The following is a 72,089-nucleotide window of genomic DNA, read 5'->3' as shown; positions in this document are numbered from 1 at the left end:
TTATAAATAAGTTACCCTGTCTCACAGAAAAAACACAATAAAAAGTGATTTAAAAGTCCTATATATTCCAAATTGGTACTAATGGAAACTGCAGGATATCCAGCAAAAAATAAGCCCTCGCTCAACTACGTCGACTGAAAAATAAAAAAGTTATTGCTCACACAAGATGACGGCAGAAAATAATTGAAAAAAATTAAGTGTCTGAAAAAAAATAAAAAAATAAAAAAGCGTAGTATAGTAAAAAAAAAAAAAAAAAAAAGAAAACTATACACGTTTGGTATCGTAGTAATCGTACTGACCCATAGAATAAAGTTATCATGTCTCTTTTGTTGCAGTTTGTGCGCCGTATAAACAAGATGCACTGAAAGATGGCGGAATGTCATTTTTTTTTTCATTTTACTCCACTTAGAATTTTTTACAAGTTTTTCAGTACATTCTATGGTACTTTAAATAGCACCATTGACAAATACAACTTGTCCCGCAAAAAACAAGCCTTCATACAGTGACGTCGATAAATAAATAAAGGAGTTATGTTTTTTTTTTTAAAGGGGGGAGGAAAAAACAAAAATGGGGGGAAAAAAAGGGCAGAGTCATGAAGGGGTTAAAGAGGATATATTTGCTTTGAGAAGTCGGACATATTTAACATTTCTAATAACTGTCTTTATCATTCCAAAAAACATAAAAGTCTCATTGTTTTTCTTCTCACTGTAGTTAGGACTTCGTAAGGGTTAACATATCACATAACCATAAGTGGAAATGAGGCCGCGTCTTGTTTTACACTTGAAGCAGTAACAGTGTCCTTACAGTGTAGTGGAAGAAATGGCATTGCTGGAGCAGTGAGCACACAATGTCCTCGAGTTGTTGTTCTAGAGAGCTGTATTTATATTTCTGAACGCAGTGTATCCTGGACACCAGCAACATGAGCTGTGTGGGCATAGCTGAGGGTCAGGGAAAAGAACTGTTCCTGGAATATTGAGGCATTACTGAATTAACACAAGAAAAATGAAAATTATTTCTATGTTATTTTGCTGTAGACAGAGACATAATAGAGCTGGGTGCTAAACTTCAATTGGGAGAGAGAAACTGCTTTTAATTTGGAATAATACCTTTTCTTGCATTAACTCCATCTCCCTTATTTGGATATTATGCAGAAGAGCATGAATGGCCTTATAAGTTTCCTCACTCACTCATCTTTTAGGTGCTCTCACTAAGGAGAAAAGTAAGCGTTCTTGGTCCACATCACAGAAACTTACTGCACACTGATGAGGAGCAAACCCCCTGAAACAGCTGTCTGTGTATGGATTCTGGCTTGGGTTTCAATTCTCAGTCATTGACTTGGAGGAATGCTGCCTTCCAATAGGTGGCGCTGCAGAGGTATTGTTCCATCTCCCTTATTTGCATATTACCAAGAGAAGCATGAATGGCCTTATAAGAGTTCCCTACTCACTTACCTTCTAGGTAGTCTCCTCAAGGAGAAAAGATAGCGTTCCTGAAAAAAAACAAAACTGGACGCATAATCTTGTTGATAAGGTTGGCAAGATTGTGCTGCTAATAGCAGCCGTGCCTGGGTGGAGCCTCAGCCATAAGTGTTTTTTGTTACATGGGAATGCACCCTTATAGTCAGGTGTATGATTAACCAATTATACCCAACAGGTGATAGTTAATGATCATCATTTTCATTTGTAGGCTGAAACACAGTCAGAATCAGCTGTGAATGGCTGTGAAGAACAGCCAAACTCTGCTACAAAGGTGAGGTTGTAGAAGACAGTTTTATGTCACAGGTCATACACCATAGCAAGACTGAGCACAGCAAAAAAAAACAACACAAGGTATACTGCATCTGGAAGGTCTTTCCCGAGCAAAGATTTCAAAGCAGACTGGGATTTTATGTTATGCTGTTTAAGCTCTTTTGAAGAAGCAAAAAGAAACCATCAACATTGAAGACCATATGTTAGGGACCGCTAGTGTGCACCCACTGAGTCAACCTACCAGTTTTGGCGTGGAACCAATCCAGGTGAGGTTAGCAGCTGGACCCTTGGCAATCAGAGGCTTCGGTACCAGGCAATGAGAAACAGACAGACAATGAGGAGCAATATAGATGGAAAACCTTACCCTTCGCATGTCAGGAAGATGAGGGGCAACCCTGCCTAGAAGCGGGGTAGGCTCCCTGATAAGAAAGGCCTCATGGTCTTCCTCTCGGCCCTGACAGAACACTGAACACACCACTGTATACACCAAAAACGCAGAACAGGACCGGAAATAATACAGGGGCGGGAAGGCATAAGGAAAAGCGTACATGGACAAGGTTGAGGAACAGGCAATGGGATAAAAGACAGGAGGCGTACAAAGACTGAAGAGCAGCAAACCAACATTGATAAACTACAGGATAAGCACAGATAAGAAGACAAAGACATGACCTATGCTGGATGTCAGAGGCATACACACAAAAACACTGAGGCAAAGAGGGATGGTTCCCAGCTCAGCTAAATAGTGAGGTAATTACTAGAGATGAGCGAACGTACTCGTCCGAGCTTGATACTCATTCGAGTATTAGCGTGTTCGAGATGCTCGTTACTCGTAACGAGTACCACGCGATGTTCGGGTTACTTTCACTTTCATCTCTGAGACGTTAGCGCGCTTTTCTGGCCAATTGAAAGACAGGGAAGGCATTACAACTTCCCCCTGCGACGTTCAAGCCCTATACCACCCCCCTGCAGTGAGTGGCTGGCGAGATCAGGTGTCACCCGAGTATAAAAATCGGCCCCTCCCGCGGCTCGCCACAGATGCGTTCTCACTTAGCTGAGGGAAAGTGCTGCTGCTGGTGCTGCTGCTATAGGGAGAGTGTTAGGAGTTATTATAGGCTTCAAGAACCCCAACGGTCCTTCTTAGGGCCACATCTAACCGTGTGCAGTACTGTGGAGGCTGCTTTTTGCAGTGTTGCACTTTTTTTTTTTTTTTTTTTTGCATATCGGCCGTGCAGAGCATTGCGCCCTGCAGTAATACTCCAGGGACAGAAGTGGTGGTTAGGCAGGGACAGAAGACATATTAATTATTGATTGAATATAGGCAGTGGGCCTTTTCTAAAAAATATTGGGCAAAAAATCTATTTGGCCTGCCTGTCACTGTGCTCAGTGTTCTGGGTCTGTGTGTGCTGGGTGTAGTAGTTCTACAACAAAATCATACGCAGCCAGCTAAGTGTTACAGCAGGCTTGCACCAAATAATTTCCTGGCTCTGTCTGGGCTCTGAAATCACCGCTGTGTTGCAGTTAACAGTGCAACACTCTGCAGTTCTGTCACATACCCTAGGGACAGAAGTGGTGGTTAGGCAGGGACAGAAGACATATTAATTATTGATTGAATATAGGCAGTGGGCCTTTTCTAAAAAATATTGGGCAAAAAATCTATTTGGCCTGCCTGTCACTGTGCTCAGTGTTCTGGGTCTGTGTGTGCTGGGTGTAGTAGTTCTACAACAAAATCATACGCAGCCAGCTAAGTGTTACAGCAGGCTTGCGCCAAATTATTTCCTGGCGTTCCGTAAGCGAAGTCAGCCTCCAACCACAGGCCAATAAGCGGCACATTTAATTACAGCGTACGGTTTCTGCATTACTGGTAATACAGCATGCTGAGGGGTAGGGGTAGGCCTAGAGGACGTGGACGCGGCCGAGGAGGCCGAGGCCCAAGTCAGGGTGTGGGCACAGGCCGAGCTCCTGATCCAGGTGTATCGCAGCCGACTGCTGCGGGATTAGGAGAGAGGCACGTTTCTGGCGTCCCCACATTCATCGCACAATTAATGGGTCCACGCGGTAGACCTTTATTAGAAAATGAGCAGTGTGAGCAGGTCCTGTCGTGGATGGCAGAAAGTGCTTCCAGCAACCTATCGTCCACCCACAGTTCTGCGCCGTCCACTGCTGCAACTCAGAATCCTCTGGCTGCTGCTCCTCCTTCCTCCCAGCCTCCTCACTCCATGAAAATGAGACATTCTGAGGAGCGGGCAGACTCCCAGGAACTGTTCTCGGGCCCCTGCTCAGATTGGGCAGCAGTGGTTCCTCTCCCACCAGAGGAGTTTATCGTGACTGATGCCCAACCATTGGAAAGTTCCCGGGGTCCGGGGGATGAGGCTGGGGACTTCCGGCAACTGTCTCAAGACCTTTCAGTGGGTGAGGAGGACGATGACGATGATACACAGTTGTCTATCAGTGAGGTAGTAGTAAGGGCAGTAAGTCCGAGGGAGGAGCGCACAGAGGATTCGGAGGAAGAGCAGCAGGACAATGAGGTGACTGACCCCACCTGGTTTGCTACGCCTACTGAGGACAGGTCTTCAGAGGGGGAGGCAAGGGCAGCAGCAGGGCAGGTTGCAAGAGGCAGTGCGGTGTCCAGGGCTAGAGGCAGGGCCAGACCGAATAATCCACCAACTGTTTCCCAAAGCGCCCCCTCACGCCATGCCACCCTGCAGAGGCCGAGGTGCTCAAAGGTCTGGCAGTTTTTCACTGAGAGTGCAGACGACCGACGAACAGTGGTGTGCAACCTTTGTCGCGCCAAGATCAGCCGGGGAGCCACCACCACCAGCCTCACCACCAACAGCATGCGCAGGCATATGATGGCCAAGCACCCCACAAGGTGGTACAAAGGCCGTTCACCGCCTCCGGTTTGCACCGCTGCCTCTCCCCCTGTGCCCCAACCTGCCACTGAGATCCAACCCCGCTCTGAGGACACAGGCACTACCGTCTCCTGGCCTGCACCCACACCCTCACCTCCGCTGTCCTCGGCCCCATCCAGCAATGTCTGTCAGCGCAGCATCCAGCCGTCGCTAGCGCAAGTGTTTGAGCGCAAACGTAAGTACGCCGCCACGCACCCGCACGCTCAAGCGCTAAACATGCACGTAGCCAAATTTATCAGCCTGGAGATGCTGCCGTATAGGGTTGTGGAAACGGAGTCCTTCAAAAGTATGATGGCGGCGGCGGCCCCGCGCTACTCGGTTCCCAGTCGCCACTATTTTTCCCGATGTGCCGTCCCAGCCCTGCATGACCACGTCTCCCGCAACATTGTACGCGCCCTCACCAACGCGGTTACTGCCAAGGTCCACTTAACAACGGACACGTGGACAAGCACAGGCGGGCAGGGCCACTATATCTCCCTGACGGCACATTGGGTGAATTTAGTGGAGGCTGGGACAGAGTCAGAGCCTGGGACCGCTCACGTCCTACCCACCCCCAGAATTGCGGGCCCCAGCTCGGTGCTGGTATTTGCAGCGGTGTATGCTTCCTCCACTAAACCACCCTCCTCCTCCTCCTCCTCCTCCTCCTCCAACGCAACCTCTGTCTCGCAATCAAGATGTGTCAGCAGCAGCAGCAGCAGCACGTCGGCAGCAGTCGGTGTCGCGCAGCGTGGCAGCACAGCGGTGGGCAAGCGTCAGCAGGCCGTGCTGAAACTACTCAGCTTAGGAGATAAGAGGCACACGGCCCACGAACTGCTGCAGGGTCTGACAGAGCAGATCGACCGCTGGCTTGCGCCGCTGAGCCTCCAACCGGGCATGGTCGTGTGTGACAACGGCCGTAATCTGGTGGCGGCTCTGCAGCTCGGCAGCCTCACGCACGTGCCATGCCTGGCCCACATCTTTAATTTGGTGGTTCAGCGCTTTCTGAAAAGCTACCCATGCTTGTCAAACCTGCTCGGAAAGGTGCGCCGGCTCTGCGCACATTTCCGCAAGTCCCACACGGATGCTGCCACCCTGCGCACCCTGCAACATCAGTTTAATCTGCCAGTGCACCGACTGCTGTGCGACGTGCCCACACGGTGGAACTCTACGCTCCACATGTTGGCCAGGCTCTATGAGCAGCGTAGAGCTATAGTGGAATACCAACTCCAACATGGACGGCGCAGTGGGAGTCAGCCTCCTCAATTCTTTTCAGAAGAGTGGGCCTGGTTGGTAGACATCTGCCAGGTCCTTCGAAAGTTTGAGGAGTCTACCCAGGTGGTGAGCGGCGATGCTGCAATCATTAGCGTCACAATTCCTCTGCTATGCCTCTTGAAAAGTTCCCTGCAAAGCATAAAGGCAGACGCTTTGCGCTCGGAAACAGAGCCGGGGGAAGACAGTATGTCGCTGGATAGTCAGAGCACCCTCCTGTCTATATCTCAGCGCGGTGAGGAGGAGGAGGAGGAGAAAAATGAGGAGGAGGTGGAAGAGACAGCTTGGCCCACTGCTGAGGGTACACATGCTGCTGGCCTGTCATCCTTTCAGCGTGTATGGCAGGAGGAGGAGGAGGAGGAGGAGGAGGAGGAGGAGGATCCTGAAAGTGATCTTCCTAGTGAGGACAGCCATGTGTTGCGTACAGGTACCCTGGCACACATGGCTGACTTCATGTTAGGATGCCTTTCTCGTGACCCTCGAGTTACACGCATTCTGGCCACTACGGATTACTGGGTGTGCACACTGCTTGACCCACGGTATACGGAGAACCTTTCCACTCTCATACCCGAAGAGGAAAGGGGTTCGAGAGTGTTGCTATACCACAGGACCCTGGCGGACAAACTGATGGTGAAATTCCCATACGACAGCGCTAGTGGCCGAAGGCACAGTTCCGAGGGCCAGGTAGCAGGGAAGGCGCGGAGATCAGGCAGCATGTACAGCACAGGCAGGGCAACACTTTTTAAGGCCCATGACAGCTTTCTGGCTCCCCAGCAAGACTGTGTCACCGCTCCCCAGTCAAGGCTGAGTCGGCGGGAGCACTGTAAAAGGATGGTGAGGGAGTACGTAGCCGATCGCACGACCGTCCTCCGTGACGCCTCTGCCCCCTACAACTACTGGGTGTCGAAGCTGGACACGTGGCCTGAACTCGCGCTGTATGCCCTGGAGGTGCTTGCTTGTCCTGCGGCTAGCGTCTTGTCAGGGAGGGTGTTTAGTGCGGCTGGGGGAATCATCACAGATAAGCGTACCCGGCTGTCAACCGACAGTGCCGACAGGCTTACACTCATCAAGATGAACAAAGCCTGGATTTCCCCAGACTTCTCTTCTCCACCAGCGGACAGCAGCGAAACCTAAGCAATACGTAGGCTGCACCCGCAGATGGAAGCATCGTTCTCTATCCCCATCCAAAACGGGGACCTTTTTGCTTCATCTATCTGTGTATAATACTCCTCCTCCCCCGCCTGCTCCTCCTCCTGAAACCTCACATAATCACGCCGAACGGGCAATTTTTCTTAGGCCCACAAGGCTCAGTCATATAATTTTTATAAACAATTTTTATACGTTTCAATGCTCATTAAAGCGTTGAAACTTTCACCTCAACCAATTTTTATTTTTACTGGGCTGCGTCCAGGCCTAGTTACCAATTAAGCCACATTAACCAAAGCGATTAATGGGTTTCACCTGCCCTTAGGTTGGGCATGGGCAATTTTTCTCAAGTACATTAGTACTGTTGGTACACCAATTTGTGTGGGCCATCGCCTACAGTGTAATCCAATTAATTTTTTGCCCAGCTGCATTAAAGCTGATGTTACATCAGCTGTGTTGGGCACTGCAATGGGATATATTTATGTACCGCCGGTGGCTTCCTGGCACCCACCCATGCTGTGGGTCCACAGGGAGTTGTAAATGCATCTGTCCACTTCTAAAGAACCCCAGTCTGACTGGGGCATGCAGTGTGGGCCGGAGACCACCTGCATTAAACATGACATTCTTACTTCAGCTGTGATGGGCAATGCAATGGGATATATTAATCTACAGCCGGTGGGTTCCAGGGAGCCACCCATGCTGTGGGTACACACGGAATTCCCATTGCGGAGTTGTACCTGCCTGTGACTATTTATAAAAAAACACGGTCTGACTGGTGCATGCAGACACCTTGACAGAATGAATAGTGTGTGGCACATAGGTTCCCCATTGCTATGCCCACGTGTGCAGCTCCAGATGGAGGTGGCACAGGATTGCATTTCTCATTGCTTCTGTACAGCATTGTGGACTATCGCCCCGCCCCTTTTAAAGAGGGTCGCTGCCTAGCCGTGCCAACCCTCTGCAGTGTGTGCCTGCTTTTCCTCTGGCAGACGCACTTATAAATAGACATGAGGGTGGCGTGGCATGAGGGCAGCTGAAGGCTGGGCAGGGACAGTTTGGTGTGCACTGTGGACACTGGGTCGTGGGGGGGGGGGGGGGGGGTTGGGCAGCATGTAACACAGGAGAAGTGGCAGCGGAGTGTCATGCAGGCAGTGATTGTGCTTTGTTGGAGGTAGTGTGGTGCTTAGCTAAGGTATGCATTGCTAATGAGGGCTTTTCAGATGTAAAAGTTGTTGGGGGGGGGGGGGGGCCCACTCTTGCCGCTATTGTGGCTTAATAGTGGGACCTGTGAACTTGAGATGCAGCCCAACATGTAGCCCCTCGCCTGCCCTATCCGTTGCTGTGTCGTTCCCATCACTTTCTTGAATTGCCCAGATTTTCACAAATGAAAACCTTAGCGAGCATCGGCGATATACAAAAATGCTCGGGTCGCCCATTGACTTCAATGGGGTTCGTTACTCGAAACGAATCCTCGAGCATCGCGAAAAGTTTGTCTCGAGTAACGAGCACCCGAGCATTTTGGTGCTCGCTCATCTCTAGTAATTACCCATTCCCTACAGCTGAGCTAGGAGTACTAGAGCAGGTAACCATTGAACTGCTGAAGAGAAGTACACAGCAGTTCAAGTTACTGGGAAAGCAGAGCTACAGACCTAATACCGTAGATGCAATGGTCGGTAAAGGAAAGTTAGTGCAGTATATGAAAGACAGTTTATGTTTACTTCCCTTCAAAACCAGAAAACCTCCAGCAGTGCCATCAGTTGTGACCAAAAAGCTATACCTTTGAAGCAGAAACTAAGTCAAGTGACTCAACTTTTCAGGAAAACATAGGAACTGGGGTGCAAAAAAAGGTCAGCAGGTGCTTTGGACTGATGAGTCAAAGTTTGAAATATTTGGCTGTAACAGAAGGCAGTTTGTTTGCTGAAGGGCTGGAGAGCAGTACTATAAGGAAGCATGGTGGAGGTTCCTTGCAAGTTTGGGACTGCATTTCAGTAAATGTATTTGGTCAGGATTACCAGTGTCCTCAATGCTGAGAAATACAGTCAGATACTTCTCTATTATGCAGTATCATCAGGGAGGTGTCTGGTTGGCTCTAAATATTACTGCAGTTGGACAACATGCCCCAGCATACAGCCAATGATATTAAGAACTATCTTCAGCATAAAAAAAACACAAGATGTCCTGGAAGTGATGACGCGGCCTCACAGAGCCCTAATCTGAACATCATCAAGTCTGGCTAGGATTACATGAAGAGACAGAAGGATTTGAGTAAGGCTACATCCACAAAAGATTTGCGGTTAGTTCTCCATGATGTTTGGAGCGCCCTCCCTGCCAAGTTTCTTCAAAAACTGTGTGCAAGTGTACATAGAAAAATTGATGCTGTTTTGAAGGCAAAATGGTGGTCATATTAAATATTGATATAATTTTAATTTCTCTCTTGTTCATCACGTTTAAGGCGTTGTTCAGTTGCAAATTGTTGCTAGGCCTATCAGCAGGATAGATCATCAATAATAGATCATTGGGGGGGGGGTCTGCTGACCAGCATCCCTGCTGCTCAGCTGTTTTCTGGGATGGTGTGCTCACACATGGAGCCGATTTCTACAGGAAGTGGTTAGTTCTGTTCCCACTGCAGTTGCCAGGTTTGGTATTGCAGGCCAAGCTGCCATTGAAGTGAATAGGAATTTTGCCTATAATACCACACCTGGCCACTGCAATGGGAACTGAGCTGTCTGCTTCCTTCTTAAATCAGCTCAGTGCAAGAGCACATTGGCCTAGCAAACAGCTAATTAGTGAGGGTCCTGGGTGGCAGATCCCCACTGATCTTCTATTATTGGTCTACCCTGTGGCTAGGCCCCTCAATAGTTTGTACTTTAATTGACAAAAAAAAACCCTATTAATATATCTTTTTTTTGATAAGTAAGTGTTCTTACTTCCTCTGCTCGCCTCACAACCTGCACTAGCGACCCTTTCCCCTCACACCTCTTTCGGTCCCTCTCCCCAGTGGTTATCTCCCATCTCACCACTATATTCAACCTCTCTGACCTCTGGCATCTTTCGCTCTTCTTTCAAACACACCATCATATCCCGACTGCAAAAGAAGCAGACTCTTGACGCGACTGACGCTGCCAACTACCGACCCATCTCTAATCTCCCCTTCATCTCCAAACTATTGGAACGCCTGGCTTACTCCCGCCTTGTAAGCTATCTATCAGAGAACTCTCTCCTCGACCCCCTACAGTCTAGCTTCTGCTCCCTACACTCAACAGAAACTGCCCTTACAAGGGTGTCAAACGACCTCCTGACAGCCTAATTGAGGGGCAATTACTCCCTACTGATCCTCCTCGACCTCTCTGCAGCATTCAACACTGTTGACCACAAACTCCTCCTCAGAATGCTTCGCTCCATCGGCCTAAAAGACACTGCTCTCTCCTGGTTCTCCTCCTACCTATCTGAATGCTCATTCAGCGTCTCCTTTGCTGGCTCTACCTCCCCTCTTCCCCTTGCTGTTGGGGTCCCCCCCAGGGCTCGGTCCTCGGCCCCCTCCTCTTATCCATCTACACAGCCCCTATTGTACAAACCATCAGGAGATTTGGCCTCCCATACCACCTCTACGCTGACGAAACCCAGCTATACACCTCTTCCTATGACATCTCTGCACCTTTCCTCCATAGCATCACTGACTGTCTGCTGTCTCTAACACTATGTCTTCTCTCTACCTAAAACTAAATCTCTCTAAAACTGACATACTGGTGTTTCTGCCCTCCACTAACCGACCTCATCCTGACATCTCCATCTCGGTGTGTGGCACCACCATAATTTACAGAAAGAACGCCCGCTGCCTTGGGGTCATATTCGACGCAGATATCTCCTTTACCCCCTACATCCAATCTCTGGCCCGAACATGACAGCTGCACCTCAAGAATTCGCTCTTTTCTCACCGTGGACACTAAAAATGCTCACTGTTGCCCTCATACACTCTCGTCTCATTTATTGCAACTCGTTGCTTATTGGTCTCCCCCACACCAGACTCTACCCTCTCCAATCCATCCTGTATGCGGCAGCCAGGCTCATCTTCCTGTCCAGCCGCTACTCTGACGCCTTTGCCCTGTGCCGGTCATTGCACTGGCTGCCTGTTAAATACAGACTTCAATTTAAACTCGCTATCTTCATCCATAAAGCCCTCCACAGAGCAGCGCCACCCTACGTTGCCTCCCTCATCTCAATCCATCACCCAGCCCGGGCCCTACGCTCTGCTAATGAAACTAGACTGCGTGCCCCTCTAATTCAAACCTCTCATTCCCGCCTCCAAGACTTCTCCAGAGCAGCACCAGTCCTCTGGAACGCACTACAAAAGGCTATTCGGGCAATCCAGGACTCACAAAACTTCAGGTGTGCTCTAAAAACATACCTCTTCAGGGAGGCATACCATATCTCCTAAACCAAACCCCTCTGTACGCCGCCTGATAACATGCTCCCTGACCTATTGACTGCAATCCCTGCTAGCCACCATCAACTGCCCCCTGCAGTCACATAGTTTCTGCCGTCACACGGCTAAATGTCTGACTATTGTCTGTGTATAGCATCCCTCACTCTCCACCTTGCCATACCGGGCACATCTCCACCCGCTTTACCTTCTGTATCACCCCATTACTTGTAGTATGTAAGCTCATTGGAGCAGGACCCTCACCCCTATTGTTTCCATCAACTGATTACTACATGGAACCGTGGTTCTGCAATTTTTGTACTTTTGTCTTTCTGTAATCCCCTAGTCTTTGTAAGCACTGTGGAATATGCTGGTGCTATACAAATAAAGATTATTATTATTACGTTTCAACTTTTTTTCCACACATGCTTAAAACTTTTGCACCGTACTGTAGCTCTGAGCCCTGTGAAGTGACCAGTGCTGGTAATTGTAGGTACAGCTCTCATTATAATCAATGACAGCTAAGTGGTGGATCCCAGCCAAACTACTATTGATGCCCTATCCTGAAGAAGGGTCTGCAATAATATTTGTCCGGAAAATGCCTTTGTTTACAAAGCGGTGCCACCTAGGAACTATTTACCACTATTGTGCCTAAGAAAATGTATAAGTCAAATAGTAATCCCAGCAAATTGTATGAACGATACAATTTTGGTAAGTTCATGTTTCAAATATTCTAGGCAGAGCTATGGGCTTATATATGTGCCAGTAAGTGCCCTTTTTAATACATTATTTATGTAGAATATTTTGAAGAACATTGAAACAAGGTGACAGAAAGGTTCATTAGCAACATATTACACTTAAAAAAATGGCGATGGGTAAGTTAAATAATTAGCATTTAAGGATATCTAACAACCTATAACTTGAAGGGAATCTAGATAAAAATGTAGTCGACTAAGGTGAGAAAATGAGAAGCAAGAATAAACCCATGTGGAAAGGGAGGGGTGGGGGTGGGGGTAAGGGTAGTACATGCAGCTCAATCGATGTCTGCCTCATGACAGTAAGGACCTGTATTCTGATGAGTCCTGAAAAATGATCCAGTAGTACCAAGTTTTAACAAACTTATCCTGTGTGCCTCTAAGAGACACAGTGAGTTCTCTCCTCCTCAACACTTCCTGGATTTATGGAGCCATTGACATACCATAGGAGTGGCAGTCTGTCTCCCCAGTTCTGGGATGCATGCCCTTGCAGCGTTTAGCAGATGACGAACTTCAAACCATTGGTAAGTAGAGATGGAAATATCTCAAACCTGCAGCAGAAAAAATTCAGGGGATCTTGGCAAAGAGAATTTTGTGAATTTTGATGTAATTCTACGTACTTCTGACCAGAAGTGTATCAGTCGAGAGCAGCCCTAAAATATATGAAGTAATTTGCCCTCCTCAAATCCGCATCTCCAGCACAGATGGGATACCAAGAGCAATAAAATGTATCCTAGTGCCTTTTTTTTATCTACTCCATAATTCTGTATGCTCTCCCCACTTAACAGGAATTTATGCAAACAGCAAATCAATATCCATGTAAGAGTAGCCGACTCTTCCCATGCTAATGTCTGCAGTAAAAGATTACTATAAGTCATTACAGATAAAAACGTAGGAGACCAGGACGGTGGAAAAATGAGAAGCAAGAAAAGTTTATGTTGTATTCTGGGAAATTCTTAAAAATCCAGGTCCGTCTCCCAATATACTGGAAAATGGTTTGGCAAGGGGTTGGGTATTACCGGTAACTGCATGTGTCTCCCATTGTGTAGCATGTTTCACTGTCCTTAGACTATACTGGTGGACTACAAATGCATAACCTCCAAGACCTGACTCTCAAAGTGTGAAACATTAAAGGGGTTGTCCCGCGCCGAAAGTTTTTTTGTTTTTTTTTAACCCCCCCCCCCCCCGTTCGGCGCGAGACAACCCCGATGCAGGGGTTAAAAAAACAAACCGGGTAGTACTTACCCGAATCCCGGCGGTCCGGCGTCTTCATACTCACCTGCTGAAGATGGCCGCCGGGATCCTCTCTCTCTGTGGACCGCAGGGCTTCTGTGCGGTCCATTGCCGATTCCAGCCTCCTGATTGGCTGGAATCGGCACGTGACGGGGCGGAGCTACACGGAGCCGGCAGTCTGCACGAGCGGCCCCATTGAAGACAGCAGAAGACCCGGACTGCGCAAGCGCGGCTAATTTGGCCATTAGAGGCCGAAAATTAGTCGGCACCATGGAGACGAGGACGCCAGCAACGGAGCAGGTAAGTATAAAACTTCTTATAACTTCTGTATGGCTCATAATTAATGCACAATGTACATTACAAAGTGCATTAATATGGCCATACAGAAGTGTATAGACCCACTTGCTGCCGCGGGACAACCCCTTTAAGCCAGACCAACTCTCCCCAAAACAGTCTGTAAAAAATGTGCTTTAGATGCAACTTTCCAAGTGTACGCCCCATTTGAGGTTTAATCTATGGCGCTGTCTCAATTTACAAAACATTTTTCTATTTTTATAATGTCTATAATTTCCCAGAATTCCACACTGGGGTCATTTGCAGTATGGAATCAGCTCTTCTCTGTAGAGATTGGAACAATTTCATGATCAGTTAGTCAAAAATAAAAGCTTGAGTCTTGACAAGCAGTAACTATGTATTTGTCTTGTCTATGTCAGACATAAGATATTTCTTTCAGCCATGCTAGTGTTTATTGGCCACTCAGTCAAAAATCAATTTCAATTTAAGACTTCTAATTTCTTCTCCCCTTGACAGCTTATTCTGAAGCCAATCATGGCGAGACAGCTTTCCTTCTCATAGTGCAGAGACCTGTCCGACTTAAAGCGAACTAGTCACCTCCGAACAGTACAGTAAACCAAGTTGTGGTGTTGTACAGGGAGGCGGAAGATATATTTTGTAAACTCAGCCGCTCCCCTATTCTTGCGGGAACGAAAATCTGACTCTTCAGATTGCTGTGAATGCGCTGTCCCATAGGCTGGGATAGCTTATGTAAAGCCAGCAGGCACACTGGTGATGCGTCTGGTGATCGTGATTGCCTCCCTGCAAATGAAGGTGTTAAGTGGGGAAGAAGATTAAAAAAAAAAAAAAAAAACGACTATATATACTCACCTTGCTCGCTCCTAATACCATTTCGCTCCATCCTGGTCCTTCTTCCTTCTGGTAGCAAGATCATGTGCTAGATGACACATGACCACTGCCACCAATCTCTCTCTCAATCTCAATCAATCTCTCCCCCCCCCCCCAACCGCATGATGCTCAAACGAGTAATCCGTTACTCGAAAAGACCGATGCTTGCTCGAGCATCAGCCTTAAACGAGCGTGCTCACTCATCTCTAATTATTAATAATGGAGGCATAAAAGGGGAAGTATTATAACAGATTGGAGCATAAGTGGGTATTATCGATGCAACATAAAGGGTTATTACTGATGTGGTATAAAAGAGGGCACTTTTACTGTGTGAAGGGCACTAGAGGCAGCACTTAATGTGTGGGACCAAATTACTACCTGTGGCATTATGGTTGGGAGATTCTGTAGAGGTGTGGAAAATAGAAGGGGAATGCTGGAAAAGCAAGGCGCCAAATATGTCTGTATGTCAAATTCTGCAGAGACAGGTTATGGCTGGGAGAGGTCATCATGATGGTTTGGATCAGATGGAGAAAAAAGGGTAAGTGAACAATTCCAATCAGAGAGGATGTTCGCTGTGACCACTGGATAGAACGGTGCTGTAATCACTTATATGGTCTGCAGAGTGCATGTGTAGAGGTGGTATATACTGCTATATGGTCATTAAATGAGGTTAAGATGGCCATTATATACTGGGTTATTTTCCCAGTAACATTATGGTGGTGTTAATCACTACAGCTGTAGAAGCACCATCCTTGAAGGTTGGCACAATAAATTTTTGGCATGGACTACCAAGCACCCCTATGTTATTTGTGTAAGGCAACCACTCCCAGTTTGAATTGCAGCCACACCAAGCTGTGCTTCATTATCTCAGCAGTGCAGTAATGCAACATGTGTTACCACTGCTACATCTGGATGTGGTGGTAATCTGATCAGGGTGTAACAGCATTATTTGGCTCTTATATAGTGTTATTAATGGTAATGTTTGTTTTCATATAGTGGGTTTTGTTCAGTCACAGTATGAAAGTAATCTGAATGGTGATATGTGCCCCTTGTATATAGGCTGGGGTGGAGTAACATTATACCAGTGCTTAACTGGTTGTTGCACTATCCCAAAGCCTGTAAGGGTAAGGGCAAATGTAGCATTCTAGTTTTTGTTTTTAGTAAGTGCAGGCAGAAATGTGTATCCTTCCCTGAACTTTTACCCTTTACCTTCAGTTGGTAATAGTATGTTCATACGGCAAAATCCATGTTGGATTTTTTTCAGGGCAGATTCTGTCTCAAACTCCACACCAGAAATCCGCAATTGAGCTGCACATCTCTCTGAGAGTTTATCACTTTTCAACCTGCAATTGTGCATGTAGATTTTCTGATGTGGATTGCGCACCCAGATTTTAAATCACGTGCAAAAAAATCCACACTGTAGCCTATGGCACAGATTCCCATTCAAATGAATGGGACATTTAGCTGCCACAGATTTGATGCGAATTCTGCAATAATTTGCCATGCGAACATACCCTAAATATTCATGTTTAAGGTGCGCTCTATCTAAAATTTTCCTATGGAGCTCAGCCTTGTCTAATTACACTCCTACAAAGACGCTGTCTACGGGTGCCCACCCACTAGCGTTTTTTTACTGCGAAATTCGCAGCGTTTTTTTTTTTTTTCTGCAGGGGTCTTTGGGCTATGGGACATGCAAAGCTAAAATCGCGATATCGTGGTAAATCGCGATTTTGCGCGATCGCGATTTTTACATTACAAGTCCCATAGACCCCCTGCAGAAAAAAAAAACCTGCGAATTTCGCAGTGAAAAAAAACACCAGTGGGTGGGCGCCCTAAAAGGTAATAGGAAGTCACTTTTTACTGTGTTACAAATAGCACAGACTACATTGAAATTAATGGAGGGGGAAAAAAAACAACTGATCCTTTTTTTCAATTGTAATTCAGTTTCTCTGCTCCAAAAATGGAGCAGAGAAACAGATTTCTGACTAAAGCCCTAAAGCAGATGTGAACTGAGCCTTATATAGAACACAGAGTACAGCAGCCAGGCTCCTGGCACTAGCTCCAAGAGGATTGGAGTAGCAGATGCACACCCTGCAGAGGGGAAATACAGGATACAAGTCATAGTGCAGGCTAGTTAGTTTGACATCTGTAGTAGTTAAACTAATGCAAACTCTGCTGAAAAAGAGGATGTTTGACCACTTTAAAACCAACACCCTCTTGGACCCTAAATAGCACGGCTTTACCGAGGGCAGATCAGGGCAGACTAAATATTTTTTGACTATCTTAAAAAAAAATTTTTTTAAAAGTGTCGGATGAAGGTGGTGCTGTGGCTATCTCCCACCAGGATTTCCCTTAAGCCTTTGATACAGTTCCACATAAAGAGCTCCTACATGAATTATTGAAAATTGGACTTCGTACTAATGCCCACAGACGGATTTCTGCTGTGTTGCACGCAACGGAAATCCACGGCGTTATGTCACAGCTATTAGATGTGGATTTGCAATTGGTTTGTAACAGCCTGCATTCTGAAAATAATCTTTATTTGTATAGCGCCAACTTATTCCTCAGCGCTTTGAAAACATAGTGCGAACATAGGTGATACAACAATAACAGTTAGTGATCAATTATTAGGAATAAGGAAGGGGGGCATAGGGGAACAGACAATACAACAATAACAGGTAATGATCAATTTTTAGGAAAAGAAAGAATGGGGGGGGGGGGGGGGAGACTGCTACAATGACATTATATACAACATGGAGAAGGTGAAGCAGGAGGTACAGTGGTGGGAGATGTATACAGTAGCCAAAGTGGAGAAGTGTGGGGTGCCGCAGACAGATCATAGTCCAGGCGTGTAGTGGGAAGCGCAGGGGCATGTTGTAGGATGCAGGGGGGGGGGGGGGGGGATTAGTTCAGGAGATTTGCTATGCTTCTTTGTAGGGGTGTGTTTTTAAGACGTGTAAAGTTTTGCGTGTCAGGGATTGTCCGGATGCGATGACGAATGTCTTTAGCATGTCCGAGGTGAGAAACAGTCAGATTTTTGCAATGTTCCTGAGGTGTAAGTGGCATGTTCGGGCCAGAAATTGGATGTGCAGGGTAAAGGAGAGGACAGAATCCAGTGTGACCCCAAGACAGTGGGAGTGCTGCCTGGGGTTATGATGGTACCGGATACTGAGATGGAGATAGTAGGGGAGCGTTGGCTGGCAGAGGGCGGAAAGACGTCAAGGTCGGTTACAAGTGGGTACCACAAGAGTCTGCTCTGGGTCCTATTCTCTTGTTCATAGACCACCTGCAGATGGCTGGGTCGGATCCGGCTGCGAGAATTCTCGCAAGAGGACCCGACCCGAGCCTCTGCAGAGAGCAGCGCGGTACTTACCTGCTCCCGCGGCTCTGGATCTTTCATGTGGCGGCTGCCGACACATGCGCAGACCGGAGCCCGGGGAGTGAGATTTCTCTGCAAGCCCTGCACAGAAATAGAGCATGCCACGATTTGTTTTCTGCGTGTGATTTCGTGCAAACCGCGGGCATCTGCATAGGATTGCATATTGTAATGCAATCCTATGCAGGCGTATACGGGCGGACATTCTGGGGGAAATCCCACCGCAGAATTTCTGCCGGTCTGGAGGGGGCCTTAAGGAGATTTATTTGCAATAGGACAGATACTCCTGGTGGTGTCTTGAACGTGGAGAAAGATTTAGGCCTCACGTCCACGGGGAAAATCAGGCCCGCCGCAGATTCTTCATCCAGAATCCCGCAGCGGGTCCCTCCTTTCCCACAGACATGAGGCCTAAAAAGAAGAATTACTTACCTGTCCAGACACTGCGGATCTGCCCTCCGTCGCGGCCAGATCATCTTTCTTCGGCCCGCTGGCAGCGGGCCGCGCACATGTGTCGTGCAGTTTTTTTTTTTAACTCCTGCTCTCCCGCGTTGGATAGCAGAAATTCAGCTGCGGGTGTGCCACGGATCCGGGCGGCTTCCATAGAAGCCTGCGGGAGACCCGCACTAAAATGGAGCATGTTGCGGGTGTTTTCCCGCACACGCAATCCACGCCTCAGGAGAGAATGACATCCACAGGTATTTAACTACCTGTCGGTTTCTAATGTATCCCTATGAGGCACAGATCACGCGTGCGGGTGAACAGCTGCAGATTTTAAATGTATTTTAGCGGTAGACATGAGGCCTTAGTCTTATTGGATAAATGGTCAACACAATGGAAACTGCAATTTAATGTTTCCAAATGTAAAATAATACACTTAGGGAAAAGACATCCGCAGAAGGACTATTAAATTGGCTTGTTCTGTTATCTAGGACTTCAGTAGAGAAGAATTTAGGGTGGAGGTCCACGACATGCAGCCCACAATGCCATTCTGTGCAGCCCCAATCATCTGCACAGAAATATCTATGCATAGCTACTTACATGAAGTTTCCATGTCATGGTGAAGAAGAGTGGCACATGTCTGTTCCTATAGCCCTGCTACGTAATTAGGGTGCATTGTGTAACCCAATTACTGGGTCCCCTATATGTTAGGAGAAGGGTCTTGGGTCACACTCCAGAAATAAGTATATGTATAAGTAAAGGCAGAGTATATGCATGCAGCTCTCTCCATTATAGTTTATAGGACTTATGAAAGGCCAGGGCATTACCTCACCATACATCTATAGGGAATAGAGGCACATGCGTTGTCTCCTCCCTGAAGTGCTGTTGGAGACCCCCCATTCTCCCAATAGGTGAGAGTCCTGGAAGAGAAGCTTTGATTATAGCATATACAATGGTAGACTTGGAAGGAACCTCCAGTGTCATCTGGTCCAACCCCCTGCTCAATGCAGAATTCACTAAATCCCAGACAATTGTCTGACCAGCCTCTGTTTTTAGACCTCCATTGAAGGAGAACTCAGCACCCCCCTCAGCAACCGTTCCACTCATTGATCACCCTCACTGTCAAACAGTACTTAGGAATGCCCTTACAGCCCTTGAAAGTGGTTCAGTATGGCAATGTGGCCCTCAGACAAGAAAAATGTGTGCACCCCTGATTTAGGAGTTCTGACTGCCTCAGAATAAGTCCCCAGTGTTGTCAAGCAGCAAAGAAAGCAAGTAGACTGCTCAGCTGCGTAGACAGAGGTATAAGCCCTGCTGTATAGAGCACTGGTGAGACGTTATCTACAGAAAGACATTAATAAAATAGAAAAAGTCCAAAGACAAGCAACAAAAATGGTAGAAGACCTCAAGAACGGAAAAAAACATCAGGAAAGACTCAGGCTGTCCTCACACTGGCGAGAAAATCATGCAATCTTTGCGCGTGAAAACACTGAATTATAAAACCCACTGTTTTCAATGTGATGGTGCGAGATTTAGAAATTCCTGCTTGCCCTATCTTTCGCTATCTATCGCCCAGGTTTCCCTATGAAGCCTCCGTTCTATCGCATCACAACGCACAAACCTGCAATATTCGTGAGATGCGTTTTTAACACTAGAAACTCATTGTCTATCACGTGAGAAAAGTCACAAGCGACAACAATGCGGGATTATTTTTCAGGAAAAAGCATAGCTGACGCTCAAATATCTCATGCGCACATATGCCATATTGCTGTGATTTTCTCAGTGATATTGCGCTCGCCAGTGTGAGGGAGCCCTTAAAACTTAATTTGTATAGCCGGCAGGAAAGAAGGGAGAGGGGGAACGTAATCAAAACCTTTAAATATTATAAAACGGGTATAAAGTTCAGGAAGGGAGTTTTTTTTATTAGGAAGCTAAAAAAAACTAGAACAAGAGGGCATAATCCAAGATTAGTTGGAGAAAAAAACAAAAAAAACAAAAAGCAATGCCAGGAAAGTTTTTTTTCTTTGGAACTGAAAAACTGGTAGATTCTTGGCACAAACGTCCAGCAGACGTGGTTGGAAAAACAATAAATGAATTGAAGCATGCCATAGATTTATCCTAAGAGAAAAATGTAAAAAAGCTAAGAATGTAAGGGCAGACTAGATGGATGGACCATGTGGTCTTTTTCTGCCAATTTTCTATCTTTCGATTAAGGGATAACACGATTTTTGCCCTTGTGTACACATGGCAGCTTATGCTGAAAGGGCAGAAAGGGTTTAAGGCATGTGGCCTATATGTTCATGACTATTGCATCTACTCTTCGGATTTCTTTTTTTCTACCTGGATGGTAATCACTCCAGCTGTTGTACAAAGCTTACACTTTCCATTATACCCACTGCAATAGGTTTTGAATGGGTCTTTTGCACATTTAGAATACTGTATTCTTTAAAGGGAACCTGGCATGACTTTTATGCCCCATGGGCAGGGAAGTGGTATTTTATCCTCAGCAGGTGCCCTATTCCTGCACTATGTCCCCTAAAGTCCGTGCACAGCTACAGTCCGCTTTGTGCATCTTCCAATAGAAATGAACGGGAGAGTGCATGCACACAGCAGACTGAGAAGAATCACACTACCAGTGTGTATACATCATGGGGACACAGTGCAGGAACAGGGCGCCTACTGAGTATAACACACAGCTGCCTGGACTACATAGTTTATGGGGCTCAAAGGTGATGATAGGTTCCCTTTAAAGGGAACAGGCAGGTTATACATGCAGCATTACTTGTAGATAGCATGTTAGAGAAGGAGCAGCAGAGATAATGGAGATCTAGTTTTGTATTTTATTAATTTGCACTTCTACTTAGGAGTCATGGGGAGGTCCTACTCCATGATCAACAGCCTTCCACATATGACTGCATGGGGATAGTGGTCAATAGCTAATTGGACCACCCACTGGAATCCTAAGCAAAAAAAACCCCATTAAAATAAATTTAAAAAAAAGGAGTCTTTCTTCAGCAAAACACAATATACGAACCTGCTCATCTCCTGCTCTATAACATGCAGCAGGGAGATCATCCACCATGTTCAATGTGCAGGTTGCCTTTCGGTTTGATTTTTGCATTGAGACTGTTATGTAGTAGTGTCCACCTCCGAGTGACATATGCTGATGTCTAATAAGATATATATGGCTGCATACCCAGGTTTTTACTCTATGTGTTACTTGTATACTGAACGTACTAGTTTTCTAGTATACCTTCTGTATTAATGCCTCTGTTCAAGATCTCTGCTTGCTGTCATTCAAGAGGAACCTTCATTGTTTACTTTCACTGGCTGAAAAATCTTTCAATGTCACGTCATGGACACATGTGGAGCTCACGGAGTTTCTGATTAAAGTGTAATTATCAGACCTGACAACATTTCCAATACATTATTGCCCATGCAGGGAGGAAAGCCTAGAGAATGGCTACAAGTTCACAGGGGAGTGGGGAGCTTCATGCAAAGTGGCTAGAATTTGATAACAATTACATGTAAAGCCCATAAAGGCCACAACCAGAGCACATCATGACTGGCTTACGTGTTTCAGCTAAATACAGCCTAGTCGTATCACACAAAATATTTATAACTCCATCTTTTTATAATGACAATTAAAGTCACGGGTCCCCAAAATTACAATTAGATAGGAATTTAAAAAAAACAAAAACACAAAACGAAGAGTCATAGGACAAGAACTTCTAGAGTGAATACTGGCAAATCAGATTCTGGCAAAGGCAATAATACTGCATGAATTTTTAATCACATGTCCAGTTTTAATTTTGATCTTTTGTGACCTGAATTGCCATTATAAGGAGATGGAGTTCGATATATTGTGGGCTATGGCTAGGGTTTTTTTTTTAGCTAAGGTGCTTAAGTTGATCATGGTGCACTCCGATGTGGACTTTATATATGCGAGTTACATGAAATAAGTAACAAAATCACCAGCTTCAGGCAAATTGGTAACATTTTCTAATAGCATTAATCAGTCCTGCATTTGTGTTCAGATCTCGACAATTATGAGGAATTTATACACAAGCAAAATTGGCATATTCTATAACGAACAGTTTTTGCTGAAAGTATAATACAGATTAATTAGCAGGCATAAGATTTCTGGCCTTGTACGGCAGTAGCACTTAGCAGAAACACCTAAAAAGTGAACAACTGTTCTGCACTTTGAAGTGAACCATGTTATTTCGACAGACCAGCTAATAGCATAGCCATTTAAAGTGTACAATACCTTTCCTGTTTGACATTGAACTCTAACAAGCCGTATCACAGTCAGAAAAAGGGGGATCATACTCAAAACAACTGCTCGGTTGAGACCCAAAGACACCATTTCTACATGTAAAGCACGGTTGCAATTAAAGAGATCTTTTGTTCACAAGATGCATACAGCTAATAGTATATTGGGAATACTATAGCATTCAGCTGGAATACATTACAAGCATGCCTAGGCATTATTATAGGCTATAAATTTGGTCTACAAAGCTATAGGATTAGTGTTTAGCTCAAAAGAATAAAGTGGCATATTTAGAGCAACCGTATAAGGCTGGGTTCACATGGGACGGAATGTCTGTATTCTGCATAGAGAGTCCACAGCAGAGCCGGCGCCAAAATTGACATGTCAGTTTCCACGCAGCTTGTCCGCAGCGGAATGTCGACAGTGTGTGAAGGAGATTTTTGCAAATTCCATCGTCCACGTTGCTGTTTAGTCTCAGTTTAATGGCTTATTCATACGTCCGTATATCGGCCAGGTTTTCATGCCCGACCGATATACGGTGTTCCTTTCCGCAAGGGGAGGGGGCGGGTTGGGCCGGGAGCAGTGCACTGAGCTCCCACCCCCTCTCCTCCCCTCGCCACTATTTGCAATGGGAGGGATGGGGCGGAACTTGGCTCCCCCTATACTCCTCCCATTGCAAACAGTGGCAAGGAGCAGAGAGGGGGTGGGAGCTTAGTGCCCAACCCACCTCCTCCCCCTGCAGAAAGCGACACCGTATATCGGTCGAGCATGAAAACCCGGGCCGATATATGGACGTGTGAATGAGCCCTAAAAATGCAGCGGAATTTCTATGGCAATTCCACCCCGTGTGAACCCAGCCTAAGGATACGTTCACATGTAATGAAACTAAATGTAGCAGATTTTTTTACAACAGAAAATCTGCAATAGTCACAACATTACTGTTGATTTCGATGTGTATGTGGGTGCAGACCCGCATCAGAATTCACCCCTTCGATTGCCGCGGATCTGCATCAAAATCCGCAACATATGAACATACCATAAAAGAAAAATGGTCTTTCTTGTGCATAGCAACGAGTCACAGGGCAGCTTCCAATTTTCCAGAGCAAAAAAAGAGAAAAACAGTTGTGATTTTTTTTGCTATGGGCAACAAAGGTTTCTTTTCAGGTTTTCAGTTTCATTAATCTTCCCACAGTATTCAAATCAGTTGTACCTCTGCAGCATGTTTAGTCCTGTGGACAAGCTTTGGGGGAAGTCTATACACCCACCATAGCACTACAGATTTTAATTATTGAGTGATGGCTGCAGTCCACAAGATTACATACCTCACCGAATAATTAAAAATTAGAGATGAGCGAGCGTACTCTGTTCGGGTGTTTTTGCACTCGAGCACCACTTTTTGCGAGTAACTGACTACTCGGACGAAAAGATTCAGGGTGCGCTGCGGGTTGCAGAGGGGAGTGGTGGGGGAGAGAGAGCTCCCCTCTGTTCCCCACTGCTACTCCCGCTCCACCATGCCGCCCCTCCCCGAATCTTTTCGTCCGAGTAGTCAGTTACTCGGAAAAAGCGGTGCTCGAGCGCAAAAACTCCCGAACAGAGTACGCTCGCTCATCTCTATTAAAAATCAGTAAGTAGGCTAGTGCTATGCAGACTTTCTATAATGCCATTGTGTACAACCAGTAATTCACTCAAATGCCTTCGCACATGTACCTCAGTGCTTCTATTCAAGTTTGTAATCTAGAATTAAAACAAATGTTTATGCTGCTTTAATAGTTGCATTTACTTTCAGGCAATACACTCAATTTCAATATGGGTCAGAGATCAGAGAGTGAGGAGCCTTGAATTACTGCATCCCTTTCTTCCATAATAAACCCCACAATCACAGCAGTACTGGCAATACTTCAAGCAGGCAGAGAGAAGTGTAACGTGAAGCAGGGAGGCTTGCAAGTCAAGTGACAGACTGTGCTGCATCTCCGCTGGATGTGGTGCAGACAAGGACAACATCTTAAGAATTAGAAAGGACAGGTCTGCAACACAAATGGCTGAGCTTTGAAGGTAAAGGCTCCACAAAAAGGTATTGTACATGAGGGTCTAAGAACACTAAAGTTTATTTTTCATAGGAGCCACAGTATACTTTGTAATTCCAAGTGACAATGAGGAAGGACAACTCAAAAAAAGTTATATCCAGAACGAATAAAGAAATTTCGAGGTTAATTCTACTGCAATTAGAAAAGTGTAGTGTAATTGGGAAAGAGCGCATATATTTCTGGTGGGATTAACTGAATAGTAGACCTTAAAAGCATACTAGACTGCAGAGGAATTACTTTTAATTAAACGAGTAGCTGCTCTTGAATGGACGTGACTGCAAAAATCCAGTGGTCACACCTGTAAAATGCGAGCGGAAAAAAACAAAAATGTGAATAATATGACACATATTTGAAGTTCTCTATATTTGAAAGTAAATTAAGTCATACAATTCACCACCCTCTTTTCTCTAAAGGGAAACAATAGCAATGGGTCACTTCACCACTGGTTCTGCACACCCCCAAACCCCATCTCCAAATGAATAAATTCGTTCAAGGTGGAGCACCTCACCATATTAGCAAATTAAACATTTGTCATTCTCAGCCCTCTTCGCTTTGAAGGAGGGTGATAAATCAACATTAAAAAGGAAAAACTGGAATTAAAAACCGAGGACAGGCATGTATGAAACCCATTTAGAGGGGCTTAAGTTTTTTGTTGTGTTTTTAAACTAAATCTGGATGTATTTAAAAAGGACAAAAAAAAAAAAAGGAGGAGTAAGGGCAACACCAACTGGTGCCCCCAAAAGCACACATTCCATGGAAGTTTGTAAGTGTTTTTCCTTGTGCACAATTTGCCTCAATGTACACCACATGGGTTTTGAGAATGTACTATTCCAGCAGAGTCCGAGGCATGATCCACTTGGCAGGGCGTTGATGAAAAAGGACATTACTACTTGAAGACTATGTATCACAGCAGTCAGAATCGCTATTTGTTGCTTTTTGCTATAATTAGGGTCTTTTTCCTCAGTTCAAGTAGCGTACAAATGTTGGACTGCTGGACTCATGCACACAGCTACCAAAATGGAATGTGGGGGAAAGGGGCATACGCTATGCACATTGGGTTGCAAAATGATCAGGAAAATCAAGACCTAAAGGGTGATGATATATCAATGCTATTATTCATAAAAACCTTGTTTAGTAATAAAAAAAATTGCTTTGTTTAAATATGAATATTATAGTCTGCTTCTCAGGGTTAGGAAATAAGTCTTTGTATTTGTTTTTTTGCTTCCGAAAAGCAGATTGTATCTACTACAACTCCATGTCCTGGGCTTCATCTTCCGAGAAGTCAGACATTGAGCTTTCAGATGAGCTATCTCCTGTGCGCTCTTCTTGTTCTTTAAGCGCTTCTTCTGTTGCATATTTCTGGATGTACTCTAAAAAGGAACAAAAAAAAACAATCAATCATGAAATTTGGAGCCTGCTTGCACTGTCCATACATTAAATGAGGGTGAATTCACAGATTTGTAACAGAAAGGTTTGTATCTACCACATTCATCTGAACGGGACTGGAAGAAAACCATAAGCTTGCTGCAGAAAAAACCCATTCAGATGAATGGAATAGATTTTCAGTCAAATTCCTGCAACTAACTTGCGGCAAGTGAACGCACCCTAGCGAAATGTCGAATGTCAATGAAAAGTACCTCCACAGCACCAGCAATTGGAAGGTGGTTATAGCATTAGTCACGTTGCAAGGCCTGATAAGTGATCAGATATTGACAATGCCCCCTTCAATAGATGGCATTGCTGAGGTACTTTTTTTCATCCCCTATTTGCATGCCTTTTTCCCAACGCATGGCAGAAGACTACACCAACTTGGCATTCTCTACACCGAAACCTTATTCCCCAATGAAGACCTCAAAACAAAGAATGTCATGGACTGTTCTAAAATAAGGAACATGGATACCAGATAGTCTTTTTTCTAGTCTATTACTCCTATAAACCATAAAATAATAGTCCTATGTATTACCATGCAACATCACATGAGCCTTTTTTTGCACCATTTCTCCCGTGTGGGAGCACACATCAAGTGCAAAGTGACATCCCTTGTTGCCGACTGCCGACAATCACCATACACCGCACCCCAACACGCATTTGGCCCAAATGCTTCATCCAGAGGTAAGAACAAGTCATCATGGTTGAGTATACATAGAAACATAAGACTAATCAAAAGAATAAACATACCCACGATAACTTGTGAAGAATTTGAACAAAATGCACATTGGGGTGCAGTTTACAGGGTAAACTATGTGTATGGTGTCTGTATACGTATGTCATATACCATTTATGATATATCCAGATTATTGTGATTTCAAATACCTATACTCATGCATAGCAGATTGTGTGGACACTGTTTTAGATTTCTGTGTTTGTATATTTAGAAATAACACACTTCATTATACTTCTGTCCTGCGTCCTAGGGCTCTCACAGAAGCGTACGGTCATAGCGTATTGCAAGGACAGGTTTTGTACATAATAAGTTGTACCAATGTCCTATAGGTGGCCATGTTGCCGCTTACACAAATGACCCAATTTTTCTTGAGCACATATTCTGCAAAACATCCTATTTCGGTGCTTATTACGCTCGTATACCCGTTAAGATAATACATGGTAACGGGCGGCATGCAGGCAGTATGCAGTGTCATTGTGTACTGGTTACGTGCGTATATCTTGCAACCTTCGAGATACACTTGTGTGAGCCCCGCTTTAGACAATGTCTGTGTGTTAGAACATGGCTATGCAAAAAACAGATAAACACGCCAGAAGCAGATGCTACTGGAATCCTTGCATTTCTGAAACAGGTGTGTGGCTGTTACAGCATGCGCAATAAGGAGACAGTCTCCCTTAAATGCATTACCAAAACCCGAAATTCATTCAGATCCCAGACCGTAAAATAAATTTAGAATCAAGACCGCTCCATTTACTAACCACTCGTTGCTTGCCAGGGCTGGGTGATCTTCAGTTCCAAGCACCACTGCACTAGGTCCTGATGCCAGTCAGCAGAACTGTGTAGTCTCCGCTAATTACTAAAGTAACTGTTGGCAGTTGTGGTGCCAATATGCCCACAGAGACCCTTATGGTTGTGGTGGTAGGATCTTAAAGATGCACTACTTGTAAATGCAAACAAACCTTTAATTTTCTGTTTGTACTCCTCAGGTCGATGCAGGTACATAGCTGCAGCGTCTCCATTAAGTGGATCTATTGGGTTGGGGTAGGCCAGCAGCTGGGGCAAAAAGGACTCAAATATATTGGTAAGATCTGCATAAAAAATAAAAGGGGAATAAAAAAAAAGGAATTTAAGACATCCTGATACATTTAAAGTTCAGTTTTCCTAAAAGTAATCCACTTGTGCTGTCTCAATCATTTGGTTGGAGATTCCTCCTGAGCAGTGGGTCTGGGCACTCTTCAAAGACATCAGAGGACAACCAAGGCTAGGTGTACACTAGTGTATTTTGGGGACATGTGCTATCCATGTAATACCACGGACAGCACACTACTATTATAGCCCATGAGGCTATACACATGTACATTTTTTTTCACATGGACCCATAGTCCTTGAGAAAAGAAACTCCTGTCCTGTTCCTGTCAGTTTCACTGATGAGAAATAGGACATGCCGATTTAGGATTGTGGTGGGTCTGTATATCAGATAGCACAGACCGGTAACTTGCAGTTAAGGCTAGTGTGCACCTAGGGTTAAAGGGCAACTAAACTAAGGACCCATTCACATGAACGTAAAGATGCTCCGTATTACACAGCGAATAGGGTCCGCTGATTTCTGTCACATGGAAAGAAACAGTATATCCAATCTTGGTACATATTATGCACTGCAATAGCCCTCAGAAGTGAATGGGCATGCGTAAATCTGCAGTATATTCCCTGCATACTTACACAAAAAAATCAATGGCCTTTTGTGCGTTTTTTTACGAACAAAAATATGCAATAAAGCTGTGTGAACACACTTCACATGACATTGTCAGAAGTTTTCATCGGTAGAGGTTCATCTGCTGATGCCCCCTCGCTGATCGCTAAAATGAAATGGTAGAAGTATTTGGAGCCCCCACCGATCAAAACTTCTTACATGCCACTATGACCTGTCAAAAGTTTTGAAAGTTTAGTTCTACTCTCTGGCTGGCTTTTTCAAAAACTATATTATAAGTAAAGAAAAAGGCTGACCATAGCACCAACCGAGTTTGGAAAAGAGATACCAAAGCAACAGACTAAATGAACAAGGAAGAAAAAAAAACAAAAACACAAGAAACACAAAACCACAAACAGCAAAGACAAGTAAGGAAATACACCCCCTCCCCCCAAACTAAGAAAAAAAACAAAACTTCCATATCACCTGACCAGTAGTGCCACGTTCACTAGAGGCCACCATGTACAAGGTAAAGGGCTGTGAAGACAGCGTGAATAATTGGGAGGTGAGAGCTGCATATATGCTGAAATCAGCTGGATATGCAGCTGATTTTGAACCAACATCTGCACTGATGGTGTGGATTTTGACTGTTTCTTTTGCGGAGATACTGCAGACCTTGCCACGAAAAATCTGCATCATTTCCACAACGTATGAATTTAGGTTCAGTTCAGGGTTTGTCTCTGATTTTTTTTTGGTGAAATTGATGTTTTTTCCTCATTTACTTAAATGGGTTTTAAAAAAAACTGAAGGCTCAGTTTTTTTTTTCTGGCGCAAACTGCGTTTTTATTTAAGAAAAAAAACTGAAGCATTCATTTTTTTAAATTTTTTTTTACCCATTAAAAGCAATGGCGAAAAAAAACAGACCACTTTATTTCATTTTCTCTCCTTTAAAAACTAAGCAGAACTGACGGAAATGCTGAACTGAGCCTAAAAACATGTGTGAATTTACCCAAACATACAGTAATTTTACACAACTAGCTGTGTGACACCACCCTAAAGCAGAAAGTATTGCGCCATCTAGTACAACTGGTTGCACAAAAAAAAGCTCACCGTACAGGGCTGTCCAGGTCTGATTGATTACATCTAGACACACTGTACCTGATCTGTGGAAACACAAAGCTTTAAATTATCAAGAACTCAGCAGATCCTACTACAGAGCATTAGAGGTGCACTGACCACTGCAAACTGGGCAGCAGAGAACTCGCCTTTATTGTTGGGAAGGCATTCTGCATAATGCACTGAACTGTTGTGGATATTCTACTACTGAATAAGCTGACATTTATTGTCTATCCAAGGAAAGGATAAATGTTAACACCCAGAATACCCCAAAAGAAGTCCAGCTTTAAAAGTCATTGCTGGGTAATTTTATGGCCAACAACATTCCCCTGCAATGGCTGCTTGTAGTATTACATGCCGGAAACTCCGATGCAATAGATGTACAGTACGTATACACAGTCAAAAGCAGCTTGAGTGGCCGACTACATGCAAAGACATGCCATTTTTGCTACAGCTATCGTTATACAAGGGACGTTCATTATAGATTTCCCCTGACCCACTTCTATTTACCGCAGGATGCTGGAACTGCACATGTGTAATGATATAAGTCTCTATAGGTTACCTGCCAATTTGCAACTCTGAACTGATAAGTCTTTCTTTTACAGGTGCTGAAGTGGTGCGAGGTCTGATAATTGACCCAGTGGAATATAGAGCAGTCATCAGGTTCCTTTACTTGAAAGGCCGCACACCAAGGAAAACGTTTGATGAGATGACAGAAGTTTATGGGGAGGATTCCCCATCATATGATGTAGTCAAGAACTGGCATTATCAATTAAAATGTGGTCGGACTTCAGTCGAAATGGCTGCAATTCCAGGGCGACTCCACTCCGCTATCAATGAACACACCATTCAGCAAGTGGAGGCTGCCATTTTAGAAAACCTAGCCCAAAATGTTAAGATTATTGTAGAATCTGTGAAAAAAAAAATTATCCCAAGACCATCTTCATATGCATAAGGCATCTGCTCGTTCGGTTCCCCGGCTGCTCACACCTTTCCAGAAGCAGGAATGAGTTGAATGCTCCCAGGCTCTTTTGACGATGTGCCATGGAAACCAGGACGACTTTTTCAACAGACTGATCCCACAGGATGAAAACTGGGTCCATCACTATGATCCAGAGACTAAAGTTCAGTCGATGCAATGGAAGCTCCGCACTCACCGCGTCCAAAGGCGGCACGTTCCCAACTCTCGGTAAGGTCATGTTTGCCGTATTTTCGGACCAGCACGGAGTAGTGTTAATGGATTTTCTGCAAAGGGGACCATGAGTACTGGGGCATACTATGCTTCACTGCTGCGGAAATTTCTGGAGGCCATCAAAACCAAGAGACGTGGCGTTCTCAAAGGTGTCCGCCTTCTGCAAGACAACTCGCACGTTGTGCAGAGGGAAGCACGCTGCTGCAGGTATGAAAATCTCCCGCATCCCCCTTATTCACCCGACCTTACACTATTGTACGTTTTGAAGTGGATGCATTTTCCAGATGATGAGACTCTGATTTCCGAAGTCCCAACGTGAATTTTAGAGCAACCGGTTGACTTCTATAAGCGAGGTGCTTACAAGTGGAAGTGTGCCCCCCCACCCCTTAGGTGGCACCCAAGTAGAGAAGGACTAATAACTGTGCCAAGTTCTGTTGCTCTCGGGAAGTGGGTCAGGGGAATCTTTAATAAACGCCCTTTCGTAAGCCCTCCATATACAACGTATTTTTATGCAAACATTTTTTCAGAATGTATTTAAGAGTAAAATTCCAAAAGTAACTTACGCTTCATCGATGTTGGGGTGAAATATTTTGTTCATAAACCCTGAAAAATAAAAGGTTTTTAAGAGATTAATGTGAAGTATTAGCCTTTCACTGCCGAGTACACATACACACATTATATCCAAATACTTTCCACAAGGGATACGAAGCTGTAGCCATAGTAAGTGTTTACTCTGCATATCTCACTTTTAGGTGTGCGTGTCTTAAGCCCTGTTTAGGGCAAACCTTTAGCTGAAAACAAATTCTTGTATTTTTTACCTGAATCTGCTTTGATGCAGTTTCATGTAGACCATGAGTATTATGCCATTTTCACTATGTGCCATCTTTTAGAAAATATTCCACCTAATGGGGTCTTCTGCCTTCCCCTTGACCAACATAGCGGGATAATCGTCTGAATCGAAGGGCATGTGTCTTTCAGTCTTACATACTGGGTTTCCAGTTTATTTTATATTTCACTTTGTTAAAAGTAAAAAGTGTGAAAATTGTCCTGGCAGTGAGGGGGTTCTCCAAGATTATAACACTGATGACCTAACATTAGGATAGGTATCTAATATGTGCTCAATGGGGGTAGAACTTCTAGGACCATGGCGCTCCTGCAAGCTACATTTACATAGGTACAGCAGATCAGTCGGGTACTGCAACTTGACCCCTTTGTTTTGGTAATCAGTGGAGAGCCTTGAAAGTTGCACCCCACACAGACCAAGCACTGATTGCCTATCCTAAAGGGACGTCAAATGTTACAGTCCTAGAGAAACCCTAAGGCCAATTTCACACATGCGTTCAGAAAACCCCTCTCGAAATCATGGCATTTTTACCGCGATTTTGAATGCATGTCACAGCCTTTGACAACGCTTTTTACTGCCCCCCCATCATTGAGATAGGCAATGAGGTGCATTAAAAAGTGCTTAAAAAAAAATTTAAAAAAAACACTAAAATAGGACACAGTTCTCGAAAAGTCGCAGCATTCAAGCATGTCTGCAACGCCCCATTGAAATCAATAGCGGTGTTATACCGCTGTGGTCGGGACATTGAGCTAATTGTGGTAAAAAGCGGCGTGTGCGAGAGTGGCCTTAGGGCGCTTTTACATGGGGTCATCTGTTGGGCAACAGATACAAAACAGCTTGTCCCAGTGATAATCGCCCCTGTGCTTACAGAGGAACGAGCATCGCTGACTGAATGGAGGTGAAGCGGGCCAGGGATGGTTCCAGCAGCCAGCTCCATTCACAGTAAGCAGGCATAAGGGAACGACTGTACGTTTACACAGAATGATAAGTCGTTCAGTTTTCTGTATGCAGAAAGTGGACAACAAATGAGAAGTGATCGACTTCTCATTCATCAGTATGCAGTTACACTGAACCATTATCGCTCAGATTCTCGTTGGATCGTGGGAATCCGAATGATAATCTTTCCGTGTAAAAGCATCCTCAGATTTATCCGCACCTCTCTTCCTATAACATGTGATGTATAACAGTTGGACGAGGGTGTGAACCACAGCCAGATATCGCCCTCCCCACCATGTGAAAGCCCAATGATGCAAGACGTTTTCATGTGAAAGCAGCCTCCCCAACCGCAGCAGAGGATCGGAGTTCTCCCATTGCAGCCGGCGATACCGCAGCTAGTTAGGACATGCCGCAATGTGTTTCCTGTGCAGCACTGAATCACGGTGCTATGCAGGAAAATATCGCTCATCTGTATAACCCCATTCAAATGAATTATGTTCAGATTTATGCATCTCGCAATGCACAAATTTCGCACGATTTTCTCGGCCGTGTGAAACCGCACATGTGATCCGTGCCCATGGGGAATCATTGGACACCCGCAGGTAATTAAATAGCAGCGGATGTCATTTTTTCATAGCGCGGATTGCACGTGTGGAAAAACACCTGCACAGGCGGCTCCCACGGCTTCCATTGAAGTCTATGGAAGCAGTCGAGCCCACAGCACAGCCGCAGCTGTATTTGTGCTGTGACACTGGACCGTGGGTAAGCAGGAGTTCAAAAGGAAAAGATATAAAATATGCGCGCGGCACGCTGCCGGCGTACCGAGCACATACGCCAGGCCGGAAAAAGAAGATCCGGCTGCGACGGGGAGAAGATCTGCAGCGTCCGGACAGGTAAGTAGATCTGATTTCTTGGCCTCATGTCTGCGGGGCAGGAGGAACCCGCTGCGGGATTCTGCATGGGAAATCCGTACGGGCCCGAATTTCCCCGTGGACATGAGGCCTAAAGGGCCTTTGTCAAACAGGTCTGCAAGCCTACCTTTAAAAAGCTTACAACAAAGTCAAAATGCTGCACTTTATGTACTAGGGGAGACTTATAGGGGTTGTCCCACAAAATGGATTGTTTATCATTAAATCCAGCCCATAATTTGAAAGCATTTTTTAAATTCAGACTTGGAGAAAAAAAAAATTCTATTCTCCGGATATTGCAGGACACAGCAGCAAAATCTTAAAGATTTTTCTTCACGAAGTTAGTCACTGATTTCTGACCATTTTAAGATAAGGATTCACATGGGTGTAAATACACACATACAGGTTTATTCACAATTATTTCACATGGGTTGTTGGTCGCGTGAAAAAAATAAAATATGCAGCAAATACATTTACAATCTAGTGGCAGTGTCAATATGCCAGAAAGCCACCTTCGACACCACTGTATACTCCTGCATGCAGGGCAGAGCATTTTTCCCAACACCTAGTAAATAACGATATTAGCTTCAATTTTAACCCCTGCCAGACACGGCCTTTTTTTCCACCCTTTTCAGGAGAAATAATGGTGTAATTTTTTCATTAACATAGAAGCCTGTTTGGGGTGGAAGGGGGATGGGGTGGGGTGACGTGCTTGTTTTTGCAGAGCAAGTCATGCTTTTTAATGGAAACATTCAAAGTACCATATAATGTACTGAAAAAATGTTTTAATTAACTAGTTTAATTATTAATTAATTATTAAAATAGAAAAGTAATCACGCATTTTGAGGTTTTGCTTTCATTGCTTAGTTATGGTTGTACGTTAAGTTCATTCTGAGGGTCAATGCGATTATGGAGAGAAGTTTGTTGCTTTTATTAAGTCCCCTCCCTCTGTCGAACCACTTAGATGCTGTGGTCAGCATTGACCGTGGCATCCAAAGGGTTAAACAGTTGGGATAAGCATAATCTTCAATCGTGGCAACTGCAGCCAGATATCAGCTGTCATCTGATACACTGTCACAAAAAGGTTTTAGAAAGGCACACAACAATACAATTGAAGTTGACCAATACAAATACTTTGCTAAGCTGCAGCATTTCAAAACGTAAACTTTTATCTGAGTACCAAGACCAAACACACCTCCAATTAGAAAAGGGTTAATAAAATGTTCAAGCAGTACCTACCTATAGAAGGAGACTTGAAAGGATACTTATCAGGGAGGTCAACTCTAACTTTCCACACTCCACCTTCATATGGTGCTGCCATAAAGAAAGAAAAAATTAAAGTAGGACCTAAACCTACCATATACATAAGGAAACAGCAAAGGAAATGTGGCAGATATGTAAGTGCCAGTATAAGATATGTAACTATTACAAGGGGTATTGGATAACGGTTACAAATAAATAAAATGTAGAGAGTACGTGCATCCACAAACTACAAATCATTTAAAATCATTGCAGTCTTTAACCCCTTAAGAACCAGGCTGTTTTGTACCTTAAGGACCAGACACTTTAGGGATTTAAGCCATGTGGTGGTTTAACTGCCCAAATTATTGCTGCATTTTTTTCGTGACATAGGGCGATTTTTTTCCCTAGCTTTTTACCCCCAATAAAACAAAAAATAAATAAATAAATAAAAAAGGCAGTAAAAAAAAAGATTAAAAATAAAAAAACAAAAACACATTTATAGCTTTTTTTTAAATTAGTATATTTACTCTAAAATAAAGTAGGAGAATGGGCTTCTCATTTTGTTTAGGACATTTTGATATATATGTGTGGTTTTGGATTACAGGGCGCATACGGCAACAGTTTTGGTTGGCGTCGGCTTTGGGTTATTTTCTTTATGTATGTATTTTTATTCTATTCTGCAATTTTGTTTTACTTATTATTTTTTTTTTTTACTATGTCCCCCACGACGTCATGTAAGACCTCTTGGGAACATTCATGTGTTCAGGGAAAAACATTCCCCTATAGTGATATTAGTCACTGGTAGAGCTGATCAGGGTCTGCTAGGACCCTGAGGCTCTGCTGTAACAGGGGATCCCTGCGGTCACGTGACTGCTTGTGTAGTGGAAGTTACACCTTTACTTTCATTTGAGCGCTGTGTACTCTGCAAAAGAAAAGGCAGGAGTTAAAAAAAAAAACACACACACACACACACACACACACACACACACACACACACACACACACACACACACACACACACACACCTGCCTTCTCCTTCGGGTTCTCAGCTGTGACTAACAGCTGACCACCCTACCCGCTTCTGATCGATTGCAGAAGCCGGGGCTTTAATCCCCTGCCATATTTTTACAGTCGGCTGGGATTGAAGCCCAGGACCAAGCGCCATAAATGTAGTGATTGGTCCTTAATTGGTTAAAGGATGTCTTTAGAGACAACCCCTTTCAAATTACAGCTACCGCAGGAAGCAGCCCAGTGTGTTCTGGCTCACACATTACATCCCAAATAGGGGGGGTCGTTTTCTCCTTACTTATGATAATCCAAGCGGACTCCAATGGTGCTCATTGCATTTTTATTTTGCATAAAGATATGCAAAATCATTTTATTGCAGGATCATACAAAACTGAGTAGTAATCGTTCAGTGTGTAAACACTGCCAGCGACCGACAATAGTTTGTTTGCTTATTGTTCGCGGTTCAGTTTATGTTGGCATAAAAATCAAATGATGACCAGCCCATGTAAAGCTGTATGAACTGCCTGTTTGCTGTGAATGGAGGCGGCTGGCATGGATGACTGCATAGCCAGTAGTTTATGTCAGCATTTTTTGTGCAGAAGTTTGGCATCCATAAGTTAGATAAGACACTACACACAACTTCTGTCCAGCGTCATAACTGGTGTCAGATGCTGGACTGAAAAAAATTGTGGGATAAATTATGGCATCAATTTCACCAACAAGCCACTTGGCCTAAGGGTATGTTCACAAAGCACAATTCCCCCCAAATTTGTGCCAATTTTGTAGAAAAACTGCATCCCACTTAATGGGAATCTGTGCTGTAGTCTATATAATGAAGATTTTTTCTAAATGAAAATTTAAAATCCATACTTCTGCATAGCCACCACAGATCGCTTCAGCTGCAGCTTTTAGGGCTGGAGTCCACGTGGAGAAATACATATTGGATTCTGCTGTGTGCATATACCTCTATATTGCAAAGATACATTTTTCCATGTTGCAATTCTTTTTTGTAATTAAAAATGTGGAAAGCCACACACAAACCTTGGTAGCATTGTCTAAAGGTGGCTTTACAAGCGATGACTGTTGGGAGCGTAGGCACACGTCAGTCAAGACCAATTGTTCCTGTGCTTTCACAAAGAAGCAATAGTTCAGTGAATGGATACAGAGCACACCAGTGATCTCTACTGGCCACCCGCCTCCATTCACTGTTAACGAGCAGTCGTTCAAACACCAGCAAGTGCCTGTTTACACAGCGAGAACTTACTCACTGGTCACTTTGTTTCAAAGAGCTCCAGAGTAGCGACTACCCAGAGACTTCTCGCTCAGTACCCTATGGTCCAGAGTTTACATGGGAGAACTATTGCAGGAAATTCCTCGTTTGACATTTTTCACAGTCTACATATTTCTAGGCAGATAAACATTCTGAGAAATAGTATTTATTCCAGGTTTGTGAAAGTTGTGCTGACTAAAACCTCTACATCCTTGATACTACGTGAATCTCATTGGATAGTTTATTGTTGGTATATTTGGCTTTGCGTTAATTGATGCAATCAAGGACAACACAGTTGAAGTATTTTTGTACTAAATAACAATGTGGTTTTGTCTATGGTAGTTGCTTACAACTTGTATCTGAGCCAAATGTCACTGGAGGTCAAAAAGAGTGCCCACTTGGTCTGTGTGGCCACTATATCACATTGCATACAGTGGCATCTGTCATCCATAGGCTATTAAAGTATCCACTTAATGTACATCTTAAAAACGCACATAACCTCCATTTAATCCATGCCGGGAGTTTTTTGTGACATGCATACTAAACTAGGAAAATTGGGGGGGGGGGGGCAGTATGTGAATGAAGTCAGAATTACGCGTAGAAAATTATTTTTACAGCTTGGTTTGAAATTCACTTTAAGGCTGGATTCACACGAACGTATATCGGCTCGGTTTTCACGCTGAGCCGATATAAGTCGTCCTCATCTGCAGGGGGGGGGGGGGTTGAGGATGGAAGAGCCAGGAGCAGGAACTGAGCTCCCGCCCCCTCTCTGCTTCCTCTCCACCCCTCTGCACTATTAGCAATGAAAGGAGGTGGGACGGGACGGGGCTACGTGCTGAGCATTTAGCCCCGCCCCCATCCCGCCTCCTTTCATTGCAAATAGTGCAGAGGGGCGGAGAGGAGGCAGAGGGGGCGGGAGCTCAGAGCACTGCTCCTGGCTCTTCCAGCCTCCCCCCCTGCAGAGAGAGACGACGTATATCGGCTCGGCGTGAAAACCCAGCCGATATATGTTGGTGTGAATCCAGCCTAAAACCGAGGTGCAATGGTCAGTTCATAAATGCTGCGTAGAAGCAACTGAAACAGCCAAGCTGTGTTCCATTAATGAGGGAATACAAAAGTGAGTAGACTAAAAAAAAAAAAATCCCCAAATGTAAAGGTCTCTATTGAAAAAAGGTTTTCTAAAACATCAGAAAGAGCATTGAATCTGGGGGTACATGGAGACTTGTAGCACAACTTTCCAACTTTAACTATTAAGTGACAGCAGCAGCTCACAGGAGTGTATTCAGCTGGTTTCATCTCAGAGCTCCTCTGCAAAGCTCCTCGGTAACTTGATAAATCTATAAAGTCCTGCTACAAGAAGTCACCATGTAGCCCCAGCCTTAGTAATGATCAAGTTATATCGGTAGTGTAGATATTTGCAAGCCTGGGTTTCAGCAACCCTTTCAGCAATGCAGTACAGCTTAAGCCACGTAGTACCTGTGAAACTGGCCAATACAGAATATTGTAGGTTTTGACCCCAGAAAGCATTTTGGACTTTAGAATCTAGATAACAAAAAGCTTCTGTTTTTCTAGTTTGGTAGTAGTAACCCAGTAGTTACATGAAACCCTAGTAATTTTATCACTTAGGGTGGACTGGTCACCTTTTACGTGTTCTATAGACCATGATAATGAACTACAGTCTGGAGTCTGAGCGTGCAATAAACACAGGATATAGGAAAAGATGCAGTCAGTGTTAAATACAAAGACATGGCTTATCAGCAACACCCTCAGACCATTACATCTGAGCAAACGCAGCTCGGATCGAGTACAGTAATCTCAGAGCGTACCATTTACATTGGAAAGTATGCTGAGAATTTTAAGTCAAATTTTTACAACTCTGCCTGTACTACTGATTTATACACTTGAGAAATGTTAATATGTCTTGAGAAAAAGGTCTTTCACCACTTAGACTCCCTCCCCCCTTGCCTCCTAAACTGTTCACCAACTCCGAATTCACTGCCAAATTCCTCTTGAAGTTAACCTGTTAGGATTTTATACTGCCTGTGGTTTAGGCATAAAACTCCCAACAGGCAGTCACATCCCATCGCTGCCATCTGCTTACTCAGAATCCTTGTGGCATTTCAGAGGAAAACAGTGTGAAAGGCAGTTGGGAATGGGGAAGAGCTTCATCAGGGTGGTTACCCACTGGCTTCTAACTGCCACGTTCTGCTTGATTGACAAGTCTCTCCGCATTTGCGTTTAGGGGAATCTTTGAATTTAGCTGAAGTAGGTGGGGAGAAGCCATCAGGGAGCCTCCACAATGACTTTTAGAAACACTGCAGCACTTCAGAGTAATATAGATGTCTACAATGTAGGTGCCTGTCAGGATCTATGCTGCCCATGGTTTGACAGGTCCCCTTTAAAATAACAATGACGAAGTTCACTACCGGATGCCCATAGAAGTCTATTAAGAGGGGAATGAAAGAGCCAGAGACAGATAGATATGCTGATACACTTAAGGCCTCCTTCCCGCGAACGGATTTCCACCGCGGAATTCCGCACCGTGAAATCTCCCGTCCTCAGCCGCGGCATGCTCTATTTGCCGCGGGTGTACGCGCTGATGGCTTCCATTGCAGTCAATGGAAGCCGTCCGTTCACGCTATCTCCCGCTGTAACACAGCGGAAGATAGCGTGAAAACGCTTTCCCGCCTACCGCCGCCGCGTCATATGACGGGCTGGCGCGTCATATGACGGGCTGGCGCGTCACGTGACACGGCCGGCCGCGTCATGTGATGCGGTGGGCGTGTCATTTGACACGGCGGTGGGCGGGGAAGCGTCATGCGGGAGCGAAGGCGCCGGATCCGCTTGTAAGTATGGGGTCTCTGGGGGGCGCCGTGACGGGCTTCACCGCGGAATATTCCGCGGCGGAGCCCGTCACGCTCGTGTGCAGCCAGCCTAATAGTAAGTGTTTACTTCTGATAGAGGTTGTCTCTGATTGGACAACCTCTAACTATGTAATTATTTTAACCAAAAGGCAGAGACTCTTCCATCAGTACTTTATCAAAACAAGGTTGACAAAGCAGTTCTTAAGGGGGGGGCATCATTTTTTTTAACTGTCTCGCAGCTATTGGAATCACATCTACACTGCTCAGTACTCCTGTATAATGTCTCCATACTGTTTCTCTTTATATAAAAGATAGGGGGTTCAGGATCCCCTCTAGTTTGTGCTATGTGTATGGCAGATATCGCAGCAGATTTTTACTCAATAGTTCAGGAAAATGGGAATAAGGCCCCATACACAAAGCTTATTCATGTGGATTCCAATATGATATTCGGATCATTCTAATATCCCGCTGCGAATCGTCCCGTAGTTCACATGGTGTGCATTTTCCACACATACCGATTTTAAAATCTGCATCATGGGAAAAGGGAATTCACATTTCAGTTCTTGACAATTTCCTCCATTGCCTGTGAATACCAAGAAGCAGGCTGCAAACTACTTACCTGAAGGCATCATGTACCTTGTAAAACTACATTGAATATATCCATAGGGCTCCCCATTGTGTTGATGTGGTGCAGCAGAAGGCAACAACCTCCATATTTTTGGGAATTGATTTATACTTCTGCTCAGACCTTCCCTTGAGGAAATACTATAAAATACTAAAACACCTTCACTGCTGCCAGATTCTGCATTCCAACTCAGTGGAAATCTGCCTTGCCTCCTTCCCTAAGACACTGGGTTTACAAGGATGAAGATATTCAGAGGATGGAGGAGTTAACCACATTGGTTTGGGATACATCTGATTCGTCCATCTCTTTAGGACTCCATGGATGCAGCTTCAGAGCAGAGGGTACAGAGGATCTAGTCTGTTTAGGACGATAGTCTAAGTGTGGCTGCGATACCGATAGCATTCCATACCGAGGTCTCGGCCTCCTCTTTATTCACCCACCTCACTTTTCTTAGAATCCACTACCTCCATATGTGTTGGATATCCAAGTAGCGCACCTGCTAGGAATTCAGATTTTACAATTTTTATCCCTATTATGGAGTCTGTTCTAACTGGATTTCTAGCCTCAATGTTTGATTTACGACCTATGTCCCCACTAGGACATTTATTCCTTGAGGAACATTCTTTTTTGATTTTTAACACTTGAGTTGAATACATAAGGTAGCAAGTCAACACTGAAAGTCAAAATAATATTTAATACTAAAAACTGTTTTAAAATAAAATTAAGCTAAGTCCTACACCTGCTTGAGAATATAAAGAAATGGCATCAAATCACTAACCATTAACCCTTTGCAATCTGATTTTGGATTCAGGGTTTCCTGGAGGGTTTTCTCTTTCTGCCATCATACAATGGCACCATCTGCTGGCTAGAGCCAGTACTGCAGTATGGGACCTGCTAGAGACCCCCCCCCCCCCCCCCCCCTCAGTAATACCCTGACGGATGTCTTCCGACATCGGAGCTGTGCAGCCTTCAATCAGAATGTCTTCAGAGGTCAGACAGTGGATTGGAAAGGGTTAATCTGAAGTGAGCAGCCAAGACCATAGCTGTAAGAAGTGTTGATTAACAATGATAATACTTACTTCCTTGTGGTCCATAAAACTTTACTATAAATTCATTTAGACCTCCTAGGATTGTGACTTCATGTTTGCTTTCAATACTAAAACAACATGTTAAGGAGAACAACTACAGTGGATTATAGCATTCTGCAGTCGCAGGTGTATACATAAGATACCAATATGATGCACTTCAATAGCATACCTATGATCACAGCTAAGCCAAGCGTATTAGACACACATTTTTGTGCCTGTAATAAGGAGCAGTGTCCCTACCAGACTGTGGGACACTCTAGACCAGAACATCATAGATTCACAGAGACCTGTGAGGTTCTAAGCTCAGGTCAGAAGACCCATAGTGGGGCCAGGTCACTCATCCATATGAGGGTGCATTCACACAGGTAAGAAAATAGTGTGGGTTTCATGCGTTACAAGACACATGAAAATACAATCCATCAATTGCAATGGGTGCATTTACATAGGCAGTTTTTTCCTCCCAGTAATGCTGTGAGCCAAATGTTGCAACACGTTCTACACGGTCAAAAGAAATAAAATAAATGAAGCCCCTAGGAGGAGTTGTGACTTTGCCGCAAAATTTGGCATGCAGTTACATCTCAGGCAGATATGCAAATCACTAGAGTTGTGGTGTGATTAGATGAACGGTCTTGCCACCCAAGCCCCTAAAAGTGGTTCCACCCTTGGCCTATAAAAAGGCTCTCAGAGGCTCTTTGTGTGTAGTGGCCTCTTTTTCCACTTTTATAGAGCTTGTGGTCCACTAGACATTCCTCCACAACGCAAGTGAAGAGATTTCACGCAGTTAAGAGTTTGAGAGAGGGTGCGTTACTGGAATGCTGAATGGTTGTATCGAACAATTGCTGGTGACCTCAGGTGTTTTGATCAGACTGTTAGGACCATAGTATGCGCGGTGGCACGCATACAAGGCGACCAGGGTCTGGATGCTCACAACAAGCCAGCAGTAGAAGGCATCATCTGACAAGCAAGAGCTGCTCCAATTGTTTTGTTGTCCACTATCCAGAGACTGATGGCATCATTGTTACAGGCCTCTATCTTTTGGAACCAGGCGTTTGGCTGAAGGACATTTGGTCTTACAGCGCTTTATTATGTGTAATGCCTTTGACACCCATCCACCGTTGACTCAGTTTGCAGTGCTGTCGTGAGCGACAGAACTTGACTGCTGTGGAGTGGAACTGCTTTGCCTTCAGCAACTAATTCAGGGTTAGTTTGAGCACAGACCATGACCATGCCCCCACTGCTGGTTTGATGGTCTGGGGGGTGGGAGGGAAGGAGGGGGAACCCCTAGTACTGATAGGAGGGGCAATGACGGCTCAGTGATAGGTTTAGGACATCCTGCCGTCAAATGTGTTGGCTCTCATGGCATCTTCCAAGAGGCATTTTCAGCAGGATAATACACGACCACACATCAAGTGTGCCACAAGAATAGCTTCACAACATTGAAACACTTCTATCCAAGCTAGAGGTGGTACAACAGGGTACTAGAGCCTCCATGCCTGCCCGTATCACATCATGTATCCAAGCTAGAGGTGGTACAATAGGGTACTAGAGCCTCCATGCCCACCTGTATCCAAGCTAGAGGTGGTACAACAGGGTACTAGAGCCTCCATGCCTGCCCGCATCACATCTTGTATCTAAGCTAGAGGCAGTACAACAGGGTACTAGAGCCTCCATGCTCACCCATATCACATCTAGTATTAGTGTATCTTGACGCCACCAGGAGCGAGGGGTTTGACAGGGAGAACGCCCGTCACACCCCCAGCTCCGGATTGGTCAAGCGTACAAGGTCCTAGCAGCAGTGTGTGCATAGCTGCGGCAACAAAGCTATGCACACGCTGTAGCACGGACAATCACCGCTGGGTTTCTGCAGAAATTCTGAGCAATTCGTCCCTGGGGAACCCCGACGGATGAGCCCTCACCTGTCACAGAGCATGTCTTTCCGTCCTGCTGCCGCATCAGCCGTCCGTCCCGTACAGCAGCTGACAATTTCCTCCCTGGCTGGCTGCGCAGTGGATGCCGGCGCCTCTCACACTGCTCTTCCCCCGCTGCTGTGTCCCGTTTTCTGCTGTGCTGCTCCGCCTGTTAAGACAGCTTCACTCACCCACCTCTGGACTCCGTGCTGCTGCCTGATATTTAAATATGAAAGCCATAGCAGAAGGGCACCTGCATTTTTGTGCCGGCGCTGGGGGTATGATGTGCACCAGCGGCTGCCTGGCTGCAACCCCAGGCTGATGTATGACTATCACCCTAAGCCCTTGCATTTTCCTTGTGGCCGAACTGGCCTTCCAGGACCTGCTGCCCATGACGCAGTGCAAACCAATCAGCAACAAAGGGGTGTCACCCCCTGTCAATCTGGACTCCACCAGGAGTTCCTGGTGGCGTCAAGATACACTAATACCATCACATGTTGTATCCAAGCTAGAAGTGGCGCAACAGGGTACTAGAGCCTCCATGCCTGCCTGTATCACATCTATCCAAGCTAGAGGTGGTACAACAGGATACCAGAGCCTCCCTTCAAGCGTTCAGTTTTCCGCAATAAATAATCGTTTTGCTCTGATACTGTAATCACTTAAATAAACATTACAATTACACACAAAAAGTTTCATTCAATTCCAACTCCTTTTAGATGCTTGATTATATTTGACAATGGTTTTATTTTCTGGGGAGTCTCACACAAGACTAGAACCTGCAGATGTGTGGGCTTTCACATATCGTACAGCACACGGACGGATTGTACATGAGTTATGGGAGTCGCACCTAAGAATGTCAGGCACAACTCACTGTTGCCCGTGTGAAGACACCGTTGGACGTAGACCGAAGAAATACTGCAATGTCTTGCTTGTGTGAAGCTGGCCCTAATGAAAAGTTCACACTTAGCAAGAAGAAAAAAAATCTGCAATAAAATCTGTGTAGAAGAGGCCTTAAAGGGGTGGTCTCGCGAAACAAAGTGGGGTTATACACTTCCGTATGGCCATATTAATGCACTTTGTAATATACATCGTGCATTAAATATGAGCCATACAGAAGTTATTCCACTTACCTGCTCCGTTGCTAGCGTCCTCGTCTCCATGGTTCCGTCTAAATTCGCTGGCAGCTTGCTTTTTTAGACGCGCTTGCGCAGTCCGGTCTTCTCCATTCAGCACGAGCCGCTTCAGTGTGCTCCCCGCTACAGCTCTTCTGCGCATGCGCAGACGAGCTGTCACTGCTCGGGAGCGCGCTGGAGCGGCCATTCTGTACCTTCCTCTGTTAGAGGAAGGTGCAGAGCTGCCGAGCTGTCCGGAGAAGCCGCCCAGCTGTCCCGCCGTCCAGCTGTCCTGGTAAGTGATGGGCCGGAGGGGGGGGGCTGCCGCTGCGCCGGGCTGCGCCGGGGGGGGGCTGCCACTGCGCCGGGCTGCGCCGGGGGGGGGGGGGGGGGGGGCCTGCCGCAGTGATGGGGGAACTAGCGCTAGGCCGGGGGGGCTGCCGCGCCGGTTACCTTCTGCCTGGCGGTGGGTGACAGGTCGGCCGTGTTCACTCCAGGGGTCCGGTCGGCGGCTGCGGGGCGTCTGGTTGCCATGGAGACACAGCTGGTAGCGTCTCGGGAGCGCGCACGTCGGGCTACAGCAAGCGATGCGAAAAGAGCTGGCGGCCATCTTGGGAAAAAGTTTTATAAGTTGCTGAAACGGTAAGTAGAAACCAGCTAGGAAAGTCATTTACAGGGGTAATTAGTAATGTATGTTTAATTAGGGGGACTGGGCAAAAAAAAAAAATTCACTGCTTCCTCGAGACATCTCCTTTAAACTGCCTTAAGACAGCACCAGAAAATCTGTATATGGTTTTACCACACTTTAAGGGCTTATTCAGACGACCGTATATCGGCGTCCCTCCCTGCAGGGGAGGAGGCTGGAAGAGTCGGGAGCGGTGCACTGAGCTCCCGCCACCTCTCCGCCCCTCGGCACTATTTGCAATGAGAGGAGGTGGGGCGGGGGTGGAGCTAAGTTCCAGGCAGAGAAAATAAAAATTTAACTTGCACATGTCCAAACTTTCAACTCTATAGTGTAAGCAAATACGAAGACAAAAAAAATACTGATAAAAATACTAAAGTGGAAATGGGGCCTAAAAGCCAGCGAGCCTTAGTTTTGTAATAGCAAGCTGGCAACTGACATTTTCCAATGTTTCTGAGGAACATATGCCTTTAAATCTAATGAAAGCAAAGTCTTGTATTCTCTGTAGTAGCTGCGTCGTACCTGATCACCTTGAGGGCCGTCATGTGGCTGGTTCTACCTCCATGTAGAAGTCTCTACTACTAAAAATAGGCATAGCATGTACACAGAAGAGTTTCCCCAAGGACTGGTTAACTGTGTAATGGAAGGATGTGCCTGCTAAGATCCCTAACAATTAGCCGTTACCAGCAGGGGAACACAGTAGACACCATTAATAACCAGAATAGTTCTCTCCAACATACAGGAACGACAAAGCCCGGCACATGATGTTCTCTTACATACATCCGATCTCTGCCCAAAGTGAACGCTCTATTCCAGGAATCTGCACTGCTGTCATTATACCACGGCTTGCATATTCTGCTAGAAGACCTACAACATCAGCTAAAAATACATCAAGATGACAGAGCGTTAACCCCTCTCGCTACTGCCAAATGCCCCCACGTTCAGACCTGATCATGGAATGGATTATACCAAGTGACATACTTCATATACAAGAAAAGCACACACCTGCATGAGCACACCTGTATGAACATGCCAAGGACACAGAAGAATCAGCCGTGCCTGTTCACTGCACTTGAAGTAGTGAGCAGCCATTAGGATTTCAGACCTGCTACACATCTCTAGAATTCAAAACTGCCATCTTCATATATAGCAAAGAGTTACAGGTTATATACAAAAAAGTCTGAATGGTGTATGGATACTAGTAGAGTGGAGCAATTACCCACAACAAGCCACTGCACTACATGTTTCAGCCATTCACATGTGCTTATTACAACATCTGTATTAGACGCATTACAGACGACATTGCAACCGTATGCCGTCAGTACGTTAATCCTTGTCTGATCCGTATTTGCTGTCATCCCTTTAATATTCAGCTAACTATAGATTCATATTTGTATAGAAATTTATCAAGGAATGTAAATATAAAACAAAAAAGTAGCAAGTGTTGAGTTTTTGTAACACTACCGTGAAAAATAGGGCCATCTGTATACCTAGATTTACATTTGCTCTGTGTTATGCGCCAAACAGACAGAATATTGTAAAAAAAATAAAAAAAATAATGGGGATCCACATTACTTTTTGATCACTTAAGGCCCCCTGTCCACGGCAGAATAATGCTGGCAATATTCCGCCATGGGGTACAAGGGGAGAGCGCTGACTTGTCTCAACGGTGAGGCTATCTAAAAGATAGGCTCACCACAAGAAATCGTGGCATGACGCAATTTAGATCCCGCGAGCGGAGAATCGCTAGGATTCTCCATTCGTGGACGCCGGCGCTGCACTTTCCAAAGCAGCGCTACGGAAAGCTTCACACAACGTGATCCGCTGGTGAATCATCGCCCGTAGACAGGCAGCCCAAGGCCGCCTGCACACAAGTGGATTTGCATTGCTGAATTCAAAGCGGACGTCCGCCTCTGGATTCCCCAACAAATACAGACCATATGGCATGCTATGGAAAAGTGATTCTTCCTGCACACGAGCGGACCCCAATTACGTTTTCCGCTTGAAGGAAAAAAATCTCACCATGCTCCATTTTTTGGCAGATTCCGCACAACTGACATTGCGGAACGGTTGCAGATTCCAAGTCACTGCTAGACAATCACAGCCTCTGGTACTAAAGGCCCATTTAGACAACGATTATCGCACAAAATTCACTCAAAAGATAACTGCACTGACATCGTGCAGTTTTTGTTATCCTGTCGCTTATCGTCGTCTTTCAGCGCTGAAAGACAACGATGAGCCTTATCAGGGATTCACAGCAGGATACAGCTGATACCATTGTTTCAGCTGTATCCCACCCTCTGATAATGGGCTGAGTATGAAGAACAGAGCAGTCCATACCTAGCACAGAGCGCTGAGCTGTATAACAGCCGGGCGCTCCGTGCAGAACACATCTGGATGCAGAAGACAAGTGGGGACACCCCGCTTGTCTTCTGCATCCTCCGCTCCGAGCGCTCGGCTGAATAACAGCCGAGCGCTCCAAGCGCGGGGAACAGCTGTATGCAGAAGACAAGCGGTGACACCGCTCGCAGCGCAAGGTGATCGCTCATCTTGCGCTGTAAATGACAACGATTATCGCTCAAAAGCCGCTTGAGCAACATCTTTTGAGCGATTATCGGTGTCTAAATGGGCCTTAAGTGTCAATTGTCAAAGACAGACGACACCCACTATGTACGGAGAGTTTGCAGTAAAAACCTACACCACCAGAAGACACGTACATTTATAGATGTGGAATCCAGGTTTCGGACACAGCCATGCTATGCTTTTCCATGAGACAATTTTGATAACTATACTGCTAAGAGCTGTGAATTTGTGTGATCACATGACCAGTGAAGTTTTTCACCTACTGAAAACAAAGTTTCCCATTTAGGCCAGCTACTCACGGGCGGATTTGCATTTTGGAATCCAGAGCGGGCGTCGGGTGCACAAAATGCAAAGAATAGAACCCATTGATTTCAATGGGTTCACCCATATGTACTTTTTTTGTGTAAGCGTAAAAAACAGCATGCTATATTTGTGCGCACCAAACGTCCCAATAGAAGTCTATGAGAGGTGCACCAATAAACTACGCAATTCCGTGAAGAAATAAACGACACATATGGACCTCATTAGGCTAAAGAGCCATTTAAATCAGGCATGTTTGTTTGCTGCGGGCAAATGAACATGTCATGTGAAGCCGCCCTCAGACAAATGTGATATTAGGCTGTAAAATTTCAGGTTATTGTTACAGTTTTCATTGTAAGGTAGGTGTAGCGTGGGGGGGGGGGGGGCACTCTTCTGGCCACAAGGACACATAGTATGGCTTCTGCATTAATGAAACTGGAACCTTGAGATAGCAAGGTCTGCATGCCTGCACATAAAAGGCAATGTAAATGAGGAGTCACTGTATATTGCATACACCGTGGACTCTAAGGCACCTGTATGAAGTCTAACGCAAAACTATCAGATAACTATCAGTTCTGGGCACCCCACTTAAAAAAAAAAAAAACAGACAAATTGGAGCAAGTTCAGAGAAGAGTTACCAAGATGGTGAGCGGTCTGCAAATCATGTCCTATGAGGAACGGTTAAAGGATCTGGGAATGTTTAGCTTGTAAAAAAGAAAGCTGAGAGGAGACTTAGGCTGCCTGTCCACGGGCGTTGCAATATCCAGCGGCAGATCTCCGCCGGGGAGCAGGACCCAGCCGACAAATCTCTGCGGTGAGCCTATCTGACATTTCTCCGCTCGTGGACAGGGAGGCTGTGCTTTTCATAGCAATGCTATGGAAAGCGTTCACTGCGTTCCCCGCAGCCGGATTAACGCTGCGCGGAATGCAATGCGAAAACACCCGTGGACAGGCAGCCTTAATAGCTGTCTATAAATATCTGAAGGCCTGTCACACTGCAGAGGGATCAGCCCTATTCTCATTTGTACAAGGAAAGACTAGAAGCAATGGGATGAAACTGAAAGGGAGGGACACAGATTAGATATTAGAAAAAAACTTTGACAGTGAGAGTGATCAATGAATGGAACAAGTTACCACGGGAGGTGGGGAGTTCACCATCAATGGAAGTGTTCAAACAAAGGCTGGACAGACATCTGTCTGGGATGATTTAGTGAATCCTGCACTGAGCAGGGGGTTGCACCCGATGACCCTGGGGGTCCCATCCAACGCTACCATTTTATGATTGTCTGATAATTCTGACAAAAAAAACTAACATGCTTGCCTAATCAGGGCAATTTTTCTTCTATGCAAAGTAAAAGCAGAAATTCTTAGTAAATCACGTTCAGTAAAGTCATAGCTTTTGTAATTGCAAAATAGAGTCTGTGGTACCTGAAACCCAAATATCAGAAAATGAAATCTTGCAAAAAATGTTTGAAGATGGTATTGATTCTCATAATAGGCCAACATGTTTTGAAGAGGAAGTGATGAAAGGGGGAAACATTTTTTTTTAAAAGTATAACAAATTATATTTATCTCTCCATCTATCACAGTAGTATTAGGCATGAAAAAAAACGACAAGTCCATCCAGTTCAGCCTACTAGCCCCAATACTGATCCAGAGGAAGACAAAAAAAAAAACAAAAAACAATGAGGTAGAAGCAAATTTTCTCCATTTAAGGGAAAAAATTTCTTCCCAGCTCCAATCAGGCAATCAGATAACATGTACTATTACACCCAAGGCATTCAGGCTCCTCTTAATGTCCTCAGGCAGAGTACGCCACAGTCTCACCAAGACCAAGCATTCTCATTTAATATACCAACCTTTTATGCGGCATAGTATCAAATGCTTTGGAAAAGTCCAGTTACGCAAGATCCAATGACTTATCCCTCTATTTATTGTTTTCCCCTCCATGTATCTCTACCCACAGAGACTACACGTTAGTCTCCCTCACATATCTTCACGTAGTTTGGGCTCTAAGAGAATTATAAAGATAAGCCCCTCCCCCTTACTGGTTTTTACGATCCCTTCTGAACAGACTATAAAGGCCAATTGAGACAACGATTCTTGCTCAAAATTCGCTCAAAGCAGTCTTTTAAGCAATAAACGTGTCTAAATGCATGGACATCATGCAGTTTTCGTGGATGATTCGTTCCTTGCTCAATTCTAGTTTTCTAGAATTGATCAATGAATTCTTATCAGCAGTGCAGGCTGCTATCACAGTCAGCAGCGCTGATAAGATTCTTTCAGCTAGTGTCCCGCTGGTAGTTCACAGTGGGAGGCGAGCTGTAAGCAAGGAGAACAATGAACCAGTTTGCTTATGCAAAACAGCTGTATTGTTTGCCGAGAGATAGTGGCAGTGTCCCTCTCCGCCTGCATAGCACTTTAGTAGCTAATTAGCTGCTATACACTGTGCAAAGATGATCGTTCGGAACTGTCACTCAAACTGTCATTTGAGTGATCATCTTTTTGTGTAAATGGGGCTTAACTCTATAAGTTCACTGCCCAGTTACAGCTTTCATCCAACCAGGTCTCCGTTATTCCTGCTATGTTGTAGTTTTCCTCACACATTTCCAGTTTGTCTATTTGATTGGTCAGGCTTCTAACAGTCACCATACAGTTTAAAAGGCGCTGGTTCTTTTTTATATTAAGTGTATCCCCATTAACTATTCTGCCAGTTTTAACTGTACTAACCTTTTCCACCACTTCACCCCCATTTCCATTACGTAGTCCCAGGTCACTATCTATACTATCTTTATCTCTCTGGTTGCCCTCCCTGCAGTCCTAGTTTAAATATCCCTCCAACCCCCTAGCCATGTTCTTCCCCAGCACAGCTGCACCCTCCCAATTAGGATGCAACCCGTCCCTGCAGTAGAACCTGTGACCAGCAGCAAAGTCAGCCCAGTACTCCAGGAACCCATGTCATGTTGCAGCAGTGCTAATCCTGTAATGGCATTACCCACAGCAGCCAAATTTGCAAACTTGTAGGGGTGTACCAGTTCAGGGCTAGCCTCTCTGGATCACTTTCTTCTACCTCTCCATCTAACGGTTACCCAGCTAGCTGCCAGATCATCCTGCTCCTCCATACTACCGTCCACCTCCACATCTACCCCAGCGAGCGCCTGCTCAGTGAGCAGCAAACTCCTTTCCATGTTGCCAATATCCAGGATTTGAGCTTCCAAGTGTGCAACACACTCGCATCTCATACAGCAGGATGCACCCTCAGACTGCTGTTTAAGGACTGCACACATGGCACATGAAGTAAAGTGATGGCATTGTCAATCATGGAGCATGAAAGGTGTAAAAAAAGGAATTGTATAGTTTATTACACCTTACATTCTGGCCACTAGGGCTCTCACAATAGACAAATTTTGTGGGAAAAAAAAAATTACCGGTTGTATGGCAGGGTTGTAGCAGGAAAGGCTGCAAGTTTTGGTGCACATCTATTTAGCACAAAAATGTACAATTATTTTCCTATTTGCATAGTTTTCCTGGAAAAGTGGGCATGGCTTGGTGGGAAGGCAAGGCCTACTTGTAGCCCTGCAAATTTACTATACTTTACATTAGAAGCTGACAAATCTAGAGCAGCTCGTATCTGGAGCATGGAAGCCAGGGATGCACATCTTACTTCATCGCAAAAAGGTCAAGGCCTCTCACACACGGGCAGAGTTTTACTTCGGAATCAGGGGCTGGTGTCCGTCTTTGGGTTTCGCAGCCAAAACCCTCCATATCATGTTATGGAAAAATGATTCTTCATGCGCACGAGCGGAAGTATCAAAAAAAAATTTGCAGCATACTCCATTTTTTGCGGTTCTTACACAGATGGCTTCCGTTGAAGTCAATGGAAGCCGTCCGACCCGCGGCCTGTCCGCTATTAACTTTTCGCAGGAAAAGCAGGAGTTAAAAAAATGTATAAAAAATTATCTATTGCGCATGTCCCATGGCAAGCTGCGCGGACCATCCACAGTACAGAGAAGTCGGAAGACAACTACCCTGCGGGGACTCTGGTGACAGGGAAGCAGGGTCACCCACCACGGTCAGGGCCGGATTCCGTAGCTGCCGTGAGCATGAGGCCTAAGGCTGATGCATGAAGCAGCAGTCTTTATAGTTTGTTTTTTTTCACTCTAGGTATCTTAGTTTTCCCCTGTGCAGACTCTGGTTGGGTTATCAGAATCACCTTCTCATAATTGGAGGTTGAGCTTACAATGACAGATAACCGCTTGCTGTGCTACTGAAAGCTCTAGTCACACAATCCATGAGCAGAATACAAAGCTGACAATACACATTGTAACTGCAACTGTACTGCGGAACCAGATGTGCATGCCGTCCAGGAGCGAGGCGCTGCCTCTTTCTGCGACCTCCACCCTCCGTACAGGAGGAGGGAGGCTGTTGAGCGCACACTTCTGTATCAGAAAACAGTCCGCTCACATACGGATTGGAGCCACAGTTCTACACAAGAGATCTTGCTCAGTTTAATAGAAACACATACAGATAGAGTATAAAAGTTTATGAAAATAATTACACTTCCTTTAACACCCTTTAACCCTTTCCAATCCATTGTCTGACGTCTGAAGACATTATGATTTAAGGCTGTACAGCTCTGATGTTGAAAGATGTCCATCAGGGTTCTCTTACTGTATATTGCCAGCCTCTCTACTGTCGGGGCCTATCCAACGTGTCACCTCATGTAGTATTGGCTTTAGCCAGTATATAGCGCTGTTGTATAATGGCAGAAAAAGAGTGGACCCACTAGGAAAACCAGGATACAATTTGGATTGGAAACGGTTAATAGGATCACATCTGGGGCAAGTTAAAGGGGTTGTCCCGCGCCGAAACGGGGTTTTTTTTCAATAGGCCCCCCGTTCGGCACGAGACAAACCCAATGCATGTGTTAAAAAAAAAACCCCGTTTAGTACTTACCCGAATCCCCGCGCTGCGCGACTTCTTCCTTACCTTAGCAAGATGGCCGCCGGGATCTTCACCCACGATGCACCGCGGGTCTTCTCCCATGGTGCACAGTGGGCTCTGTGCGGTCCATTGCCGATTCCAGCCTCCTAATTGGCTGGAATCGGCACACGTGACGGGGCGGAGCTACGAGGACCAGCTCTCCGGCACGAGCGGCCCCATTCACCAGGGAGAAGACCGGACTGCGCAAGAGCGTCTAATCGGGCGATTAGACGCTGAAATTAGACGGCACCATGGAGACGAGGACGCTAGCAACGGAACAGGTAAGTGAATAACTTCTGTATGGCTCATAATTAATGCACAATGTACATTACAAAGTGCATTAATATGGCCATACAGAAGTGTATAACCCCACTTGCTTTCGCAGGACAACCCCTTTAAGGGCTCCTCCCTTTGCCAGTATAGTAACCTCTGCATGTGCCCAAAATAGGTCGTTTTTGGACTTTACTTTCCTCAAATAATGTATTCTCTGTATGAATATTCTACCCTGCCAGCTATAAATGCAGGAGCCGTCCGTATAAAAACGACAAGCTGCAGGTAACGCAATCCTGAGAAACTGGAAAAGTTGAATTGGGAACACAGGGAGTTACTATTTCGACGCACAATGCTAACCGGATCCAAGCTCCAGAAACTCCTGCCAGACATCCTCCTAAACAGTTTTCTTTGCCAACTGTTGTAAAATTAGAATACTAAAAAATAAAAAAAAAATTAAGAAACCACGCAATTGGTTTGGGCACAGAGCCTTATGCTACATAGTACATAGTGTTACACACATCGCACATGCATAAATAAATGCACATATCTATAAAAACTAAAAAATGTGAGTCGAGGACAATTTTACAATAGAGATGAGTTTGCCACATGTATGCAATGTATAAGGTCAGCACAATAACAATGAGCTGCCACGTTGAGCAAGGGGCTTTTGTAGGCCAGTGCTGACAACCAAAACCAAGAGCCTGAAAGCTAACGAGAGGTCAGGAAATAAAGACCAGATGTAATCAACTGCCCTCAGAGGTTTCTAAAACTATAGCAATGGTAATACATTTGCCTACAGTAGACATGGCCCCAGCACAGATCTGGAAGAACTACGATTATTTGCCTAGATTGCAGTGAGCTGATGAAATCATTGAGTGATCAGGAAGCTATTAGGTCCTAGTCAGACAATGTATCAGTATGTACTACTTTTTATATAGTTTATAAGGCCCCCTGCACACAGGCGGAAATTCTGCGGCAGGATTTCCCACCCGTGCCTGCTGCCATAGGATTACATGCATGCAATCCTATGCACACAGCCGCGATTTGTCCGCGTAAAGACACACGCAGAAAACAAATTGCGGCATGTTCTATTTCTGTGCGGGTCTCAGAGACCCGCCGGCTCCACTCTGCCCATGCGCCGGCTGCCGGCACGTCACAGAGAAGGTGACCCTGGGAGCGGGTAAGCCGCAGGGCTCTGCAGGGGCACGGGTTCGCATCCTGCTGCGAGAACTCTTGTAGCGGGATCTGACCTGGCCGTCTGCAGGCGGCATAAGTTATTTAATGGTAATGGCAGCATGCAACAGGCTTTCTCCCCACAGATAGAGTGATGTATACAGACCCCCTACTACAGTGCTACACAGAAAGGAGGAACTCGCTGGACAGTGTGACTTTCAGACACAACTATAAACCCTACCATCTTAACACTTCCTGATCATACAAGTTCCATATTAGCTGAAGGTGCAAATTCTCTCAGACCCTCTTCTAGGAAGGTTTTCCGCAAGATTTTGGACCACACCAAAAAGTTTCTGGCCATGGTTTGGTTTTGTAATGGTATGTCCAACAAGCTCATATACATGTAATGCCTAAGTGTCCACGTAGTGTACCATATAATGCCTTCCTGCAGCATAGTATTACGGGAGAAGATAGCTGCCCAAGACCAGCTTCACACGGGTGACAAGTCTCACACAAATATGAACCCCATTCTTTTGAGCGCGATATGGGGGTGGGATTCACAGCCCAATATCGCACTCGTCAGTGTGAAGTTAGCCTAAAACAGCACCCCATGGTTTCATACAACTCAAAAACTAGAGCCATAATATGGCCCATAAGCATAAGACTTCAAAAAGCCAATTTGCAGCGATTCTCCGCGATCAGCCTGTCAGATGTGGCTGACCGCAAAGATTCGTCTGCCAGCTCCTGCTCCCGGGCGGCAGCTCCCGCGGCGGAGATTCACCGCAGGACTTTGCAACGCCCTTGGACAGAGGGCCCAAGACAACCTTGTGTGATAAAAGAGCACTAAACCTTGATAAACTTGTCAAACTATGCAATTTTTCTCATCAAGCCAAAAGCGGCCCTATAACTTTAGTAAAAGCACCAAGCAATACAACATGTAATATAAAGCACTATTTTTAATATGGAGTTGGCAGTTTTCCCATGTCATGAACAAAAAAAAAAAAATCACCTAGAGAATCGTGCTCTTTAAGTGGGTCATGTGATTTCATTCTGCCCACCTGAGATTTACTTGGCTTTATGTATTCTCAAGTCAGTTTTCAGTTAGCATAAGGCCACAGCAAATACCGTTCAAAACGTGCCATGAAAAAAAACCAAAAATATTCCTGTTTTCCTTCACACTCGCAGAAACGCATTGCGATTTCCACAAGTGAAGGGAGTGAAAAAAAAAATTAAAAAAAAAAATTAAAAAATCACAAGATGTTTTATTTTGCTGCGCTCTCCACGCAGACCGCTTCCATTAAGGTAAATGGAAGCCGCCGACCCGCAATTGACATTGCAGAAAGACCGCGGGTATCTGCAGCATTGCCTAGCGACGGCGCGGGAAAATCTGATATTTAAAAGAAAAATCCGTACTGTGCATGACTGACGGCGAGCGCCCACGGTCATCCGCATTACAGAAAAGACAAGGTATGCAGGGTTGCTGGCCGGGGTCAGAGCCGGATTCAGTTGCATGCGGAATCCGGATTGCCCGTGTACAGCCGGCCCAAGGACTGATTCTCACAGGCATTTGTAATTTCGGTCTATGAAATATGTAGCATTTTTAACACACCTGTGCATTTTTTTCCATGCGCAAAACACAAGGAGGCCCAATTGGTGTCACTTTCTTTTTTTAAACTATTATCTATCAACATGTCCAGTGATTACTGCATTGTCTACAAGTTTTAGACACCAGAATGGGCATCTACTTTGTATTTTGGCATAATTTAAAAGGACTACAGATTACATCTGCAGGAACTGCTCCAGTGGGTTTACTTCATCTGACCGAGAGCATTATATCTGCTTGTTACAAATACACTGAAAGAAACAAGAAGCAAGTTCAGTTTTACCCCAACCACTTTAACAGCTGTGGAACCAAGTACAAAGGTTACATCCACTTCCAAACAGATTGTACGCTGAGGTGTGTAGGTAGGTGTGTGATGCCCCCTTCTGCAGACACGGTCTACTAACAGCTCCTGTGCTTCTATGCTCCACTGTAGAACCATTCCAAAGGACAAGCACAGCCTTCTTCACATGAACTGCCCCTGCAAGGGCTCACTCACACGGGCGTATTCAGTTGCTTATTACACACATTATGTAGTGCTAAAACCCCATTGGTTTACATTAGGCCATTCAGACCTGCGTTATTTACACGCAACCATCACGTGCATGTCCTATTTTGGTGCACATTACGTGCATTATACTGTATCGGTGAATACAATACACAGTGCAGGCATGTTACATGCCTATTTGCGGCATATTGTTTTATGTGCATAATATGCAATATGTGCATAATACGCCGACAACATACTGTGTGAACGAGTCCCCAACTCTTTCAACCCCACCTCTGCACTGCCAGTCGAGTGAAATAGCAGTGCTCCCAGTGTCAGACTGTAGTGCCTGTAGCCCAAATCATTCATTCTGGGGCAGTTTTCCAGAGTCCATAGGACAACTTTTATAAGAAGACAGGCGTAGATACAGTGGCTTAACTATCTCTTTAAAAAGGTGCATTCACCAAATAGTCACATACCAGTTCTACAAAACTATAGTGATTATAGTGCAGCTACCTCCACCAATCACAGGTAACATCTTCACTATCTGGACCCATGACCACCATAAAGACTTCCTTTAGCCACTACTTGTCTCTGAATACTCTGCCCATCCTGCTGCTACACCCTCCTGTCAGAGCCCCACACAGTAGTAGTGTACCAGTTGGGGTCCACAAAATACCACCCCTCAAAGTAATTTCCCTATTACATCCAGTGCAAAAATAATACTTCCTTTATATTCCACACCAATATCCCTTTTGTGTGCCATACAATTCTAGTACCCACTTGTGCCCCATAAAGTAATAGTGCCCCACAGTAAAAATTCCCCCATATTGCCCACCAATAAAAATAATGCCTTCTTTGCGCTCCACAGAAAGGCCTCACGTCCACGGCCATATTGGTAAAATGCTGCAGATCTCCCCGTAGCGCTTTACTGTTCGCAAGTACAGGGACTGCCGGCAGAGACCTACATGGCTGCAAGTGTACAGCTCACGCCTGCGTATCACACACAGGCATGCGCAGTGTGACTTTTTAAGATTCCCGGCTGTTTCATAGCCGGGCAGCATATGAAAATGCTGGCCAAACGCAAATCATTGCATATGGACAGCGTTGCATACGTTACCTATACAAGTTTATAGGGCTCACACTGTGGTACACAGAGAAAGAGTATGCTGTGATCTACTTCTCATGTGCATCTACATGCACATGTGCATGGATAAATGAAAGTCAAAGAAAAACTGCCTGTGGACATGAGCCCTAAGTGTTCCCCTCATGTCCCCTGAAAGGTAATGCCCACTCCACCCCTCTTAAAATTGTGCCCTTTCAAAGTACATGAGCCCCAACTGTGCCACAAAAAGTATGTGACCTGACAAAGTTTGGCCCCAAAAGTACATGTTCCCTGGCTGTGCCCTCACCCAGTACACGTGCCCCAAAGTAGGGAAAACAACCTTGCTTTTCAGTAACTATGCCTCCTATAACCACCCCTCCAGGAAGAATTACAAACACACACACTTCATTGACAGGGCTAAATCTGCCTACAGCCAAAAATCTGCAAAAAAGCCACAAATTGACAGTTTTTAGAGGTGGAATTTGCTGCAGAAATTTGTGACATGTGAACATACTGCAAGTGTGTGATTTCCATTACCACACAGTTGTGCCTGGTATTTCAGTTCAGTCCCATTCACCATCTCTATACAGTGACAGCACTGTGCCATGTATGTACCAAAGTGACAGCGGCACTCACCAGAGTTCCACTGTCACATCAGCTGACCAGCAAGGATCCTGAGTGGCAGAGCCCTGCTGATCAATTATTAATGATCTATTCTAAGGAAAGGCCAGCAATAATGTAGTCCCAGAAAATCCCTTTAACATTCAGTCTCTGTAGCTTTTTTTATTCTAACAGAAGTTTATACTCCACATCAATAAGTGACATGTTTTTTATATCTTTGACAACTTCCTAAGGTAGAAAAAGTCTTCTGCATCAAATAACCAGGACCCCATTAAGCCTCATTTACACGGGACGACTGTTGGGCATAAGATGCCCGACACTTGGCCCCGCACATATTTACTCCCATGCTGCTGTACAGGAATGAGTATCGCTGGCTCTCTGACAGAGCGACCTGCAGGGGGCCGGGGCGGCTAGAGGAGATTTCACTCCTTGCGCTCCCTCGCACCTCTCCATTCACTTAAACAGTGGCTGTTCAGTACTGAACAGCTGCTGTTTATGCTGAATTATGAGCTCACCTTTCATCATTTATGCAGCCTAAACGATGAGCTGAACGATGATCGTTCAGTGTAAACAGCAGCCGTTCAGTACTGAACAACCACAGTTAAAGTTAATGGAGAGGGGCGGGGGAGAGCGAGGAGTGAAATCTCCTCCAGCCGCCCTGCTGCGAGCCAGCAATACTCCTGTGCAGCAGCACAGGAGAGAGTACATGTGGGGACGAGTGTCGGGCATAGTTTGCCCCACATTCACCCCGTGTAAATGGGGCTTTAGTCAGTAACCATGCCAAAAGATATGAAAATATTTCTGGATTCAGTATAATATAATGTGATATCAGGTATAATATATACGCACAGGAAATTAATAGAAAAACCATCATCCTGAGTGCTCACAATAGTTATTCTATTCACATAATAAAAGCAGTATAGGAGCAGGCACACTGGACCTTGGAGGAATAAAATTAGCAGATATGAATACTTAATTAAGCTTTGCCCTTGTTAAGCAAACTATCCATGTCCTTACCGTCAAACAAGTTACTAGCAACCAATGATTACACTTTTCAGTAAGAGGATTGAAGAAGAAAAAAAAAAAAAAGCAGATCTAAACCGTCTTCCTGCTTTGTGAATGTATGCAGGTTCCCACACTTTAAGGGGCTGGCTTAGCTTGTGTTTGTTTTTATAAACATGGATGCAACTGTGCGAAAACAAAGGGAGCCGAGCTGTGATGCCAGGAGATCAGCGACACGTGACCTATGCGAAGTCAGTCATTCCTAAACAATAGCCAGGACCACCACAGGATCTGCAGGACTAGATCACCAGGGGAGAGGATGGCCAAGTACCACTGCTATCGTTTTAATACAATTGCAAACATGTTTAAAGAAAAATAAACAACCCCCTTTAAAAATGGTTATCCTGTACCTATAGGCATTTTTTTCCAGCTCTATAAGAATTGATGACCAGTCTATCCTAAAGGCCCATTTAGACACAAAGATAATTACTCAAAAGATGTCGCTCAAGCGACGAGCGATTGTTGTGTCATTTACAGCGCAAGATGATCGCTCAAGGTGAGTGATCACTTTGCACTGCCAGCGGAGGATGCAGAAGACAAACAGGTTGTCCCCGCTTGTATTCTGCATCCAGATGTTTTCTGCATGGAGCACCCGGCTGTTATACAGCCAAGCACTCCATGCTGGGTATGAAGAACAGAGCTAGACAGCTCTGTTCTTCATACCCAGCCCGTTATCATGGAGCGGGATACAGCTGAAGCAATAGTATCAGCTGTATCCTGCTGTGAATCCCTGATAAGGCTCATCCTTGTTTTTCAGCATGCTGAAACACAACAATGAGCGATGGGAGAACGAAAATTGCACAATGTCAGTGCAGTTACACAACGATTATCGCTCAAAAGATGGCTTTTGAGCTAATTTTGAGTGATAATCGTTATGTATAAATGGCCCTTAAGAATGCAGTTACAATGAAAATTCTTGAACCCCCACTGCAAATTAGGTGTACAGCGATACCTTGGGTTCCGAGTGCCTCAGCTTGAGAGCTTTTTGACTTGCGAGCAGGCTCTCTGCCGAATTTTTGCTCTAATTTAAGAGCAAAAACATGGGTTACGAGCTTATATTTAAAGCCCTTTCCCGAAAATCACTGCAGGGGTTGCCGGCAGCCCATTGCATTCATAGGACAGCGGCATCCCTATTGAAATCAATGGGAGATCTTGCGATCTGGAACGGATTAATGGCTTTTCCATTCATTTTAATAGGGAAAATTGATTTGACTTATGAGTGTTTTGGGTTAAGAGCTTCGTCAGGAAGCAATTAAACTTCTAACCTAAGGCACCACTGTAAACATTATTTGCAATAGGGGTTGAATAATTTTGATTGCAACTGTAGGTCATCAATAGCTGATAAGCAAGGGACAGCTGCTTGGAATCCCAACCAATTAGCTAGTCGCTGGGCCACTATCACGGTATACAGAGCAAGAAGCCGATAGCCATTTGTTGTGCAGTGGCCTACCATTGTACTGCAGGCAGAGCACCAGAGAACTGTAAACTTTAAATATTGCTGACCTACACTTAAGGCCCATTTACATGGGACAAGTGTTGGGCAAACAATGCTGACACTCATCCCCATGTATACTCGCTCCCATGCTGTTACACAGGAGAGAGTATCGCTGGGATTGCTCACAGCGCGGCCAGCAGGGGGCCGGGGCGGCTGGAGGAGAGTTCTTTCCCTATTCACTGTAAGCAGCAGTCGTTAATAGCAGCCGTTCAGTACTGCACACTGAATAACCAGGTAATTCAGTTTTCAAGAATGCTGAAACTGAATGACTCATCTAGTCTCTGCATGCTTTTACACAGAAAGACTATCATTCAAAACCTTGTGGGAGCGCAGGGTTTTGAGGTACTACCAATGATAATCGTACCGTGTAGAAAGACCTTTAGAAAGGCTCAGATCGGGGAGGGGGGGTTTGTGTGACTTCTGGCACCCCCTCCAATAAGCTTGTTTGAAGGGGCCACAACATTCAGAGAAGCTCTGCGGCCTTTACACTGTATACCAGGCACAGCACAGAATATTTTAGCGGCGGGGTATGGTGCTGCAGCTCAATGCCATTCGCTTGAACTGGACCGAGCTGCAGAAAGGCCATGGGACTGATGAGCGCGAGGTCAGAAAAGTCCACAATACTCACCCAAGCACCACAACTCCTTCAATAGCGGTATTAGCACTTAGATACCAAAACCGTTTTTGATTGTTTTGGTTTTTTATAAAATATGGCAAAAGTTTTTTGGTTTTTTTTTACTTTTATTACCTTTTATTGTTTGTTTCACCTTTTGTCTTCTCTTCAGGGCTCCCGGCTTTGTCTAACAGCTAAGCCTTTGACCTGTTCTGGCAGGGGCTAACCCCTTCCCGCTATTTGAAGTAGTTTATGTCCTGCAGCGTCGGGCTATGTATAAAGAGATTGCTGCGCTACCTCTCTTCATACAGCACGGGGGTCAGCTGTTTATTACAGCTGACACCCGCGGGCAATAGCTGCAATCTGCCGCGTAGCCGATTGCGGCCATTAACCCTTTAAATGCCACTGTCATTTGTGACAGCGGCATTTAAATCCCCCGAACGACGTTCCCCCCACGTGAGACCACAGGGAGCCTTAGGCCTCATGTCTACGGGCAAAAGAAGAATTAAAATCCGCAGCGGATTTTAACTCTTCTCCTGCCCGCGGATCCGCATCCTATAGGGATGCATTGACCACCCGTGGGTAGATAAATACCCGCGGATGGTCAATAAAAGTGTTTTAAAAAAAAAAAAAAAAAGGGAGCATAAAAAAATCTGGACCATGCTCCATTTTCGGGCGGGTCTCCCACGGGGACGGCTCCCGCAGGCTTCTATTGAAGCCTATGGAAGCTGTCCGGATCCGAGGGAGACCAATATAAGAATTTACTCACCTGCTCCGGATCTTCCCTTCGCCGCGGCTTCATCTTCTCTCCGTCGCAGCCGGATCTTTTTTCTTCGGGCTGGCACATGCGCGGGGCACGCAACCGACGTGCCCTGCGCATCCACCGGGCCGAAGAAAGAAGATCCAGCCGTGACATAGAGAAGATGAAGCCGCGGCGAAGGGAAGATCCGGAGCGGGCGAGAGGTGAGTTAATTCTTATTTTTATGCCTCATGTCCGCGGGGCAGGAGGGACCCGCTACGGATTCTCCATGGAGAATCTGTAGCGGGCCTGATTTTCCCCGTGGACATGAGGCCTTACAGGTGTCATGGCAGCAGGCTCCATCTGAAAGGCTCCAGGGCTGCCTTAGCAGACTGCCTATCAAATCGCAGTATGACGTAATGCTGTAGCATTACGTCATACTGCAGAAGCGATCAAAGTGTAGGTAGTTGTGGTCCCCCAGGTGAGCTTAAAAAAAACAAAAACAAAAAAAACACGAGTTTAAATCACCCCCCTTTTGCCGTATCTATAATAAAACAAAACATAGGAAAAATACATGTTTGATATTGCCACGTCCGTAAAAGTCCAATCTATCAAAGTAGCGCATTATTTACTCCGCACGGTGAACGTCATCTGAAAGAACGAACGCCAGAAATGCACTTTCAGTCAATAAAAAGCGATCAAAAAGTCGTATGTATTCCAAATCAGTACCAACTAAACTACAGGACATCCCGCAAAAAATGAGCCCTCGCACAACTATGTCGACAGAAAAATAAAAGTTATTATGTGTAGAAGATGGCGGCAGAAAATTTTAAAAAATTAAATGTATGAAAAAAAAATTAAATTAGTACGGCAAAAAAAAAAACTACACACGTTTGGTATTGTGGTAATCGTACTAACCCATAGAATAAAGTCATCTAGTCGAAATCACAAAAGATGGCAGAATGTCTATTTTCATTTTACTCCACCTTTTTTTTTTTAAGTTTCAGTACATTATATGGTACAATAAATAGCACCATTGTAAAATACAACTCGTCCCGCAAAGAACAAGCCCTCATACAGAGACGTTGATGGATAAATAAAAGGAATTACGATTTTTTTAAAGGGAGAGGAAAAAAAAAAGGGAGCCGTGTCAATAAAGGGTTACTCACACACAACGTATATTTACAATGCCGTAGGTTTAAAGCCCAGAGCCAAATTGGGTTGAATTGATCTAAAACCACGTTTCATATCCCACATTACAGAATGGTTTGGTAATGATCTAGAACCAGGGCAGGGGCCCCTGTATACCATCTCTTGACCAGCATGGAGAGGGGTTAAAGCACATCCCTTGCTCCAGAGGACCAGCTTTTCCCTAAATTATGTGCACAACTCATTGCTTTGAATAGGAATGGTAATGCTTAATTTTTCCAGCAGTGGTGCTGCAGGGTAATCAGACCCTACCTACCAGTCATGGCTTGATAAGATTGTCTGTTAGATCGCAGTATAATGTAATAGATTATACTGCAGAAATGATCAAAGCATCGCAAGTTCTCGTTACCTACGGCGGGCTAAAAAATAAATAAATTTTTAAAAAGTGAAAATCTGTTTTAAAAAAAAAAGTTATAAATAAAACTAAAAGGTAAGGGGATTCCTCCCCCCTTGGGTTGCTGCCCCATGAGAGAAGAACCCCCCCCCCCCCTACACCACCCCAACACCTGTCTACCTCTCTCCTCCCCTTCTGCAAGTTGGCCCTGGCCAGGCCACTGAGGTCTTTGAATCGTTTCTATGACAAAAACAATGAAAGGCGGAGAGGAATCTGGCTATAAGGGCTTATTTACACGAGCGTAAATCAGCCGGTATTTCCACGGCCGGCATACGTTGCCATCTAAGCAGTCCTCTCCCCCTCTCTGCCTCTCTCCTCCTCTCAGAGCGGTTTGCAATGAAGTGGCCAGGATGGGGGCGGAGCTAAGCTCGCGCCCCATCCCCTTGTCCATAGCCAGCAATGGGTGTGGGTGCGCCAGAGCAGAGCTTAGCTCCGCCCATCTCTCCCATCGCAAACGCCGGGGTGGAGGAGAGAGGCAGAAAGCCGGTGAGGGGGAGGGAACGACTGCATAGATGGAAGCGTATATCGACTGGCCGTGAAAACGCCGGCATATATACGCTCGTGTAAATAAGCCCTAACTGATTAGAATTCCACTATTACCACTAACCCAGCCAGCCTTGCACGCCGACATACATTGCCTCAATGTTATATTCCTATGGAAAATTTTTGGGGGAAAAAATAAAAAATAAAAAAATTGTTTTTAGGTAAGTTTTTAGTTTATGGCAGGTGGTTTTTTCCATTGTGTTATTTATAATAGAAAAACCTTAAAAAAGAAACCCCAAAACATATTTTGTATTGCCATAAAAATGTGATCTATCAAAGTATGCATTATTTACTCCACGCGGTGACCGTCAGAGGAAAAAAAAAGCCAGAAATGCAGTTTCTTTGGTCATCCAATCTCCAAGACAAAATAATAAAAAAAGTGATCAAAAAACGTCATACGTACCCAACAATAGAGCCAGCAGAAACTACAGGTCGTCCCACAAAAAAAAATGAGCCCCTGCACAACTAGGTTGAAAAATAAATAATGTTACAGCTGTCATAAGATGTCGGCAAAAAAGCTTAATTTTTTTTTGCAAAGATATTTTAGATTTTAAAAATAGTACAGTAATCATTTTTTTTAAATTGGAGGGGGAAGAAAAAAAAACCCAACATAGGGGGAAAAAAAGAAGCTGCGTCGTTAATGGGTCCAAAGAGATGGTTCAAAACAGAGCACACAACCAGTTAAATGATAAGCGCACCATTTACGTATAGTTCATAAGCCAGAGATTTATATTTCTGCCACTATAACTGTACAGGGTAACTTGAAAGGGGCCCAAATACATTAGAGCAAAGTCAGCCAAGCCAGCTAATTATCTTTTGTGCATGGTGGTGTCCTGGCCCTCTCCTGATAAGAAATAGCTTTCTTTCTAGTAAAAAACACACCCAAACTTGCCCTGTGTGAACTCATGCTGAAGAATTTTTTGAACATGATAATGAATCCCATTTGAGATTCCAGATAATGTTTTCCCTTGGAAAAGCAGACTAACTTTGGCGCAAGAAAGAAAAATGTGCATCAATCTAATTTCATGCAAGTTACTCATGTGTTATAAATGTGACACGGTATATACAGCTGTGTGACACCTGTTGAATACAATGTAGCTGAGGCCTACAACTATCAGCTTTCCAAGCATGTTGGACGAGGCAATAAACCTGACAATTTAACAGTAGCCAATAGCATACTGGCAATCATGGCCTTTATGCTCATTTTCTACCCACAAAGCAAGTTTTAGAATTAAAAGCCAGACGGCGTGTATCAATGTAGAGGGGGGGGGGGGAATCAAAAAGAGTAATGCAGCACTAGTTTGGCTTGTTTATTGACAACATACTCTATGCCTATTCTGCGATTTGGCTCTGACTACTGAAGGTTTCTCTACTGCCAAAGTAGCTATAAATAATGTCCTGCTGACTTGCAGAGGGTCACAATGGCTGTGCGATACAATGTAGCTGCAGCAATCATATACAAATCAAATCTCACAAGAGGGATATTTACAGGGCTGTATCATTAATAACTTCAGAAGGGTCGGTGATCCAGGGATTATTAGGATTGCCAGATTGGAGTCAGAAAGGACTTTTTTGGTTAAATGGGAAAAACTGGCTTCTACCTCATTGTTTTGGGGTTTTTTTCCTCTGAATCAACATTAGGATTGATAGGCTTAAAGGGGTTGTCCCACGAAAGCAAGTTGGGGTATACACTTCTGTATGGCCATATTAATGCACTTTGTAATATACATTGTGCATTAAATATGAGCCATACAGAAGTTATTCACTTACCTGTTCCGTTGCTAGCATCCTCGTCTCCATGGTGCCGTCTAATTTCAGCGTCTAATCTCCCGATTAGACGCGCTTGCGCAGTCCGATCTTCTCCCTTCTGAATGGGGCCGCTCGTGCTGGAGAGCTGCTCCTCGTAGCTCCGCCCCGTCACGTGTGCCGATTCCAGCCAATCAGGAGGCTGGAATCGGCAATGGAACGCACAGAGCCCATGGTGCACCATGGGAGAAGACCTGCGGTCCACCGTGGGTGAAGATCCCGGCGGCCATCTTCGCAAGGTAAGTAAGAAGTCACCGGAGCGCGGGGATTCGGGTAAGTACTATCCGGTTTTTTTTTTTAAACCCCTGCATCGGGTTTGTCTCACGCCGAACGGGGGGGCTATTGAAAAAATAAAAACCCCGTTTCGGCGCGGGACAACCCCTTTAACTGGATGAAAACACGTACTTTTTTGGCTTTACATACTATGCATTCCAGAATTCTGGGGTAGAAAAGTTGCAAATTTTGGTAAAATGCCTGCTTGTGCAAAAGGGTTGCGATTTTTCTGCTTTCTGCATCAACATCTCCACGCCGGTGAAAAATTGGTGGGGTTTGTCAGGAGGGGGCGGGAACACCCCAGATTACCACATATATAATTTATATTAAAAACAAGCTCCTACCCAGTTCCCAAAAATAAGACTGGGGTCTTATATTAATTTTTTGCTCTGAAAGCTTTTACTTTTTTTACATTTATAGCTGCCTGGACACTATTTAAATTGATTTTAATTGTAATTTGTATATTTTTCGAGTAGCGCATATACATCAAGCATCCTGAAAAATCATCCTGCATCCACAAAAATCCTTAAAATTCATGCTAGGGCTTATTTTCGGGGTATGTCTAATTTTCTGAGAAACGGTGTATCTGGCTTAGATTTCTGTGTACAGAGGAGCTGAGATGCTTCTAAGGCTGGACTTTCACAAGCGAATCTCACAGCATGCAGGCCATGAAATATACACATGCTGTACGCAGCCAGTATGCAATGACATTGAGTACAGGCTGCAGGCCACCCATCGCCATGTATGCCGCGCAATAGGTGCCAAGATAGAACATGCTGTAATTTTTCTTACACGCAATTCATGTGAGCGGCAACATGGCCATCTGTGCGATGCTGGTACTGTGTATCACGCACGCAAAGCCCATACACATCATATGCATTAACCTAATATATAAAGAAATGTGCACTCTTCTCTAATTAGTCATATCATATGCCAGCAATCATCATACTAAACCAGCACAACTTTCCTCCAGAGTGTCTTAACATGTCACTGTCTTTGCCAATACTGAAAGCAATGCATGAAGAAACCCAAAAGCTGCCCACAAAATTAAGTTCAGCAGATTCTGCAAACAGTTTAATACAATATGTATGGGGCTCCAGACCCATCCCCAAATGAGAGTAAGTTAGGAGATCGCATGCTGCGTTTTAAAGGGGTTGTCACGCGCTGAAACGTTTTTTTTTTTTTTTCAATAGCCCCCCCGTTCGGCGCGAGACAAACCCGATGCAGGGGTTAAAAAAGAAAACCGGATAGTGCTTACCTGAATCCCCGCACTCCGGTGACTTCTTACTTACCTGGTGAAGATGGCCGCCGGGATCTTCTCCCTCGGTGGACCGCAGGTCTTCTGTGCGGTCCATTGCCGATTCCAGCCTCCTGATTGGCTGGAATCGGCACGTGACGGGGCGGAGCTACAAGGAGCCGCTCTCCGGCACGAGCGGCCCCATTCAGAAAAGAAGACCGGACTGCGCAAGCGCGTCTAATCGGGAGATTAGACGCTGAAAATTAGACGGCACCATGGCGACGGGGACGCTAGCAACGGAGCAGGTAAGTGAATAACTTCTCTATGGCTCATAATTAATGCACAATGTACATTACAAAGTGCATTAATATGGCCATACAGAAGTGCTTACCCCAACTTTGTTTCGCAGGACAACCCCTTTAACAGTTAATTCTCTGTTCTACAGAAGGGTCGGGCATTGGTCTCCCTCTCAAATGCTCTGCTAATCATACCGGTTTATAGGGAGATCAGGGAACATAACTGACTACACAATCATTGACATACCCAAAAGCCCTAGTATCAGGTATGAACACAGATACATATAGAAAATACAAAAATTCCAAACACTTACAATAGGGTTACGAAAAGTAGCTAGCTTCTGCTTAAGTCCTACAAAATGCCTGCTAGGATCTGTTAATGCATGTAAATAAAGTGTGATCTTTGTATTTATCATCTGAGCCATCTGCACACAGCATAGATTAAAGCACTCAAAAGAAGAAGAAAAAAAAAGTTAACTTAAGGTCATCGTTTGGCGACACCAAAATGCATTTACAACTGTGTACACACATCCTGCATGGCTAGTCTGCTCTATACACAAAACAGCTTCCTTTGTCAGCGATCAGCTGTTCGCTTGGCCCATCCTCTCTCCCTGCTTCCGGGTAGTAACAGAGCAGCCAATAATATGACAGCAAGCTGACAAAACAAGCAGCTCAGCACTCCTGCTCGCCTCTAGTAATATGCAACAGTTTAACAAGGAAGTTACAGAAGGGGGGTAGAGACCACATTATGCACATCACATCGTTTCCAGGTCCCTGAAACCTTCATTTGTAACCTTTTCCTTACACAGAAGCCAAACTATTGATAGAAAGAAGTTTCTCCAACTGCAGCCTACAATGTATTCTTTTCTACAAACTAAGTCACAACACAAAACACTGCAGCCCAAATAGAAAACAAACACATGGACAAAGTAAACAATTCTAAATATAACGCCAGCATAATTGCATAGGTAATAGGCATGAAAATAGGGCCAACGGAAGGGAGGAGGAAAGAAAACCTCTGTGACTCAGAATTTCTGCAGGCTGGTTGTCATTACCAAGCACTAAACATTTCCACCTCGGGATTAAACAGATCCTTGGCTTTTGAAGAAACAATAAAATGTAACAGCCCATTAACCCTCTCATGAGGTTTGACATTACTGGGACATATAGACTTAAAATGGCAACTATAAAACCTGATTTCCCCACTATCTAACCCAGCTTTCAGTATGGGGACTAAATTTAGGCCTGTGCCTTCTAATCCATGGAGACCGAGAGGGTCACACTCCTCCTCTGCTCCACCAAACGTCAACAAGACTCCCTTTCACAGCAAACCCACCACCTTCATTTTTCAGGAACAAAAACAAAAAACTACAGTGTCCTCTCCCACTTAATACACTTGGGTAAATGGGCTTCAAGAAAAAAAAAGGGGGTGGAAAGGAATAACATTCAAACAAAACAGATTCTGAGCCAATACCCCCTCCCCTCCGTAGCACAGCCCCCTTAAAGCCATTGGTGCCAGACAGACCCTAGGAAGCATACAAGGTCTGCAATCTAGAATCCAAAGTTAACTTTGCACACCCGAGTGTGTAAGAAGGAGGGAGTTAGGGGGGGTTGGGGGATAGTTGTGGACAAGTACTCCATCCAGGCCCAATCCTCTTTACAGTATAAGGAAAGTGTGATATTTAATCTCCATTACTAATATATGCTTCCAGCTAGTCAGCACTTGGGAGACAGGTGACCCTTTCCTTACTGGAGAGTCCTGCACTGCAGGCCTGAAAAGTCCAATCGGATTCTTTGTGCTCATTTAATGCAACGACACTTTGAGAAATCATTGTGTCTGAAGCTAGAAAGGAACAAAGCAGCAGCCCCATCAGAAGAGTGGAGGAGCGCACAGTGTAACCTGTGGTTAGCAGTCTAATTTAAGCTCTAGGGTGAGGTACCTGCACATCAGCTCCGCAGAGACATATATATATATATATATATATATATATATATATATATGACTAGAGGAAAGGGCTCGGCCATGGAGGCCTGAACAGTATTACAGCTAGGTGACAACAGTCTGCTGAGGATTAAAAACAGGAAAAACCCACAAGAGAAGACGCAGAGAAATAGGCCAAGTGCAGCCTGATGACACACAAGAGTGACTGATACAACAGGTTATTAATACACCGGATGACACAATGCAGCCGCACGGCACTCCAGCAAGTCGGGCTTGACAGCTTTAAGAAAAAAAGCACTAGAAATACAAAGAGGAGGTTGTGTCCCAGAAATAGTCTCCAAGGTGCAAAATAACCTCAAAACACCAACAGTAACAAGCAACTACCCCCCTCCCAATATAATGGGCCTGTGTCAGCCCAGGGACTCAACTACTTGTAAGCAGGATCCCCTGAGAATGGGAAGAGGAACACACATGAGAATATATATTATATACACACACACTATATATATATATATATATATATATATATATATATATATATATATATATATATATATATATATATATACCCAGGCCAGTCCCAGTATGGAGCACTTCCCCCCCAGTCCCAGTATAAGCTACTTAATGAGCAGCAGAGGACACGTCGCCGGCCCTCACTACACACCGGGGTTATAGAAGCTTCCAGCTCCTCACCCCACTCCTCTGTGCCGTCCACCGGCCATGACAAGGTAAAATGGCAGCAGACACAATAAACGGTTTTTCAGCTGCAGTTCTCGCCCCCTGCGTTACCGTCACGTCCCCCCACAGCCCCCCAGTATCACAGCCCCCCGAGAAGGATACAGTTTGACAACATCCGTGTCCATCCGCCTCTTGCCCGGGCTGGGAGATGACATGGCTTCAGCTCCCCCCCGGGGTCTCCCACTCCGCTGGCTGCAGTGCTGACGGCTGGAAAATACGCTTGTCGTTGACACAAGAAACCGGGACTTTTTTTCCTTCCCCGGGGTTCAGCTTAACCGGGGTTTCAGCCTCAGTCGGTGCTTATGTATGTGACTGAGGGGCCGGGCCTCGCTTTCCCCTGGACTCCGCAGTCGGTGTTGTCACCGCCGATGTCTTCGCTCGCCGGGGACTCCCCCCCCCTGGAACACATAAATAATACAACCGACTACGAGCACCGCTGTCACGTGACCTCGCCAACTAGTGACGCGCCGGTCGCGGAGGAAGACTTAAAAACAGAGAAGAGAGAGGAGGGGCCAGACTAATGGGGCGGAGTGATCTATGTGCTGCCCAAGCCTCGCTCCGGAGAGCGTCTACCTGTTCTCGGCTGTGAGGGAATTAGGCGGCCTTTATGGAAGATGGCGTTACACAGACGCCTTATGGGAGTTGTAGTCCGCTTGTCAGTGTCACAGCATAGAATAGTGAGGAGGGGGGAGCTTGCTGTTTTCATACTCCTGCTGACACAATTCTACAAGGCTGGGTTATAAATGTTCAGTGTAAGCAAAACAAGGGTGAACTGTAAGTGACCTGTCCCAGGAGAGCCATGGGAGGGGAGGACTATAGTATATGTTTAATACACAGAAGTAAAGCAGGAAGTACATGTGGGGGTACGAAGTAGAAACATGATCACGTATCTATCTGTACTTGGACAAGTTCACGTTGTACTTATAACTGACTCATTTACTGCTTCCTATGTCTACAAGACATCATTTCTCATACACGGAGATGTAGCTAGGCCGCGGCAAAGATTCAAGTTTGGTGCACCCCTCGCCCTGTCTTGCACTCTTGAGTTGAACTCCATTGACTGCGCTCCCCTTCCTCTACCAGTTAATGGAATATATATTGGGACCCCAGCGATTTGACACTTAGGCCTCATGTCCACGGGATAATTGTTGTTTAAAATC

General features: G+C 45.0%; 1 protein-coding gene across 1 annotated transcript; it reads right to left on the bottom strand.

Moving 5' to 3' along the window:
- Positions 1 to 24,815: 24,815 nt before the first annotated feature.
- Positions 24,816 to 71,416, bottom strand: UBE2H (ubiquitin conjugating enzyme E2 H). The gene is made up of 7 exons (XM_066592158.1): positions 71,032 to 71,416; positions 41,748 to 41,824; positions 34,899 to 34,973; positions 31,535 to 31,574; positions 29,774 to 29,826; positions 27,936 to 28,064; positions 24,816 to 26,182 (listed from the first exon to the last, which is right to left on the bottom strand). The coding sequence occupies exons 1-7, from the start codon at positions 71,082 to 71,084 to the stop codon at positions 26,058 to 26,060; spliced, it is 552 nt and encodes a 183-aa protein (XP_066448255.1). The 5' UTR covers positions 71,085 to 71,416; the 3' UTR covers positions 24,816 to 26,057.
- Between the last annotated feature and the right edge of the window lie 673 nt (positions 71,417 to 72,089).

Source organism: Eleutherodactylus coqui, chromosome 2, assembly GCF_035609145.1.
Source record: "Eleutherodactylus coqui strain aEleCoq1 chromosome 2, aEleCoq1.hap1, whole genome shotgun sequence".
Lineage (NCBI taxonomy): Eukaryota > Metazoa > Chordata > Amphibia > Anura > Eleutherodactylidae > Eleutherodactylus > Eleutherodactylus coqui.
The sequence above is the reverse complement of the archived record's forward strand: the minus strand, read 5'-3'. Positions and strand labels throughout refer to the sequence as shown.

Bases quoted from the DNA above. Each gene is read 5' to 3' on its own strand.
- UBE2H (XM_066592158.1), bottom strand. From the start codon at position 71,084: ATGTCATCTCCCAGCCCGGGCAAGAGGCGGATGGACACGGATGTTGTC. The intron at 31,575-34,898 runs GTAGGTACTGCT...TTTATTTTTCAG, and splicing joins TTTCAAGTCTCCTTCTATAG to GGTTTATGAACAAAATATTT. The intron at 29,827-31,534 runs GTAAGTTACTTT...GTGTTTCCACAG, and splicing joins CACCCCAACATCGATGAAGC to ATCAGGTACAGTGTGTCTAG.